This window comes from Piliocolobus tephrosceles, chromosome 1 (genome assembly GCF_002776525.5).
Source record: "Piliocolobus tephrosceles isolate RC106 chromosome 1, ASM277652v3, whole genome shotgun sequence".
NCBI lineage: Eukaryota > Metazoa > Chordata > Mammalia > Primates > Cercopithecidae > Piliocolobus > Piliocolobus tephrosceles.
The window spans coordinates 52,496,741-52,568,829 of record NC_045434.1 but is presented as its reverse complement, the minus strand read 5'-3'; positions in this window follow the sequence as shown (position 1 = coordinate 52,568,829).

The following is a 72,089-nucleotide window of genomic DNA, read 5'->3' as shown; positions in this document are numbered from 1 at the left end:
CTTGTCCATTTATACAGCCAACAGACACATGAAAAAATGCTCATCATCACTTGCCATCAGAGAAATGCAAATCAAAACCACAATGAGATAACTTCTTACACCAGTTAGAATGGCAATCATTTAAAAGTCAGAAAACAATAGGTGCTGGAGAGGATGTGGAGAAACAGGAACACTTTTACACTGTTGGTGGGACTGTAAACTAGTTCAACCCTTGTGGAAAACAGTGTGGCGATTCCTCAAGGATCTAGAACTAGAAATATCATATGACCTAGCCATCCCATTGCTGGGTACATACCCAAAGGATATAAATCATGCTGCTATAAAGACACATGCACACGTATGTTTATTGTGGCACTATTCACAATAGCAAAGACTTGGAATCAACCCAATTGCCCATCAGTGACAGAGTGGATTAAGAACATGTGGCACATATACACCATAGAATACTATGCAGCCATAAAAAAGGATGAGTTTGTGTCCTTTGTAGGGGCATGGATGCAGCTGGAAACTATCATTCTCAGCAAACTATCACAAGAACAGAAAACCAAACACTGCATGTTTTCACTCATAGGTGGGAATCGAACAATGAGATCACTTGGACACATGAAGGGGAACCTCACACATCAGGGCCTATTGTGGGGAAGGGGGAGGGGGAGGGATAGCATTAGGAGTTATACCTAATGTAAATGACGAGTTAATGGGTGCAGCACATGTATACATATGTAACAAATCTGCCTGTTGTGCACATGTAACCTAGAACTTAAAGTATAATTAAAATAATAATAATAATAATAAAGTTAAAAGAAAAAATGTCTTATCTAGTGGAAGAAAAGGTAGTAAATTTTTTTAACGCACAATTGTAGATGCAATGTTACAAGTAATACTGTAGTTCACAAGATGAGTAGTGGTTCATAGTTGTTCATTGTACTATTTTTCTGAATAATTTATATATATAGTATTTAATCTATATACATTAACTTTTGAGAAGGCTATTTTATGGCAACTATGAGGTGTTTTGTCTGGTTAGAATCCTTAGGTTTTACAATAATCTAGCATATAACTAGGAAAATATAAATGTTTGGAAAAACTTTTTTGTTCTCCCAGATCTTTTGGACCTAGGTCTTATTTTACCCTGGAAACTAATGATTTTAACAGGGACCAAAAATAATAGAATGACTGAGATTACTCCCAGCATAACCAATTTAATAACATGAGACTGCATTCAAATATGATTCCAATTATTGCATTAAAATCTGTACTAGGAGTGTAAATAAGTAATAGTTATACTTTATCAAGAAAATAAAAATAAATATTTCTGTACCTGTGCAAATGATGTCTTGGGGACAGTATAGATGTATAGAACTCGATGCATAGTCTGGGGGAATTGTGCTGGGCCAGCATCATACATGCAAATAGGAAAATTTTAAAAATCTATATCATCAGTCTTTGCTGCTTCAGAAACACTAATTATTAAATTTATTAAACTTGGAAAGCTATTGATCATTACTTAATCAACCTGATATTGGTAGTGAAATAATTGCACAGTAAAATCTCTGAGTGTTGCATCTGAGGTAGGAGGTGAAACTCGACTCCAAAGGTGGATCTTGGACAGCAGACCAGACTGAGGACTAGCAGAAGCTAGGGACAGGCAGAAGCAGCTTTCCAGAAGACGTGCCATGTCAGTTTACTATTGCCATGGCAACAATTGGGAGTTACCGCCCCATCCTTTACAATAGAAAGTCACCACGGACAATTTACCATCCTTTTCCTATACATTTCTGCATAAACCACCCCTTAATCTGCATGACACTAAAGGTTAGTATAACTATGACTGCAAACTTGCCCCTGAGTTTCTGCTCCTAGAATACAGCCTATGAGGCACCCCTGATCTATAGGAGCAGTCACAGAGCTGTAACCCTGCCTAAGCTGTAGCACCACTGGAGCTGTAACATTGCCATTTCAGTAAAATCTTCCTTGGCTAAGCCCACTTTGGTTCTTGCCAGCCCTTTTTCACATCCAATGTTAATAACACTCTAATCCGGGAAGAAACATGGTAAGAGAGAATCTTTTTACTTCAAGCCTAGGCTGGTTGGTGCTTCCCATAACAACAACAAAGAAAATGGCTTATATAATCATGTCCATCATCACCAGATCATCACACAAAAGGCAAACAGAGTATACCAAAAGAAACAGATTTAACAGAACTTATAACTTAGTGTACAGTATAATATTAAATGTATATTTTCCTCTCTTCCTCCCAACTTTTGTATCTAAATATGTTATGCTTATAGTGGACATTCAATACATCTTTGGAAATAAAATAAAATTGTTTCTGCATCCCATCTTATATAAAAATGCCAGAATTAAATTAGAATAATTCTCAGTTCTTCATGACACAGCTTAATTTGATGGAAAAAATATAATGTAATCACACACCTAGATTTAAATCCCCATTCCGAAGTATAGTAGTCCTGTTATCTATTTTCTCCGGATGGCTTTAACTTTATTTGTAAACTAAATTCATTTATAGTGAAGGGTTGGCAAGAGGGAAAATGCCTGGCAAACAATAACTCAACAAATAGTGGCTAGTACAAACATTTGTAAAAATCAGGAAATAAAGACTCTATCACATAATAGATACTGTGTTTTGCTTTTTTTTCTTCATTTAACCTGTATTATATACAGGCCATCCAGACTCAAAAAAACTTTAATATGATCCACTGTGTTAATGCATTATATTTGGGTCATCATGTGTAATTTTGTTTCTGTGTTTTAGTTTCCCACCATTATGCTGTCTATGATGTTAGAATATTTTTGGTTTGCTTCAGTGTTTATGTTATAATAAAATAAAAAGCAAATGCATTAATGACTGCTACATTGGAAGTTAATGTTAGCTAATATTATTATTATATTTATGTATATGTGATTCATTTCTAAGACTTGCTATTAAGATAGACAATTATTGAAGTTGAAATTACATAATATGAAAAATATATTAACTGAGATATTCAACAGTCTCTGTTAACTAATATAATCAAAGGACTGTTAAAACATTTTTCCAAGGTTACATTTCAACAAGTTATTGATGTATTTTAAGATGAAACTTACCAGATAAATGAGACTTTGAAACATGAAACAGCAATGTCGTTAGAAAAATAGTTAATGGCTTACCATCGGAAGTTTTGCATCATAATTTATTCTAATAACTAAATAACAAGTTCTGTTTTGAGTTTATCTAATATATTTAAAAGAATATTTTTAAAACAATATATTTAAATATTTAAAATATTGAAATATTTAAAAATATTTAAATATTTAAAGCAATATATTTAAAAGAAAATTATACTTTAATGTCTCAAAATAAATATAAACCTATGGGATAGTGTAATAAGTTATATTACACGTATATTTTATACCATACGGAGTATTAATGGCATTGTTATAAAATATAAAAAGAAAAAATCACATGAGGCTATACTTTAAATGGTGTGCAGGTAGAACTTAGAAATATAATGGAGTAGTTTAAAATGCATGCAGCTATTGGAGCTGCATAACTACTCTTTGAATCTTGATTCTACTCCTTAAAGCCCTGTGTATTTGTGCAAATTCTTCCCATTTGGATATGGTGAAATAATAGCTCTGGAGAAAATGTTTTAACATAATGCTTATATATAAATTCATATATATATATATATATCACCATTTATCTGTGGCTAATATAACTGACTTGATCGTTTGACAAAACAATTATCTCTCTTTCTCTGTCTCTCTAAATATATATGTATGTATATATTTATATTTATATATGTAATACTTATATAAATTTATATATATCATGAATCAAATTATATATTTTTTATAATAACTGATATTTCTAGTTTTTTGACAATATCTTGACACATTACACATTAAAATACAGTTCTCTGTGGATATAATGAATAATAGCTCAGGGAAACATATCATGTTATGCACATGAGATATATATATTTTTTTCATGCTCTTATACTTAAAATTAATTAGAAAATAAGCATACACATTCATTTCTTTCTTTTGGGTACTCCCGTAAAATTGTTGTCAGTATTTCAGAAAAAAATCAGCTCCTTCCTCTTATTTATGAAAGAGTTTATCAGAGCATAAAAATATGTGTTGTTTATATTGCTGTAGAATATATGATGATAGCTTTCATACACCATTGAGAAATGGTTTCAACCACTTGCATTGAGTTTATTCATGAAACACATAAAGTTCCTGCACTATATTTTATTCTTCTTTCTTCTCCATAGGGGCAAAAGGACTATAAATTTACCATCTGCTCTAAGACTTTCATGCCGTAAAGACTGCAGTTAAAACTATGTTAATAGCTCAGTTCAGACAAGAATGATTCCTTAATTTTCATTTCTTATAGGGTAAGTTAATTAAATCCATTAAAACCATTTTATCCCTCCATAAGGCTACTCAGGTTCTTGCTTGCTTCCATTTTAAAATTCCAGTCTAAAATCTGCGTATTTGTTATCTTCGTAATTTCATTCTTACACAAAGTCTATTTTTATGGTGTCTTGGCTCACATATTTAGCAGTTAAAATAAGTTTTAAATAGTATATTTTATACAGATTGTTACTAAGGTTAAAATTTTATTGAATACAAATACATCTATTGAATAAAATAAATCACCTAGGCGTTCATTTCTGTCCAGTATCATGCTGAAAGCATGCACACAAAGGAGTATAATACACAGGACCCCAAAGATGAAAACTCAATTACGAAGCTGTTCATTCTATGTCAAGCTAAAATAAATAAAATTCATAAAATATAATGCAATAAGTATATTATGGGGCACAGTTTTAAATACCTACAATTTACAAATTATCAGGACTTTTTGCCTTCTGTTTCTAGCCTAGTGTTGGGTACCACGTACGATGTTCATGGATTTGGGTTTATCTGTTTTCAAAAAAGCATTTTGAGAAAATAGAAGAGAGACAAAATACATTTGGTAGCATTTGTGAAGACTTGTTGGAGGATTCTCTAGTGATTAAAAAACCTGTCAAAGTGAGACATAGAGGAATGAAAATATATCAAAAGAAACAGCTCGCTATTCATCTAGTGATTTCCTACATTCATGAGTGACTCAAAATTTGGTAAGCAATTCTGTAGAATTCTCTAACATTTTAAACTAAAAGTTCATTCATTTATTCAGCTGACAAGTATTTATTGATTGCCAATTATATGCCTGGGGAAGCAATGGTATTCAAGACATGCTGAGCTTATATTCTACTGAGAAAGAATAAATTCAGGTATAGTGTGTTATGTAGGCTAGAATAAGGGAAGGAGAAGGTGGTCTGGGATCATATAAAAGGTTAAAGCATTTAACTCCTAACGTTTAGAAAACATCTCAGTAAAACAGATATTTAAATTAAAGCATATTACAATTGTTACAGAAGTATGTTGCTTAATAATAACTTAGTTTTATAGGCAAAGAAGCTGCAGGTAACTTCTTCTCTAAAAACATTATATTAATTTCCTTTGGAAATTTTGCTAATGCTAACTAAAAGATGTGATTTAATTAAAATATGCATTAACTATTACTTGGTTTTAACTTTAATTTTGTGACAATCTCACTCCAGAGTATTTCGAAAACTTTAACTGTGCTTGACACATTTCTTTCAAGAATGGAAAATTATAATTCTTAGATACATGTTTCTTGGAGTCTATGATTGACTACTAATTAAATAACTCTTTTTGAAATGGATTTGATATATTTTCTGCCAATTGTCTATCTAAAATATTCTATTAAAAACGCTAAAACTCTCAAGTTTTTAAAACCACTGAACTCTTTTTTTCTGCTTAGATATAGAAGCATTCAATGTTTTTTTTTTTTTTTTTGAGAGGGAGTCTCGCTCTGTCGCCCAGGCTGGAGTGCAGTGGCCGGATCTCAGCTCACTGCAAGCTCCGCCTCCCGGGTTTACGCCATTCTCCTGCCTCAGCCTCCCTGGTAGCTGGGACTACAGGCGCCCGCCACCTCGCCCGGCTAGTTTTTTGTATTTTTTAGTAGAGACCGGGTTTCACCGTGTTAGCCAGGATGGTCTCGATCTCCTGACCTCGTGATCCGCCCGTCTTGGCCTCCCAAATTGCTGGGATTACAGGCTTGAGCCACCGCACCCGGCCTGACATTTTCTTTACTCATGTAACTGTGGGACACTTAGGCTGATTCTGCATCTTTGCTATTGTGAATAATTCTGTAATGCACATGAGAGTGCAGATATCTCTTCAACGTACTGATTTCATTTCCTTTGGATATATATACAAGAGTGACATTGTTGGATCATATAGCAGTTCTTTTTTTTTTTTTTTTTTTTTTTTTTTTTTGAGACGAAGTCTCGCTCTGTCGCCCAGGCTGGAGTGCAGTGGCGGGATCTCAGCTCACTGCAAGCTCCGCCTCCTGGGTTCACGCCATTCTCCTGCCTCAGTCTCCCGAGTAACTGGGACAACAGGCACCCGCCAACACTCCCGGCTAAGTTTTTTGTCTTTTTTGGTAGAGACGGGGTTTCACTGTGTTAGCCAGGATGGTCTCGATCTCCTGACCTCGTGATCTGCCCGCCTCGGCCTCCCAAAGTGCTGGGATTACAGGCGTGAGCCACTGCGCCCGGCCATGCAGTTCTATTTTTACTTTTTTGAGAAATCTCTATACTGTTTTTGATAATGGCCGAACACATTTAAATTCCCACTAACAGTGTCCAAAAGTCTCAATTTTTCCAAATCCTCACCAGCACTTGTTATTTTTATGTTTTTGATACTAGCCATTTTAAGAGGTTCCTGAGCTGGTAACTCACATCTTCATAAATTCATATCTTCCAAATTGTATGTTTTTTTTCTGTTCCAATTTTAGTAAATTTTGTAAAGTAATTTTTACAAACTTGTATTAACAAATTTTTACTTATGAATATGTTAATTAATTTTTTGCCTCATAACCCTTTAAATACTGTGATTTACAATATTACCAAAAATCCTTTTAATTTTCTAATTAAGTTCAAGCCAGAAAACATAGTTCATGGTTTAGAGTTTTTAAATTTTTTACTATCTTAGTCTTTTGAATTGAAACCTTGTCTTTGGAATATTTTCACATACTTTTAAAAGTAAACAAATTTTGATTTGATTTGTTAATTACAATGCAGCAGTCATTGTAAATATATATATATAAGTAAAGATATATATCTTTATTTTTCTTATATAACTTATAATTTTTATCTTAATATAAAATATTAAGATATATACATATATCTTTATTTTTCTCTGGAAGATGTTACTGACTGATCTTTTATAATTTGCTTTTGATAAGATGAAAATGCAGATAAAGCTGAAGATTTTTATTTATTATTTCATTTCTCTGTAAGAAAGTCATTTCATGGGTTAGGTGGTATTTTGTTGTTGTTGTTAATATCTCACAATCATGGACAATGCAGACTTCTATGCTGCTGTGAGTTATTCTAAAACAAAATTGTTACTTAAACACCATCAATTTGCATCTGAAATAGTAGTGAAGTATTAATAAGCAATTTGTCTCTAGATCTCTCTGCTAAAATTATAAGAGGCCAACAAATGTACCATGCACTCTATCGATTAATTCAACAATTTAAAAAGTTTAAAAATACAAATTTTTTGAATAAGTTGAACAAAATTAAGACAATCACCAATAGGAAAATTTAAAATGCTTTTCCAATAGAAAAATATATGAGCTCAACCTAAAAATTTGATATTGAAATGAAAATTTTAAATGTTTTTAGTTTTAGTAGTTTCACTTTTCAATAGCAATAACAATTTCTTTACTATTAAGCGCTTGGAGTGTTTTTTGTAGTCATCAGCGTGCTTTGTGTCTGCTTCACAGTGTTTTGTGAATATAACTGTACCTTCTCTTGCAGATCATAAAAACTGTGGGCAAGGGACTTATCTATTTCTTTTACTTTTTTCAAATCAATAGCACATAGCACATAGAGTTTATTTGAAGAGCTTTGCATTTAGGTAGGTTAACTTATTTTAGGGACCAACTTGGAATCTATCACTCTGAATAATTAATCTACCTATTTGTTATTTCAATTATGTACATTCATTAAAATTTAGACATAAAATAAAAATGTAAGCTAATAAATATCTATTTCTCATGTGTTCATATGTTGTTAAAACATTGCATGCTTTGTTACATATTCTTTGTGTCAGAATCATAAAATATGACAAGAAAATTATAAGAAATATTTATGCTTTCAATATTAAATTAAAATAATAGATGTTTTAGAATTTTCTTTTTTAAAATGTTTTAGTTTTTTGTAAGTGACATTTTGCCAAACAGAGCAGTTATCACTGTATTACAATCTATTGCTTTGGTAGAGGGAGAAGAACGTTTAACATTAAACAACTATCAAGTAACTGCATCAGATGCTATACTATACTAGCTGATAATTGAGAATATAGTATGTGAAATGAAGCGGCATCTAAAAACCTGGAAAAGTGAACAAAACTTGCCTCAGATAGTTGGTAATTTTATCAATGTTTACTAAAATAAACATCCCTTTGCATTTTATGTTTTTTTCCCCAAAAGTAAGCATTTTATTTGTTTTCTAATTGCAAATTAAAGTATAAAAAATAGAACAGTGCTACATATATACATACAACTTTGTGTACACTGTGCATGTTGTACTACAATTTTAACTTTTTTTTCCCTCGAATTATGTTAGCCAAGAATGTTTCTATTTTACTGAAGATGAATTGGCTTTACCTCGTTTTTTCTTGAACTTTTTATAGAATTGGAAGGATTTAAAACTCTGAATTTATCTAGTCACCAAAGTTAAATTTGGTCATTAAAAAAAAAATCAATCCTATGGTAATAAAGAGCTGAATAAATTACCCCAAAGTTTGAACAAATGAACTGAATTATTGATCAATATTAGGAAAGTGAGAAAAACATCAGTGTCTTAGGATATTTACTTTATTTATAAATAACTTAAATTGGTTTTAAAAAACGTGACCCCTTATAGGTCTTATTTATAGCAAATGAAAGCAAATCAGTCTCCCCAACTACTAAGGCCAGAGACTTGTTTGCCGATTTAATGTCAAAATGGAGCTAATATTTGTTACTAGCAAAAGTATTGGTATCCTTATAAGTGTCCTATTTGTAAGAGTTGCTATGTGCTCAACAATTTTGTAAAACAAGCATGTTTATTCCTAAGTCGGGGTGAGAAAAGTGTACCTTAGAGTATTTATAACTTTAAAAATGTGCAGTCTTACAAGGTAACAGATCTTGGATCCATTCCAATGCTTCTTGACTCCCAAGCTGGCCTTATTATCCTCAACATGTGTACAATCTCCCTGATGGATGCCAACCACTCTCATCACTAGTCTGCTGCAACTGTTCCCAGTAGATTAATAGAGTACATTTTGTAAACCTGTAAATCTACAAACTCTTGCAGTCTCCTTGCCTGTCAGGTTTTTAAAAACTTTCTCAGCTCTAAGCTATCTGGATATGCCTTTGGGAAAATAAGAATGATTCAGTGGGGAAATACTGAAAACTAAAGGCTATTTAATGCTCTACCTTTCTATACCTCTCTTGGCATGCACATACACACATACACAGAAAAACACAGACACATACACATGTGTGTATATGTGATTTTGTACGGTACTAATTTTCACAGCTAACATTGTGAAAATCAATATGCTACAATTTAACTCTGAAATACATATAATGTTAACCATATACAAACTGTAGCATGAGTCCTACTGACCACTATTATTTTAGTACATATATTGTGCTAAGCACTGTGCTAAATATTACCCATACCTTATTCTCACTCAATTCTCATACAAATACTTCGAGAGACAAATTATTCATTATAAAGGTAATACCACAGTGATAATTTCCTAGGGCTTCCATAACAGAATACCACAGTTTGGGTGACTCAAATAACAGAAATGTACTTTCTCACATTTCTTGAGGCTATCAGTGAGAAATCAGGATATTGACAGCTTTGGTTTCTTCTGAGACCTCTCTCCTTCCTTTGCAGATCGCCACCTTTTTGCTGTGTATTCACATGGTACTCTCTCTCTCTCTGTGCATGAATCTGGTGTCTCTTTGTTTGTGTCTCAACCTTTACTTATACCAGACACTGGTTATATAGATTAGCTCCCACCCTAACAGCCCTGTGTTAACTTGATTATCCCTTTAATGGGCCTGTCTCCAAATACAATCTTTCTGAGGTACTGAGGTTTACAGCTTCAATGTATGAGTTTTGAGAAGACACATTTATTCCACAATAAGCAATAATAGAAAAACATGAGGTAACTTGGTTGGAGTTTCACAATTCTGAAGTGTGAGAGCCAGGATTTGGGTTTAGGTGTGTCTTAATTCCAAAGTTCATGATCTTAATCACTTTAACCCTGTTTTATAGAAAGGAGAAACAAAGCATAAAATTTACATTATGTGCCTAAAATTTTAAACAGTCAGTAAGTAATCGTTAACCAAATTTCTATTGCCAATTTATATTCAACTTCATGTTCTTAAATTGTGTTATACTCCCTTTATAGATTAAAGGCAGGGTAACTTCATCTGTGGTATATTCCATAAATACGAATGACTGGCAAACATAACTTACAGTTTGGTCTATTAGGAGATTACAGAAAATAACACTAATTATTAACGTTTAAAACACATTTTAAAATAATGCCAACTAAGGTGACTGCAAAGGAGAGCAAGATATCCAGCCCCTCATCCCTCTCCAGAAAGCAAATGAAATAACTAGTGCTTAAAAGGGTCTGATGCTTAGGAAGCAATGACTAGATGTTTGTTGAGTGATAAAGGATGCATAGTATGAAAAAGAATGCAAGACAGAGAAACTGAATTAATATTGGAATTTAGAGGAGGGAAGAACGTCTTTTAAATAGAGTGCACATTATTCTAGAATGCAAAAGTACTTGGGGGATTCAAATAACACCCTTTCTGAGAAAGTAGTGGGCATATTGAGGTAAAAAGAAGTGGTCATACTCATAGAAAACTATCAGGACTCTCAATAAATTAAGAGTGCAAAAAATAGAACTAAGGGTGGAGTTAGGGGCCGATGGGTTGCATCTTGCTAGTGCAGACCCAGAGCTCACATAACTAGTAATGCAAAAAAGGTACAAGAGCAACTGCCATTGCAAAATTCAGGCAGCCCCTAGGAACCTGGGTCACCCCTAACACTGAGTATCTCAATGCTAATGAGGCATTCAGCAATTAACAAATGTCATGGTATATACTTTGAGTACTGATAAGAAGAAAAAATGTAGAGATATATGAAGATAATTCTTGAGATGTCAGTTTAACCACACTGACTACATTGTTTAGGTATTAATATCCCACAACACACATTTTCTCCTGAGATTCCACAATCTGATAAATTCCTGAATGAATAATTTGCATCAGCTAATTTAGAAATTACTATAGTTTTGAGATAAACATTACAACAGTGGTCCAAAAAGCAGGACTTTCCCCCGCAATAAGATGTTTTGCTTTTATATATACAAGTGATTGAAAGCATTCTGAGAAGTGTCCGTCAAAAGATAATAACTTTAAACAAGATTCTAAACAACTCAAAAAAGAAGAAAACACTTTGAATAGAGCTATCATTGGAAACATGATTTTGTATGGTATCTACATTATGACATCAAGAAAAGATAAATTCTGTAAAATATAAGATTAAATGAGGTTATGAAGTAAAAATGTGAGATGAAATACCTACCATAGAGGATATAATCACAAAAATGGAAAATAACAGATGTTATCAAGGACTTGGAGAAATAGGAAAACTTAGACACGCTAGTGGAAATATAAAACAGTTCTGCTGATGTGAAAAACAGTTCAGCAGCTCCTGGGAAAGTTAACATCAAACAACTACATGACTCAGCAATTCACTCCTATACAACTCAAATAATTGAGAACAGGTACCAAAACAAACAATAGTATAGGATCATTTGAGCAGCATTATTCAAAAGTTGAAGCAACCAAGTATCCTTCCATAGTTCAATGGATGAATGGCTAACCAATACATGAAATATACGTACAATGGAATATTATACAATCACAAAAAGAGTGAAATACTGATACATGCTGCAGCATGGATAAATCTGAGACACATTATTTTAACTAAAAAAATCAAGACAAGAAAGATCACATATTGTACGATTCCATTTAAACAAAACACCCAGAAAAGGTAAATCCAGAGAGACAGAAAATAAATTGGTGGCTGCCCAGGACCCAGGAAAGAAGTAAATTGGGGAGAAACTGCTTAATGGATGTATTAGTACATTTGCGCACTGTTATAAAAATTACTACCTCAGACCGGGTAATTTATAAGAAAAAAAGTTTAATTGATTCACAGTTCCACATGGCTGGAGAGGCCTCAAGAAACTTATAATCATGGTGGAAGGTGAAGGGGAAGCAAGCACCGTCTTCGCAAGGCAATAGGAGAGAGAAAAAGGATGCAGGAGGAATTTCCAAACATTTATACAACCATTAGATCTTGTGAGAACTCATTCACTATCATGAGAACAGCATGGGGGAAAGTGCCTCCATGATTCAATCACTTCCTTCCCTCAACACGTGGGGTCCACAGTATCCCCCCTTAACACTTTGGACATGTGGGTATTACAATTCAAGATGAGATGTGGGTAAGTACACAGAGCAAAATTGTACCAAGGAATATAGGGTTTTATTTTTGGGTGATGAAAAATTTTTGGACATAGACATGGTAGTTGTACAGCATCGTGAATGAACCAAAGTTACTAATTGCTCACTTTAGAATGGTTAATTGGATGTTATATAAATTTCAGCTCTATAAAAACAAAAAACGCTGGGGTGAATATGAATTAAGAGGAGTCAAGGCAAGAATAATTAACGGTTTGGAAAATAAGAAAGGAAAGCAGGTAGATTGCCAAGGAAAATGAGTAACTGAGAATATTGCAGAGAAAAAAAAAAAAAAAAAAAGAGCAAAGCCATGCATGTTAATCATGTCCAAAGAAACCAGAAAAATTAAGACAGAAAAATATATTCAGTGCTATGATAGAAGTCTACTTTCCTGATCTTATGAAAAATCTAAATGTGCATATAAAAATACTTCACCAAGTATCAATCAAACAATAAGGTGAAAGTCCTTCAAAAAATTTAAACATAAAAATAAATCCTGCTCACATTGATATATAGATGTCTTGCAAATATGTATTTGTAGAAAAAACATCTACATAACAATTTTCCTTCATACATTGCATCAAACACAATGTAAAATCATCAGATACGATGTTGAGAGCATTAAAATGTTTTTGTTACCAAGACAAACAAATGGTATACAATGCACAATTCAATTTATATATGATTGTCATAGACATTGTCTCAGCATTCTAAAAGTGAAACAAAACTCTACAAAACTGAACAAAGGGATTGAACACTTTATTTCCACCAAATGAAATATTTAAAAGTTCATAAACATATAAAAATGCAAATACAGCATAATTAGGGAAAACAAATTAAACATTTACAGTATAGATTATCTAATAGGTTTGTTCTAAATTTTTAAGTGTCCTCAACCTATGACTCAGCACTGAACATTGAGTTGTGATTGCTGTGAATCCAATTCACCACAAGCTTTCTGGTTGCCAATTAAGCAGTAGCTATATAAAATTAATATGTACATACATTAAGGCAAACTTTTAATATTTAAGGTTTTATTTTGTAGAATCCTTCCTAAAAATGCATAGAACTATGTGCACAGGACCAGGCACGGTGGCTCACGCCTGTAATCCCAGCACTTTGGGAGGCTGAAGTGGGAGGATCACGAGGTCAGGAGATTGAGACCATCCTGGTCAACACGGTGAAACCCTGTCTCTACTGAAAATACAAAAATTAGCTGGGCATGGTGGCACACGCCTATAATCTCAGCTACTTGGGAGGCTGAGGCAGGAGAATCGCTTGAACCCAGCAGTCGGAAGTTGCAGTGAGCCAAGATTGCGCCACTGCACTCAGGCCTGGCAACAGAACAAGACTCCATCTCAAAAAAAAAAAAAAAAAAAAAAAGAAATAAAAAGAAATACATGCGCAGATATGTTTATTAAAACATTATTTATAATGGATAAATGATAACCCTGACAAAAGGAGAGTAAGTTTCAATATCTAAGGTATCTGAATACTATTCAACAATTAAAAATTTGTAAACAATGTATATGTAGTGAATACATAAATTTCAATATAATATACGTGTAACAAATCAAATTTTATAGCAAATTGTTCATTATGACTTATTTTGTAATAATATGCATTAGGCATATATTACCCATATTATTTTCAAAAAATGGTACAATACAATGTATATTATTCTGCAATTTACACTTTGCTAGGTAAACATAGCAAAGCATCTGAAACACTATTCTCATATTTTATCAGAGGTCAATTTTAGAAAGAAGTACTGAGGATAGAAATATTTATGTTTTATTATTATGTTATATATACCTGTAGCTTCATTTTGAAAGCATTAATATTTTAATTAAAAGTATGTAATAAGTAACGTGTTTAAATATAAATTATTAGTACATAATTTCATAAGGTAGTTTTAGTGTCCAACAGAGTTATTGAGAAAGAATACACAAGTTGTAAAGCCATTTAATAATGGAAAATGCGCGGAAATACTACATTATATTTTATGAACACAATATTATTGAGTTCAAAAGAGAAAATACGAAGATGCAAGAATGGTGATTTCCAAACTTTCCTAGGTGTAATCAACTTTTTCGTGTTGATAATTAAATGTTTTGAATGAAAACAGTACAAACATATCAAAATATAATTATTATCTAAAGTTACTGTATCTAGAAAACTTTAGGGATCATTTTTCATTATTATTCTGGAAAAAAAATTTCCAATTTAGATTAAGCTTTCCAAAGTTTTGTTTCTATTTAAAAATATTCAATTTTATTTATCACAACCTGATCATCACCTCAAAAAAGACCTGAGAGAGACAGAGAGCGAGAGAGAGAGAGAGAGAGAGATAAAGTGAGCATTTATAGACCTACAAAAGTGTTATAAAAATTCTAAATAATATTCTAGATCATTGTATCATACTATTTATTAAAATAGTAAGATGATATTGCCAACTATGGTTTATTATGGAAAATAAACATAATTCAATATGAGGTTACACTATGCATGTATTACATTTCAAAGATTCTCAAGTAAACATTTTTTCTTAATATATTAATATCATTAAATTCAACATGCAAGCAATAACATCACAAACTTACTGCTGGCTTAAGAGTAATAGTGATGTTAATCTTGATGTTGATGGGAGATCAGAAATCTTTTTTCCACCTAAGGAACGTCTGAAGAAGAAATATATTTTCTCATTGTTCAAAACCCATCTGTAACATTTTCTGTTAAAGTTCTGTATTTATTGATTTGGAAGAAAACACTAGAAACAGGAGTGAAGTGGTCTTTTAAGAAAGCCTGCAATATCATCTCTCTTGATGCCATAGAAAATATAATTATTTGGAAAAAGATGACAATGACAGATGATTTTAAAGTGTTTTAGAAAGGTAAGTCAACTGTGAAGACATTTTAGAAACATTTAACCAATTAATTAACCTGTATTGTCTTCCTAACATACGCATAAGGGTAACGTAAATTAAAATAATCTATGATTATATGTCTAAAAGTGTCTTTTCAAATTTTCAAGTAAATTTTCTAAGTGTTAAGAAAGAATTATTACATACCCAAAGAAGTATATGCATGATCTTCCAGTAAATATAAACTGAAAATTCTAAGCATAACCGTTTAATAGTACTGGTACATAAGAGAGGTTATTACAAATATAATGTTTTTAATACAAAGACACATGTTGATTAATTGTATCAAAATTCAGAGAAAAAAATAGTGATTCTATGGATAGATGCCCCAAATCTAATGCAATCAATTTATATACCATCCATGAACATATATTTATAGATAACTAATTAATGTTATTTTCATGGTGAACTTACCATAAATACAGAAAAAATATACTGAAATTGAGAAGTTATACAGAGGGAAGGAGCTCAGAAATCAGTGCAGTAAGACAAAGAAATGAGAGCACATTTTAAAGTTTGGAAATGGGTTCCTTCAACAGGGGAAAGAAAACGCTCAACTGTTAACATCCCTCTTGATTCTAAGAATAGACAGAAACAATACTCCTCTGAATTATACTCCAGATGACTAAGCCAAGTGCTGATTCTACCCAGAAATACTATTTCTGTGCTTTGAAACAACACCCTCAACATTGTATACAAAGAAGAGATAGGAGGTATGACAACCACAAAAGACAGAAAATGTGATAGGAAAGACTGGAGATCCTAGTGCTGACATCCTAACGGGCTGTCAGGGGCTGAAGCTGGTCTAGGGGACTTCAGGCAACACCAAGGTGTGGCCTCAGCCAGATGCCATCAGTTGCTCCAGGACCTTATTCCACTTTGAGACAATGGCTAGACCTCTGGCAAGGGAAACTGGATGGGAACAGAGCCAACATTTCCCAACACCTGTGAGTGACAGGGGGATTGACAGTGTCCTTGCCTGCAAACCTGTCCTCTGTGTCTTCAGTGTGACAGCCATGCTACTTGCTCTTAACTGGCTGACAGAGGCCCGGTGTTTTTCTTTCATTTTAGCTATTGTGGAGTTTAGGGACAAAAAAAGAAAAGAAAAGAAAAGCAGCAAGTCTGCTTTTACTCATACTTCTACAGATCCCGGATGAGCCACTTAAAATGATGCAGGATTTGAGGGGTGTTGCTTCCCGAGCCCCAGTAGCCGGTGGTACCTCTGCTTGTGTTTTGCTCATGCCTGCTGGGCTGGTTCCACTCACTCGACCTGGCAGGCTGCACTCGGCTCACGCTACCGTCCTGGATCCCACAGCTACCAAAGGCAAGGCAGGCACAGAGCCAGGTACAGAGTGGCAAGGGGTGTGTGAGCAAGTGACCGTGGGGTCTGGCCACTGCACACAGCCAGGCACGTCAGCTGCTTCAGCAGGGCATGCAGCTCCAGGAGCCGGCACGGGCAGGCAGCTCCAGGAGGCGGCACAGGCACCAGCTCCTTGCGAGGTTGCAGCTGGACCAGATGTACCACAGGCGGCTTCCGCTGCAAGTACCAGGGTCTGAATGAGGGGAACACAGTGGAACCCAGAAACTTGAGACGCCAGCAACCACAGAGGCCCAAGAGGTAGGGCGCGTGCTTCAGCTCTCTCGTTCCTACTTTCCATGGCCACCAAAAGCTCATTGCTCACACTGCTAGGAGGAGCTCTGCAAACCTGATTCTGAGAGCTGTTCAATTCATGAATCATGTTTTCCTCAAATAAACTGTTAAATTTATTGTGTCTAAACTTGTTCTTTAAACAAAGTTAAAATATGTTAAGAGGATAGACCCCATGATAAGTGTTCTTTTAACACATACACACAAAAAGAATACAAGAAATCAAGAAAATTTCAGATACATAGATAGAAATGTCTAGCACCTTTATTGTGGTGATAGTACTATAAGTGTATACAAAGATTAAAATACATCAAAATATGTACACTAAATATGTACAGTTTTCATATCACAATTATACCTTCATAATGATTTTAACATGTAAAAAATAATTAAAAATATATTTTACCTCAATTAGCATAGTCACAAAACTCTATGAAGTTAGTATGTCCTCATATGTATTTATCTCTATTTTAACTGTTACAAACTGAGAACCCAACAGGTTAAGTGAAGTGTTAATTATCACACTGATAGCTAGTGACAGAGCTAATATTTTTTGTTAGGTATAGCTCTCTCTTTTTTCTATGCAAACCTTACCTTTGAGTCTGAAAGTTTCTTACATAGATTATTTTAGCATTTTATGTTATTTGTTGTTTTTAGGTATAGAATTTTTGGGGTGGATTTATCTTTAATCATTAATCTTACCTTCTTCTACACTAACACATAGTGTGCATTGTTGCCTGCTGTTAAATGTTTTCATGAAAGTTCAAGGAAATCCAAAGAAATTATGTATGATCATAGCAGTGCTTAATTTCCTAAGATCCAAGATTTGGATATTTGTGTTATTTCCTTTTTTCTTCCTCTGTTAGCAGCAATGTGATTATACATCCATGAGGAAAATTCATTGCACATACACATAATTAATTGTGGAGTATGCACAGAGATGAAATTATTGGTTAAATGCATGTACATTTTAAAGAGATAGCTTATGTAGTGGCCTCAAAATAAAATGCAATGATTTACATATCCAGCAAGTATGCATGAAGGAATTGCTTTGTTGCATGTGTGTAAAAAATAAAATAAGGAAATAAAAAGCTAATATTTAATGATGAAAAAAGTAGAGAAAACACTGAACATAAATGATCTAAGTACTCAACTTCATAAGTTAGAAGAAATCAAAATTTAAAAATTGGTATACACTGAAAAGAAATAAAATTTTAAAAGATAGGACCTGAAATCAAAATATTAAAAATGTGTTTCCGTTTCTTATTTAATTTCTACATTTATTTTTCAGCAATTCTGTGCTCCAAAGTTTAAGTTTGTAGTATGACACAAAGGTGTCATAAATGGCAACATAAACAAATCTCTCCATTCTTAATTATAATGTTATATAAAAGAGCAAACCAAAGACAACGTAGATAGTAATCTTTTGAGATTCTATTACTTTTATTTTGAGTATCATGAATCTGAGATCAATTTTAGCAAAATATTATCTTACAACATAAAATTTGTGATGTTAATATATACTCCTAAACAAAATAAATGCCTAATAAATAATTTAGTTTACTTATTATGTATACCATTTCAAACACAAACAAAACAACAAAATGTTACATTAGCACATATATTGCACTAGAAAATGTCAAAATTCTGGCATTAATATTTGTCTTAAAAATAACAATACTTGTTAAGTTTTGATTTAGTCTTTCTATTAAACTAATCCATATTTTTGTGTGTGTGTGTGCACAGGTGTGTGATAATTTAATGAAGACATTTTCTAATGTTACAGCTAAAACAGTGTCTCTAAATTTAGACTTCTTAAAGCTAATTTCCAACTCTTCCTGCCTGCAATGAAGAGCAAGAAGTGATTAAACTGTTCAATTGCACAATTAACTGACAAACAACAATCTACATGACACCTTCAAGAAAGAGATTAATCTCCACATGGCACAAAGGTACTAAAATTAGCCTACTTGTGAATAACTGTTTAACATCTTGTAAATACAAATGCGGTACTAATTTTGCTTGACCTTTCTGAGTGTGAGCTATGAATAAGGACATTCCAACCTTTTGGAATTTTGATGGTATGAAAACAATACCCATAAATACCTATAATACTTACAAATACCCACATTCTGTGAGGGCAAAATAAAATACCACATTCTGTGAGGGCAAAATAAAATAGAAGTTACTTTTGTTATCTCAAATTTTAACTGGTTGAAAAAAACAAAGAAAACACAAATGAGACTGTATCAGATTAATCAAAATTGGTGCAGATATAATGAAGCAATTAGGGTACCATAAAAAAAGTGAGATATTAAAAAAATTCCTCATTCACTAAACTTCATTTAAAAAGGTGTTCAGTAATGTACATAGAAGTAATGAAGTAATCTGGCAGCCATCAGTGTAGAGAAATCATAGTTCCAACCCTGCAATTTGTAACTTTAAAGTTAGTTGCAATTTTTTATAATAAAATTACAATTTTAGATAAAATTTTAGATATTTATTTGTACTCCAATAATTTTCTTACATGATGATGATATTCACCTGAACCTCAGAAGTGGTAAAATCTTAATTTTAAGATGAATATCATTTAAACAAAATAGTATTTTGTCTGACTTCTAACCCATGTGTGTATATATAGATATATATATATATCTATATATATGACAGATAAAGATATAAAAGAAATAGAGATAGAAGGTTAATAGAAGGATGTGTGTTATAAGAATCCTACTGTATATACCATTTTAAATAAAAATTTTAAAAAAATTTACATTGTTAGAAAAGTTGAGCATAACATACCCAAAAGACAGTTTTTCCTATTAACATCCTACATTTGTATCTATATTTATTATAATTAATAAAGTGATATTGATATGCTATATTCTGAATGTCCTTTATCTATTCCAGATACCATCAAGGATACAACATACATGAAGTTGTCACGTCTCTTTAAGCTCATCTTAGCAGTGACTGTTCCTCAGAACTTTCTTTGGCTTTGATGACCTTTTCAGTTTTTGAGAAGTATTGGTCAGGTATATTTTAGGCAACTATTCTATCAGAATTTGTCTTGTTTTCCTCATGACTAGACTAAGGTGATGGATTTGGCAGGGGGGGATCAAATTGCTGAAATTGTTCCAGTTTTGGTCTTTGGGAGCTCGTTCAGATGGTTCCTATGCCACTTTGACATAGTTCAATCAATGTATTTTTTTCTTTCCTTTAGCACTTCTTTACTTTTGGGTACTGTAAGATACCCTAAGCTCATCTTGTATATTTTCTATCTCAGTCCTAGAATCTGCCATTTTGCCAAGGAACTCTTGTTAATCTTATTGGATAATAATGTTAGAAATCAAAATTTGGGTACTAAATGTGCTTTTGCTACTGGGATGTTGCTTCTTTTAGTTTCTCTCAGCCAGTGAAGCAAACGAATATACAATATAAGTGTATGCTAACCTAAGTATATATACAGACCTACAAACACTTCTGTATTTAACCATCTGCCTCTATTTTAGTTAAACATGAGTTCTTAATAATATCTCCAACTCTAACCCATTATAGCATGGATCAATATAGCCTCCTCCTGTTGCTGACCTGTAAATTTCCACTCCAGCAGTCAGAAATCAGGTTCCCATTTGCCATTCATTTCTTAATTGTTCAATTCCAGTACACACGTACAGTATCATCAAAATTGTTAAACTGTCCTCATAAAAGAAACTTTATTTGAGTGCTTATGTGCAGTTTTTTCCTTTAGTTATGTAGACTCTATTTTCAGTTATTTCCCTCAGCCCCTTTCCCTCGCCACCTTTGTGAGAATATTTCATTTGTAATACGGTTAAATCCTCATGTTTGTCATAATCTGCATTCTTTCCTAGGATACCCTGACCTCCTGCATAACTTTTTAAAATTTGCATATATTATGGTTTATTCTTTTTGTTGTAAAGTTCTATAGGATTTGATAAATGCATAGCGTCATGCATCCACCATTAAAGTATTGTAAATAATAGTTTCACTATCCTAAAATTCCCTTGTATTTAACTTATTTGTTCTTCTCTTCTTCAACCATCGAACTTTTTACTATCTCTGTATAGTTTTGCCTTTTTCAGAATTTCATATAATTGTAATTATACAATATGCAGCCATTTGACTGGCTTTTTTCACTTAGTAATATGCATTTAAAGTTCCTCCACTGCTTTGTATGACTGAATAGCTAATTTATTTTTTACATATCAGCAGATATAGCAAATATGCAAATATGTTAAAGGTGACTAATAATAATATAGCCCATGATACTCTATTAAACAATTTATTTCTCTTCTTGTTACACTCAGAGTTTGGGGATTATTTCTCTATTATTTCTCCTCAAGTCAGAATTAGGTTTTTAGAGCTCTATATTGTCCTGGAATTAAGGGAAGGTCACCTGCTTTTATTTCTGTCTTAGTCAAGATTACCCAGGATGCTTGGAGTAACAACCTCAAAATCTCAATGGTTTCATTTCTTGCTTCTGCTACTTGTCCTTCAAGGGCCAATGAGTAATTCTGCCTTTTATTGTTGTTATCTTTTCTGTGCTGTTCATGGTAACAGAAAAGTATCTGAAAAAGAAAAGACACGTGATAAGTTACTGGTAGCTGTAAACGAAGGGAAAAAGTGCTTTGGAGAGCCTATTATTGAAAATCAAATGCTCATTCTAGACATGGAATATCCCATTTCCCATTTCTGCTCACAACTCATCAACCAGAAGTAGCCCCAAAGTCCCATCTGGGCACAAGTAGTAAGACATTTTAATCTTACTCTAGGCCTACAGGGAGAACCGAAACACTTGGAGCAATATTGATCTTAACAGGTACCTCTCTCTTTCTCCCTGACCTCAGCTACATTGTAACTCATCTGGTTTGGTTTCTTGACACCCACTGTTTTTATTGACCATCTGAGAATTCCTACAGAGATTCTTATCTAGACATAGCTGTCATACATCATGACTCTACTTGTCCTAGAGAAAAGCTGCTTGAGCCTTTGGCAAAGGTACCATGTTTAACACACTTTTTGAAGATTTAGTTGTTACTGGGTATAATATAACCATAATATAGGAATATAACCATAATATAGGAAAGGACAGAAATGCCATTTATGCCCCCAAGACACTTCAAATCTATTTATGAATTTTTTAGCCTCCTTGACTTTTTTTTAGTTCAATCCAAAGTGTAGGGAAGAGATGGTCACTTCTTAGAGATCTTAGAGTCTATGAGATCTAGTCATAGACTCTCTGATTCTCGATCAACCATATAGTCTTTACTGTTAATCCATTTGGGAAGGGACATTTTTCTCTTTTGGCCACCACACACCAATATCTATTCTCAAATTCATCTTAAAATCCTTCAAGACAAGGTAGAAATCCAAAAGATTTTGTTTTTGAGACATACACTCAACATTTTAGAATTCTTAATGAACAAAAAAACCTTCTCTCAAGAGTCAAAATTTAAAAGGTAAAATAAGTTTGCTTTAAAATGATGCGCCTATGATAATGAGCATATGAAACACTCAGATGTTGGCACTTAAATGTCATTCGCAGCTGGGAGAAGTAGCTCATACCTGCAATTCCAACACTTTGGGAGGCTGAGGCAAGAGGATCCCATGAAATCAGGGGTTCGAGACCTGTCTGTGCAACGTAGAAAGACCCTATCTCTACCAAAAGTAAAAATAAATAATTAGCTGTGCATGGTGGTGTGCATCTGTACTCTCAGCTATTCAGGAGTCTGAGGCAGGTGGATCGCTTGGACCCAGGAGTTTGAGGTTGCAGTGAGCTATGCTTGTGCAACTGCACTCCAGAGCCTGAGCAAAAAAGCTCAATCCTTTTTTTTTTTTTGTTATTATCCAACAAATAAAAACAAACTCTCTAAGAATGAATATCTCATTTTAAGGCTAAGGCAGGGAAAATGCCAAGTGAGTTGTGAGCTCAAATAGTACCACAAGGTAACAAAGTACCCAAAAATTAAAGTAGAAGGGGCATGCCAAATGGACACTGGATTCAATCTGAGAGAGCTCCAAAAGGTCAAGCTGGAGAAAACTGAACAATGAGATAGATAATGTAGTATTGCACAATAACTCAATCTATAATATATATATGTGAGCTCAAACCTAAATAAATTATTGCACAAACAAATAAATAAGCAAAAAAGAAAAATAACCTTCCTTGCAGAATGCCAAATAATATACGTAGATACTGCCCCCTCCAGAAGTGCTTAATTACTAGCCAGTCACTATCCTTTGAGGATGGCTTAGACTTAGTGACCTGTTTCCAAAGAAGTGAGCATGCAAAGAGAAAAACAGTAACTTTAGCTTTCAGAGACCTGGCAAACACTACCTTAATCAGGTGGTAAATTATCAATGGTCTCATATGGGAAGAGCACATCACTTCTGTTGTATTCGTTTCAAAAACCCATAACCCTAATCTAATCATGAGAAAAATGTCAGAAAAACCCATTTTGAAGAACATTTTACAGGTGACCTGTAAAATGGGTTATTATGTTATTAATCCTCAAGATTATTAAGGTAAGGTATGAAAAAAATAAAAAAAGAAAATATTGAGAAACTGTTACACATCAGAGGAGACTAAGTACATGTAACAAATTTCTGAACCCGAGAGAGAACTCTAACCAGAAAAAAAAAGAAATTTAAATAATGTTTAGAGTTTAGTTAATAATAAAGAGTCAATGGCAGTTTCCTCATTTTGATAAATCCACCATGTTAATGTAAGATATTAACAATAGAGAACTAATAATTATATGGGAATGTTTTCTACTATCTTTATGATTTTCTGAAATTTTAGATTATTAAACTTAAAATTATTTAATGTTATTCAAAATAACTTTACATTCATTAAAATTTGTTTGATCATATACTATTGCATTTGCCATGACTTAAAATTCACCAATTGATTAAATTATTTGTTTTATGCTAAATCCACATTTCTCTTGAGACAACGAGTACAACTTACTTGATAGAAAAATAGCAGTGGAGAAATAAGAGTAAGAAGTGGGGTAACATAGCTTTAAACTTCATTATTAAAGTATGACATTTATTTTAAGCATGACTACATGATTAATATTAAACTTTCTTATTACTGGCTAACAACCTAAGAGATTTGGTATCAGAAAGGAGACATTCTGTATGGCTTACTTGACTATTGAAAAATATATGAAAATTATCATTCCTCTTGGAAAGAATTGCATTCTAATCCACACTAGCCACAAGGTTGGTGAGAATGAATCATTCCTTAAGTGTCTATTCATTTGTGAATGCTGTGGTGAAATTGAGTCTAAAGGCAAAGATGAAAATTACATGCTGAAATTGTGTGATTCCACATAGAAGCTACAAGTAGGTGCCGATTATTATCTGTCACTTTTGTGTCGGTAAGTGCATTTTCTAACATTTATGATTCATAGATTTATTTAAAAATGATTGTTCCATTGAAACAGTATAAAATTCAGGTTGCTGTTTTTAGATAATACATGTTAACCACGTATTCTCTCTCTCTATGTATTTTTTTTTTTTTTGGATTGAAATAGGCAATCATATCTGATTATAAAATGATTGATATGGAAAATGAGATATCTTAAATGATTTGACTTAATACATATTGTATCACATAATAGTGATGATTTAACTTTAATATTTATGTCATAGCACAAGAAATGATTTCATAAGAGAGCACATACCTTCTCTGTCTTATTTTTGTTTGTTTCTCTCTGGGTTTTTTTTTTTTTTTTTTTTTTTTTGATCTGTTTATGGAGATTCACTCCATGCTGACATGTATTTTTCTGTTTTCAGTGAAATTTTGAGATACTGGGGCATGATATTCATCTTGTTAAGTGTTTGTCTAGAAATTATTCATAGGCTAACCCTAATTTAGACATTTTGAAAATTTAGATCCTGACCTTAATGGCTTAAAGGCATAATTCTGCTTTTATATCTGTTTGAAAAAGCACCACAGGCCAAAGTGAATGTAAAAATATTCAGAGACTTATTTTTTCAAGCCATAAAGCATTCACTGATCTCAAAGAGTAGTAGAATTTGGAAATATCATACCAAATAAGTTTTTATTCATATAGTCTTTCTAAACTGCACGCTCCTTCAGAGTTTGCCATTATTGTCCAAAATATTTAATTTGTAAAGACAAATAAAATACATTGTAAGTAATATGATTATATAATGTCAGCATTGAGTTGATATCAACATTTCTTTTTTCTGTAATTTAATTATAAGCATCATTAATTTAAATGCACACACAAATGTAGTGTACTATAGGCCAATCACTGTACTAAGTGATGTAAGCATAAACAGAAATTAGAGCTGTGCTTTACCCTCAAGAAATTCAGAAGTAGGACATGTGGAAATGTTAATAAATAAATACAAGATTTTACAATATATGTGAATGATAATATGAAAGATAAATTTTTTTTGCTAGAAAGATATAATCTCTGCTACGTATTTTGTCATATAACAAGAATTTCTGTCATCCAGAAGTTATCGTTATGTGTCAAAATTTTAAAATGGGCAAAAATGTGGGTAATTTTTTCAACTACCGATGGGTTCATTAAGAATAACCCTGGGACCACTGGTACCCATCACCTGCATAATAATGTCTCCAACAGTCAAGCAACTTGCTAATATCTGTTGAAAAATGTTTTTAACATAAGTGGACTTTTTTATTCTTTCATCAAATAGGGCAATCTATGCCTTTTGAACCACTCTTTACAAAATCTTCATCCTGCCTTTGCTACTAACAACTTCATCAAACCACTGGAAGAGGAACTATCTGAGTGAAAATGATCACATCATTCTTCTTCAGCATTTGTATTAGTCTGTTCTTAAGCTGCAAATAAAGACATACCCAAGACTGGTAGTTTATAAAGAAAAAGAGGTTTAATGGACTCACAGTTCCACATGACTGGGGAGACCTCATAATCATGGGGGAAGGCAAAGGAGGAGCAAAGGCACGTCTTACATGGCAGCAGGTAAAAGAGCGTGTGCAAGGGAACTCCCATTTCTAAAACCATCAGATCTCATGAGATTTATTCACTAACATGAGAACAGGGTGGGGGAACCACCCCAATGATTCAATTAACTCCACTATATCAGCATTCAACTGGACATGAGAATATTGTTGAAGGGTAATAGATTTGTAAAATAGTTTAAAATACCTTAAGCAATAAATATTCACCATAAAAAAACTTGTTTATGTGTTTTTTATCCCAATTTGATTTTTCTAACACCCATTCTTATTTTTAAAAATGACTCTCTTATGAAGTCCCTGTTTTTCTATTAAAACGCATGTAGAAGGATTAGCGGATTTTATAACTACTTACAAGAAAAATGTCAGGTAATGCAAAATAATAGCATGTGATTAAATAAATAGAAAATAGATCTGAGGACCATTACTTGAAACTAGAATCACATTTTAAAGATAAAGCTACATGCAAAATTGTTTCTTTTATAAAAATAAATACTATTGTACCTTTCTTGTTTATCTAATCTCAGTTGAATCTTTCCCCCAGTACTCTATCTTTTAACAATTAGGGGTCCTTACATGGGATGAAAAGTCCCAGAAATTTGTTTTACCTTTCTCCCTACTTATAAGGAATAATATTAATATGATATGAACATATTATGCTTGGCTGATTACCTTCAAACGAAGACATTTGGTTAAATGTGCAGAAGTAGAAATTGCTATGGATCAATATCAAAATTCTCACGTTATATTTGGCCTGTTTTTCCCATGTTTATAAAAGATGTTTGTAAAATAAATGTTTATTAGTTCATAGAGGGGCATATTCCGCATTTAAAAAACCTCTTATTTTCTGTGCTAAATACATCCAATTGATTACCACTGTACTAATGGGATTTATTTTTCAACCTTGACATGAAAATTCACATGTTCCTTATGCCCAGGGCCTGAAGTCATATAGGGAGAAAACACTCATGAATTTTAATAAATTCTCTTTCTAGTTTTTAAAATAGTTATGCACATTTATATTAATATAATTTCATATGGGATAACAGCAATATAAGAGGAGGGTAATTTTTACATGGTGATGCCTTTGATCAACTTAGTAACATAAACTGAGTAAAAGCTGTAGGATAAAACTTCATTTCAATGTATTTTATATACTGTGTTATATATTTTATGTATGTATATTCTGTAGTAACATTCATATATTTTTCTTATTTTTTCATATTTTCATTTTTTACCTTTAGAAATACTGAAATTGTTTGCAAAATCTGTTGGAACATATTTCTTGGCAAAAGAGAAAGTATGAACATAAGATGAAGTGAATGTGATCTTGGGGACAAAAAAAGCAAGTTCAAACTCCAACTCTAAGAATTTATTGAGTTAGCAGCAGCTATTTATTGCATTTTCTGTTTACTACTTTGCTTCTAAATTTTACATACATATTTACGTCTGTATTGAAACCAACTTATAGGAATAATATACATTTTACAACTGGATTATTCATCAGATTTAAGGATTATTTTTTGTCTACTGGAACTAATTATTATTTATATTTACAGGCAGTTGCATTCTATTTTTTTAATCTATTTTCCTTTACATTGTCAAAATCATGTATTTTTCTCATGTGTTTCACATATAACTCATAAACAAAAAAAAGAGAGGAGTATTCAACTTATTTTATAATTAACTTTTCTTTCCTTTTCTTCTTACGCCAGATAGTCATCTGCTATGATAGTGGACTGCAGAAATTGAAGAACAGATTTTGTAAAACATTGTCAAACTTAGGTGCTAAGCCAAATGTTATAATAAACCACATCAAGAGTGAAAAATGTCTACAACTAACTGGCAAAGGTGTTAATATCTTCAGTTTTAATATCTATCTGCAATATTGTTCATATCTTCATTTTCTACTCGGGATGTGTTGTAGTTCAATTTGAAATTGTGAGAATGTTAACTAGGCAGAGCACTTTAATAGAAGTTTAGCTAGTTCTACTTTGGGAGGCTGAGGCAGGCAGATCACGAAGTCAGGAGATTGAGACTATCTTGGCTAACATGGTGAAACCCGGTCTCTACTAAAAATACAAAAAAAAAAATTAGCCAGGCGTGGTGGCAGGCACCTGTAGTCCCAGCTACTCAGGAGGCTGAGGCAGGAGAATGGCATGAACCCGGGAGGCGGAACTTGCAGTGAGCCGAGATCGTGCCACTTTGCTCCAGCCTGGGCGAGGGGGAGAGACTCTATATGTGGCTCTGTAGTATTTTTCCCACAACAATAAGTGTCAATTTACGGTCACTATATTGGTCAAACTAAGTCCTATAATAAATACTGACAAATCATTATCTATAGAATAGTTCAACACTTTCTCACTCCATGAATATTTCCTTTTATTGAGACATACTAAAATTATTTCCTTCATTAGTATTTTCTTTGTTGAACTTAAAAGAAGAATATTTTGAACTTTATCTTCATTTCCTATCAGTTCACTTGAATGTTGGCTTTGTTCTCAAATATGTAGGAACAAGCTTAAATCCTCAAAAGCTTGGCTAATAAGAATTATTTTTACCATTTATTCAATTTTATTCAGTTAACATTATGATATAAACAGTGAAAACAACCAACTTAATTTTTTATAATACAGGTCTCAAAGATACCACAAATGATTCATTCAGTTTAAGTCTTCCCATTTGAAACTGCTGTAGAACTCATATTTTCTGTTTCTTAAAGTTGACATGGATATAAATTATACAAAATTTAAAAATGTGTCTCTTAATGTTAACATTTAACTAGTGTAGTGACCATAGCTAATCATATTCATCTTTGGTGAATCACATTGAAATTTAATGAGAAAATAACTTTAGGAACCAAAATTAGTGACTGAGAGGCACTTTATGAGCCAGTTGTTTGAAGGCATGTAGAGATAATAAAGAAAATCTGAGAAGATGAAGATTGCAACATAGTTTTCTAAATCCTAGCATTAAAAGTACAGGAGAGCAATTATATATGTAAAACTCAAAACCCATGAACACTGTTTACAATAAAGTTTAAAGACAAGGTATCCCTAAGAACCTCAAAAAGTGCAAAAGGCCAACAGCCACAAAACGTTCATGTAAATATTATAGGTGCAAAGAAAAGTAGTGAAACTCAATATAGTATTTGACAATCATGATAATAGGAGAACCCTTAAATAGCCAACAGCTATTTATTGGAAAACATGGCGTCCAGTTTGAAAATAACAGTTGAAAATTGGAAGTAGTTTTGCCAAATCCAATAGCAGATGAATGCAAGGAGTTCACAGTGGTTACCCATGACTGGAGCAGTAACGTCACAGTAAACACTGAAAACTGATTAGCTAAACCTGTTTTCTAGGACAGAACAGCACACCGAAGAGAAACTGTTTGAAATGGAAGCAAAGTAAGCCAATTAGAGGCAACAGCAAAACAGAACAAAAGAAAGAAAAGCTAAAGATAAAAGTGGAAAACAAAGATAGATTACAGATGCAAGTGGAGAAAGGGAACTGTATCAGAAAATTTCAGGGAGCAAAACCACCATATTTTCTAGCAGTATAACAAAAGTGACCAAACACAGAGCTCTGTGTCATTAGAAAAGTTATCCTGAAGCATACCTACTTTAGAAAATTTAGAAAAATTAAATGTACATAACAAATTGAGTTTTAATTTCACAAAAAAAATATTGTAAGGAATAAACAAGAATAACAAGAAAAACATACTTTTATAAAATAAAAGCATGCTAAAATGTCAGGCTTTCAGGATATCCTAAAACCATAGTTTTTTTTTTCTATTTGAAAATGGTCTATTAATAAATAACATTAAGAAATAATAATGAGACTAGTATTTTCCTGATATTAAAAGAAGACAGAAGACATCAGGCAAAAAAAAAAAAAAAGCTACAGACAGATGTCCTTTATGAATGAATATATGCACAAAAATACCCTTGCCAAATACTAGCATTAAATCAAGCAACATACACAGATGTGTGGACACCATATACAAATGGATCTATTTCAGAAATGTAATATTGGTTTAATATGTAAAAAATTAACATAGTATAGCATATCAGTAGAACAAAGGTCAAAAACCACTTGATCATCTCAGTAGATGCAAAAAGTAACAGTACTTGACAAATTCTGATTCATTTTCATGATTAGAAACACACACACCACACATACACATAAATACTAGGAGGGAACTTCCTCAATCTGAAAAAGTGGATTTACAAAAAAATCAACAGCTCACATCGTACTTAGTGATTAATGAATGACTCAATGATTTTCCAAAAAGAAGAAGGCATGAATATTTATTCGTGTAGACTTCTATTCAACATTGTACTGGAAGTGCCAGCCAGGACGTTTATGTAAAAATATGAGGAAAAAAAGTAATCCGGATTGACAAGGAATAAAGAAAATTATCTCAATTCATAAATGTCATGACGTTGCATAGGGAATAACTTAAGAAATCAACTAAAAATCAAAGATAACTTAATAAATTCAGTTCAGCAGAAATTCAGGATGCAGGATAAAATAATCAACTATATTTTTACACACCAAGAATGAACAATTCAAAATGATATTAAGAAAATAATTCCCATTCAGGCAGAGTGGCATGCGACTGTAATCCCCACACTTTAGGAGGCCAAGGCAGGAAGATGGTATGAAGCCAGGAATTTGGGACCAGCCTGGGCAGCAGCAGAAGTGTCTCAACAACAAATGAAGAAACAAACAGACAAACAAATTAAAAACTTAGCTGGTCACGTTAGTCCTAGCTACTCAGGAGGCTAAAGTGGAGAACCACTTGAGCCCAGGAGTTCAAGGTTACAGTGACTTATGATCATGCCACTGTACTTCAGTCTGGGCCACAGAGCACGACTGCAGGACAAAAATTCCATTTAATAGCATCTGAAAGAATAAAATACTTAGCAATACATTTAACCAAAGTGCAAAAGTGAAATCTTATACACTTACAACTGCCAAACATTGTAAAATAAGTTAAAGAAAATTTAAATAAATGGAAAAACACTCTATGTACATGGCAAAGAGACTAAATATTGTTAAAATGACAATACTTCTTATTATTGTAATTTTAACAATCCATTAATGCAGTCTCCAGCAAAATCCCAGCTGGCTTCTGGAAATTAGCAGGCTGTTACTAAAATTTATATGGAAGTTCTGGGGAACCAGAACAGTCAAAACAATCTTGGGAATGAAAAGGAACAAAACTGGATAACTTCTACTTATTGATGTCAAAATGTACTACAAAACTTAACACAATGTGGTACAGGCATAAGGAGACACATACAACTCAGTGGAATAGAACTGAGCATGAAAATAAAAGTACAAAACAGAGAAAGAAAGATTATCTTTGCAAATCATATCGTTCATGAGGGATGGATTTGTATCTAGAATATATAAAGAGCTTTTACAACTCATTATTAAAAACAACTCAATTTTTAAAAAATTAACAAAGAATATGAATAGATTTTTTTTTTCCATAGAAGATATAGAAATGATTAACAAGCACAGGATAAGATCTTCAACATCATTAGAGATTATAACATTGCAAATCAAAACCACAATGATATGCTACATTACATCTACTAGAATGACTATGATGAAAAAGACATATAATAGTATATTTTGCCAAAGATGTGGCAAAATTAGAACTCACATATTGCTAGTGAGAATGTAAAATGTTACACCCAATTTGGGAAACAGCCTGGCAGTTCCTCAAAATGTTAAACATAAATTTAACATGTGATCCACCAAACATATGTCCACACAAAAACTTGTACATGAATGTGTTTAGAAACTTTTAATAACCCAAAACTGTAAACCATCTTATTGCTCATCAACTGATGAATAAATAATATGTGGTATAAACAGAAAGTGAAATATTATTCAGCAGAAAAAGAAGGAATTACTGACTAGTACATTCCACAAAATTTGAATGGTTCTTGAAAATATTAAGCTAATGAAAAAAGCCAGGAACAAAAGATCACATATTATATAATTCCATTTTCAGAAAATGTATGGAATAGATAAATTTATAGAGATAGAAAGTGGATTAGTAGGTATATATTTTTTAATGTAACTTGGTGTGGAATGTGGGAAATTGAAGACCCAATGCTAGAAGACATAAGGTTTCTTTTGGGGTGATAAAAATGTTCTCCAAAAGATTGTGGTGACGGTTGCACTACTCTGAGACTATACTAAAAACCATTGAATTGTACAATTCAAATGGGTGAATTGTGACATGTGAATTCAATCTTAAAAAATCTATTACCAAATAAAGTATGCAATGTTTCAGACTAAATGTATTTAATCATGTGCACAAGTTTTCTTTATGTTGCAAAATACAAAATCCTGCTAAAAGAAACAAAACATAAACTAAATAAATGGGGAAATACATTTTGAGAACTGTAAAATTCAATATTGACTAGGCAGAGTGGTTCATGCCCATAATCCCAGCACTTTGGGAGGCCAAAGCAAGATTGCTTGAGCCCGGAAGGTTGAAGTGGTTGGACCTGTAACCCCAGCCACTTGAGAGGCTGAGGCAGGAGGATTGCTTGAGCCCAGGAGTTTGATGATGCAGTGAGATTTGATTGTACCACTGCATTGTAGCCTGGGTGACAGAGAGAGACCCTGTCTCTAAAATTTTATTAATTTAAAAATGTATTATGTCAAGTTTACTGAAATTAAAGAATAGGTTCAACAACATTTCATGCAAAATATCAGTAAGAATTGTATATATTATGCAAAGCTAATATTAAACTTTATATGGCAATACAAATGGTGAGTAATAGTCAAAAGGATTTTGTAAAACAGAAACAAAGTTGGATGATTTTTAATGACCTGACATTAAGACAATATAAGTCTACAACAATTGAGACAGTGTGTTATTGGCATAATGATAGAATGTGAAAATAGTGGATCAATAGAATAGAAATAGATCTACATATCTGTGATTAATTGATATTTCACCACATTGTTAAGATAAATCACTCAAGTAAATATGCTCTTTTCATACAAATAGTAATACAACAGCTGAATATCCATTTGGGAATAAATAAACTGATCTTTACTTCACACTACATATAAAAATTCACTTAGATCTACATTTAAAAGTTAAAATTATAGAAATTCTAAAAGGAATGTTAGGAGAAAATCATTGTGACTTTGGTGTAGAATAAGGTATTCCACTAGTGACACAGACTCATAAAACAAAAAAAAATTGATAATTTTTTCTTTAAAAATTAACATCTGTTTTTCAAGAATACCAATAAGAAAATAAAAATATAAGCCTCAGCTTTCAAAAATACATTTACAATATTATCTATCTTTCTATCTCATCTATCTAAATTGGAGCGATATTATAAAACTCAGCAATAAGAGTATTAATAAAACTTATTATTGAGCAAAAATTCAATTAAAAATGCTCAAAAGTTTTAATAGACCTTTCACAAAAGAGAGTATATGGATTGCTAAGAAGCACATAAAAATATGTTCCACATTTAGTGTGTGAAAAACTACAGGTACTATGTGGCCAGCTGTCTACTTTTGTAAATAAACTATTATTGGATTACAGCTACATCCACTCTCTTATATATTGCCTCTGGCTGTAATCACTCTCTTATATATGAGGCCTCTGGCCTCAATGGCAGGGTAGGTTGGAGATACAACACTTGGACAGCAAGCCTATTTTTTTTTTCCTATTTAACCCTTTAATAAAAAAGTTCTCCAACTTCACTATTCAATAATATACATCATGAAAGTGCAATTTAAAGCAAAACCAAAATGAAATACCACCATGTAGCCACTAGAATGACTAAAAAAAGCAAATATAAATATCCATATCTAATACTGATGAGCATAACAATTTGAACTCTCATTCATTGCTTACAGGAATGAAAAATGGCACAGCTACTTTGGAAAATAATTTGGCAGTTTCTTGTAAAGTTGAATAGGTACATACCAAATGGGATGGTAATTGCACTCCTAAGTATCTAACCAAGAGAGATTTTGTTAAAAAAAAGTATTTCCATACAAGACTTGAACATGAATCATCATAGCAGCTTTATGTAAGACATACTAAAATGTCTATTGACTCATGAATGGATAAATGAGTCTTGGTATAGCCAAAAATGAAATAATACTCAGCAATAGAAAAGAAAAAATTAGTAACAGCATGGGGGAAATTCAAAAGCATTATGCGAAGTGCAAGAAGTCAAGCCTGTAAGGTTATTTTCCTTATAATTTCATTTATGTGAAATTCTGTGTGAAATTATATGTGAAAAGTCAATGTCAGTGCCAGAAAAAAAATCACTGGTTGACAATGGTTATTGTGTGAGAAGGGCATTGACTGCAAAACGGCACAGGGGAACACTTGGGTGATGTAAATATTTGATAGCTTAATTATAGTGGTGGTTACACAGGTATATATACTTGTCAAAACTTACAGAACTGAACATTAAAATGGGTACATTTCACTATATGTATCATAATTAAAAAGCTTAATATAAAAATAGATAGATGTAATAAATTATTTGGCATCTTGAAGTCAAGTATTAGGGTATTTTAATTTACTGTTCTATTGGTGGTAAAAGTTTAGATTAGGTTCCAGATTTTTCTCCAATATTTATATATTTTAAAATGAAAGATAACCATGAATACTGCTAAATGTTTTCTGCATATTCTGCAAATTGTAAACTTTTGCAGTTACTTCCCATTGAATGTACTATTAGCTACAGGTCTAAATAATAAAAGGAAAAGACTAGAGGATGAGCTATAAAATACGTTAGCTGAGTTTAAATCAAAACGATGCAGGATTTTTCTCAGCTTCTTTGTTGAACTTGCAGCAGAAGGCCCCCAACTACTCAGCCAGCTGGGCCTGGTCTGGCTTGTGCTCTGGCCTGCTTCTCCTGTGGTCATCGTGACTGCACACTCAGTTCCTGGCAGGAGGAAGCACGCGAGCAGGCAAGAGTGGCATCCGGCCGGCCACTCTGAGTGCCAACCCAGAAGCAGGCTCCATGCGGTGCCTGTGGCCAGACCAGGAGCCTCGCCCCGAGGGGAATGTGGCTGCACCCAGAGGGATGCTCACGACCCCGAAGCCCCAGAGGGTGTGTTACAGAGTGTTAATTAGCTCTTTCAGTACCATAGTCCACAGCCTGAGAGATGGCAGTGGCTTAGCAGCTCAGTCAGTCCCTGCCCTATTCTGGTCCACAGCTCTGGGACCAGCTCAGCTCTACCACTGCTTCCATCACATGGGGCATCTGCTGTCTACCAATGAGGGTTGAGGGCAAAGGGCCAATATGATAGCCTTTCTGAGTACCTGTGTTCAGTGGGTCCCTAGCTCTTGTCCTGCCTCCAAGATGAAAGAGGTCATGTTGATAACTGAAGAGTGATGAGGGCAGATAATTTTATTGAGCAACAAAACAGCTCTCAGTGGAGAGGGGTTGGGAAGGTTGGATCGTCTCTCCTGAAGTCAGGTCATCTCCCCAGTGTGGCTGAGTCTGGGGCTTTTATAGGCACAGGATGATGGAGTGTGTGCTGATTCGTTCGTGAGTATGCAAGAAAGGTTAAAACAAAGAGCACCAGTCAAAGGTAGGCAGTGTAAAAACAATTAGTGAATGGTAGGTATATGTAAAATAGGTGAAGGTTCCCCATGATCAGTCAGAGGAAAGTGCACCTAACAGGAAGACAGTTTCTTAATCTGTTCCATGGATTTGACTTGTAGCTTGGCCTTCAGGCTACAAACTGTGGCTTGAAGGTGGGGCTTCACTGGGTACCTGACCCTATTTGCCCAGGCATTTGTCTGCTCTTGCTGCTATCAAAAACATTCTTTTTTGATACCTAAACCTACAGTCTGTGATGAAATGAATTTTAGTGTGAAAATTATTTAAAAGAGCCAATATAATCATTGAACTTATGATATGTGTGTGTGTGTGTGTGTGTGTGTGTGGTTCATATGTAATGTGTGTGTGAGAGAGAGAGTGAGAGAGAGAGATGGAGTCTCCTTGTGTTGCTCAGGCTGGAGTGCAGTGTCACAAACATGGCTCACTGAAGCCTCAACCTCCTGTGCTCAATAAATCTTCCAGCCTCAGCTTCCTGAGTAGGTGAGACTACAGGTGCACACCACCAAACCCAGCTGATTTTTGTATTTTATGCATAGATGGGGTTTTGTCATGTTGCCCAGGCTGGTCTTGAACACTGGCTCAAGTGATCCTCTCACCTTGGCCTCTTGAAGTCTTGGGATTGCAGGAGTGAGCTACCATACCCAGTCTGAGCTACATTTGTAATAAAAAAAGCACAGTTTTATAAATTGGAACTATAAATGTCAGGTGCATAGTTATCATAAATGTTTATTGAAATACATGGTATTTTCTTGTTGTGTAAAATTTTAAATAACAATGAACTTTAATTGAAAAGTTTATCCTCATGTAGTGATATGGTACATAGTTGTTTTAAAGACAGTATAGAGTCCACTGGATTATTCAACAACTAGATTGTAAGTATTCTGGTTATGGTCAACACAATCAGTGTACTATATTTTACTTTTCTTCCCATGGCCTTTCTTAAAGGGACCATTGTTCATTTAACTTAATGGTATTTATCTAAAAACTTAATGTTCAGGTGTTTAGGACTTTTATTTTTTTCTCTGATATTCAATTTGATTGTTCTGTTTTAGAGGTATTACGTGGCGGTTTTAGCTTTAATGGAAATGACAGCTATTTTGGTGGAGGAAGTTTATTCAAATTTTTATGTAGAACTAGTCACTAAAAACAAGATTTTTTGGTGATCCTTAGTGTCTAAAATCAGTTTATTATCATTTGTTTTATCAGAGATATAAGCATCCATTTTTCAACACTATAAATTGACTGTGTTAATTAGCACTCAACTTCCAGCATTTTTTTCTTATTCAAAAGGAAGCACCTGTATTGGACAAATTCTAGTGCTACTGACCAAGGAGACAATTAATCTTCCTTAATATCAGCATACTAAACATAGTTACCATTGGGTGAAGTATCATATTTGTGATGAGATTAGCATCATAAAAGAAACAGGAACTTTACACAAAGAAAACTAAGTCTGATTCCTTCTCAATGCACACCCATCTGTTTTTTTAACCATTATTCTACCAAAACACTATTTCTATGGCCTCGATGAACATGTTACTAAACCCAGCAGACATTTTTTCTGTTCTTTTTTAATATGACTTGTAGCAGCATCTATTCAGGCTTTTCTTGCTGAAATACTCCTTTCCCTTGTCTACAAAAATGACGTATTTCCAGTTTCTCTCATATATCTCTGGCTGGCTGCTTGGTTTCAGTATGTTTGTAGATTTTTTTTTTTTTTCCCCAAATGCCTCCATTATCACTAGTCTTTTTAACTCATTCCTGTCATGGTCTATCCTGCTCTGTAGGCTGGCAATCTCACCCATTCATCAAATTCTATTTTCAGTCCACCTACAATCTCTACATTTTTAAATGCAGTAGTCATGACTCATGCTTCATAAGCCTTGATTTATTAGCAGCACTGGGCACAAATGATGATTCTTTCTTTCTTAAAACAGTTTCCGTACTTACCTGCAAGGGCAACACATGCTCTTGTTGGTTTCTCCTTCTTAGTTAGTTGTTCCATCTCTGCCACTTCCTGTTTCAATGCATTCTCCAAAGTCTAACAGCAGAATGTTAAGGGCTGGTGCCTTGTCCCTTGATTCTAATGATGTTTTACTTTAATTTACCCTTCATTCTTTTGGTAATTTCATACAGTCTCACTTTATTTCATCATGTACCATCAAACCCTAGTTGAATAACAGATTTCTATGTATCTCTATCTCCTTCTCTCTATCTCATCCTAGACCTCCTTCCAAAGATTCAGATTCATATATACAACTATACTACTATTGAATCAAATTTGCAGTAAAATTGTTGACAGATACATGAAAGCTAAGTTCATTTACTTTTATCATGTTTTCCTTAGGGTATATATTCTTCAAGGATACAATTTGTTTCCACATTTTGCATTATTCTATGTTTTACTCTTAAATCTTACATTTTTTCATAAACCTTAGTATTACTTATGTAGGTTCTTACAGGGTTCTGTCATTTGATTGTATTTGTAGGTTTTATGTTTCAAATTTTATAGGACAGAGTTATTTTAAAGATGGATAGATAGAGTTCTATGCTTATCTCCAGTAATGGTGGAAAGTCTAGTACTGACTCCTTGCCCAAATAGGGTGAGTGGGCTGACTAATAACTGAAAATATGTTGTTTAACATCTGAAATTCCCCTGGAGGCATGCAGATCTTGCTTGCTTATTCATAAATTTTATCTGATGTCACTGGTAAACATTTGGCTATATGACCAATAAGACATAAAAAGCCCCATTAGAATCTGCTTGAGCTACCTGAAACTGAAATTTCTTGCACACATCTAGGTGGTTTATAAACTAAAGAGAAAACGTGTCCTGTGTGATTATGACCCTAGGAAGAAGTACCTCAAAGTCAATAGGGCTCCAATTGTTCCATGTTCTTTATTTTTCCAATTATACCATAATGTTGCTTATGTAAAACACCTTCAAGGAGTATGCTCTTTGGAATCTTGTAAGTTCTTCCCAATCTTCTGATTCCATGATTTTATTGTACACCCTATCTAAAATTACCGTGTTGTCTATTCTCCACAATTTCTTTTTTTTTTCCATAAAATCTCCTGTTTAAATTAATAAAGTCAACATTCTTTGATTTCCTTCAGGGCTTGCTATCTGTCATGTGATGCTATATCAGAGTCAGGTTAGTGTTGGTACCTTACTGCTACCAAAAGCCTATTTAGCCAGTCTTGTGATCTTTATTTCAGTGTTAATGCTAGCCAGTTGTGTCTAAACTCCAAAGGGTAGAGAGTATAAGGAGGCATATCCAACACCTCCCTTTCTGTCATTACCTGAACTAGTTTTTCAGGTTTCTTTGAAATCTTCGCGACCAAGAGGGGTTCTGTTCTGTAATTGGGGGGCTTAGAATTTTAGTTCTGGTTCACCCCTAGATCTCTGCTTTATCTATTTCTATGTGTATATGTACATTTTAAGTTTCATGTTATTTGAAGTTTACTTACATTAATGCGTCTTTGTGTTTTCCCCTTGGCCTGGAATGTGTTCATTATCCACCCTCCCGCCCCAACCTTTTTTTCTTTAGATGGAGTTTCACTCTTGATGCCCAGTCTGGAGTGCAATGGTGCAATCTAGCCTCACTGCAACCTCTGCCTCCCAGGTTCAAGTGATTCTCCTGTGTCAGCCTCCCGAGTAGCTGGGATTACAGGCGTGTGCCACCACAACTGGTTAATTTTGTATTTTTAGTACAGATAGGATTTAACCATTTTGGTCAGGCTTGTCTCGAACTCCTGATCTCAAGTGATCCACCTGCCTTGGCCTCCCAAAGTGCCAGGATTACAGGGTTGAGCCATGGTGCCCGGCCTCTCACTACCCCTCTTGCTACTCACTTTTTATTCTGTGAAGGATAGTAGCAAATAATACTTAGTACTGAATGAACTTGGCCAAGGGGTGTAACTGCACAGAAATTGTTTTCTTTCTATTAAGAGTTAATATTTTAAGACTCAGCATCAATTCTTTGGACAACCGTCTCTAATCCATCAAAGTTGGTTGTACCTCCCCTTAATGTGACTCCATAACACTTTGAATGCACCTATAGGATTATAGAGAAAATATTTCAATATTTCTGCACCATTAAAATTTTGTGAGCAAATTTTAGTGGAATTGGGGGCTTGGATTTAAAATATAATACTTAGGAAATTAATTTATAACTGGAGAAAAAGTGAGAAATATAGAGAGATTTGCCTGCCCTGAGCTATGTGTTTACATATCCTGGGGCCATGGAGGCCTCCCTAGGGTGTTTTAGCTGGAAACAATGATCTTATCTTTTCCGTAGCAGGATTTATTTTCATTCCAGACGGTTGGAGGAAGTAACTAGAATTATTTCCAATACTTTCCAAGAAGATGCTCTAAGAAGTAGAAAGGAGATAGTTGCCTCTTTTTCTTAAATCAATAAAGAAATAAGTATTTTTGAAATTTCTTACCTACCATAGGCCTCCTTAAGCATAGAATGATATCTAGTTTTCATTGTCTTGTCCGGGAGTAGAAATTGGAATGACTTACTGTTGAGGAAAGAGAGACCCTCTCATATTGTTTTTATATTGCTTTATACTCAGTACCTATTTTAAGAGAAAAACAATGAACTAAAACCAAACACAGGCAGCCCAGCGCCAGGCCCGGAACCAGGCCCAGGTCTGCCTGGCCTAAACCCAGTAGTTAAAAATCAGCCCTTGGCCGGCCCGGTGGCTCAAGCCTGTAATCCCAGCACTTTGGGAGGCCAAGACGGGTGGATCACGAGGTCAGGAGATGGAGACCATCCTGGCTAACACTGTGAAACCCCGTCTCTACTAAAAAAGTACAAAAAACTAGCCGGGCGAGGTGGCGGGCGCCTGTAGTCCCAGCTACTTGGGAGGCTGAGGCAGGAGAATGGCGTAAACCTGGGAGGCGGAGCTTGCAGTTAGCTGAGATCCGGCCACTGCACTCCAGCCTGGGCAATAAAGCGAGACTCCGTCTCAAAAAAAAAAAAAAAAAAAAAAAAATCAGCCCATGACTTAGAAACCTATGTTCCTGACATTGTATAGAAGAACACTGTGAAACTCCCGGCCCTGTTCCCTTTCTCTCTGACCACTGGTGCATGCAGCCCCTGTCACGTACCCCCTGCATGCTCAAATCAATCACAACCCTTTCATGTGAAATCTTTAGTGTTGTGAGCCCTTAAAAGGGACAGAAATTGTGCACTCAGGGAGCTCAGATTTTAAGGCAGTAGCTTCTTGATGCTCCCAGCTGAATAAAGCCCTTCCTTCTACAACTTGGTGTCTGAGAGGTTTTGTCTGCAGCCTGTCCTGCTGCATTTCTTGGTTCCCTGACTGGGAAGCAAGGTAACTGACAGACTGCGGAGGCAGCCCCTTAAGCAGCTTAGGCCTGCCCTGTGGAGCATCCCTGCGGGGGACTCCGGCGAGCCTGAATGACGCAATCCAAAGAGCGCTCCCGGGTAGGCAACTGTCCTCCTGGAATGCCTCACCAGAGCAGCGTGTAGCAGGCCCCCCGTGGAGGATTAACACAGTGGCCGAACACAGGCAAGGAACTGGCACTTGGCCTCCGGGCATCTGAAACTTGGTAAGACTCGTCTTTGGAACTTGCCCCACTCCATTTGAGTGGAAGCGTGGCCTGATCACCCACGGTGTGCCTGTATCGGCACTTTTGTTCTGGTTTTGTCTTGATTTAAATTGTCAGATACTTTGGTTTTGGTTTTGACTTGGCTTAAATCTCTTGGTACTCGGATTTTGAAATTCGTGGTATTCTGATTTTGGTTTGGTATAAACGATAAAAGTGTGTGTGTACCCTCTTTACCAATTCTTTGTTTTGTGGTGAGTGTGTGTGGTGTGAGCGTAATATTTTGTCCTGGGAAAACATGGGCCAGGTGCAAAAGTAAGCCCACTCCATTGGGAACTATGTTAAAAAATTTCAAGAAAGGAAAAAAGGGGGGAGGCAGAATTTACATAAGCATAATATTATATGGTAAATTATTGTCCTGAAATAAATTAGCTGGTTGTTTTTTTAAAAAAAATAAATAAAAGTTTGCAATAAGTCAAAAAGTTGAGATATGTCGAAAAAAATTGTGAAAGTTGTAAAAGAAAAAAGTTATAAAAAGATTTTATGCAAAAAATGTTGTATAATTTAAAAATAATAAGGCCTCCTGAGTACTATTGAAGAAACAGTTTATGTGCAAGGTATATAAAAAAAGTAAAATATACCTTTGGTAAAAAGATTATAAGGAGACATAAGAATGTGGATTTTTACCTACATTAAAAGGTTAAAAAATTATTGTTTTGAAAGTTTAAGAAAGTTTTAAAATGTTAATTGTAAAGAAAATTCTGTGTGTAAACATATTAGCTAAAGTTAAAAAGGTATCATCCAGTTTTTCTGTGAACTGGACATTAAAGTAAAAATGCAACAGGTTTTTCTTAAAGCATCAACCTACTCTTTGACAAAAATTATAAAAGGTTAAAAAGAGTCTACACAATCTTACCTCATGGTCAAACATAAAAAATTAAATAAATATGTCTACAAGATTTTGTTAAAATTAAGATTAACATCAATAACACATTAATATAAAGGTAAAATTTAACTTATCTGGTATAAAAATCGTACAAAAAGCATTATTAAATATAAAATGGTGTTTAGTCTTTTTTTGATCTAAAAACTAATAAAAATAGGTGCTAAATGAAACATTCATTTTGTTAGAAGATCATAGAAGTTAAAGACTTAAAACAAACTTTCGCAATTAAGACAGCATACCAAGATGCAAATGCCTGCTTGAAATCAATCAAATAGTCCATCTGCAAGTTAAACAAAAGCAATTGTTATGCTTTTGCATATGGCAGGCCAGAGGCCCTGATTGTCCGCCTTCCACAAAAGTGGTCCTCCAGTCGACCAGGCGTGGGTTGCATGATAGCTCTTTTCCAGGATTCTACAGCCTGGAGTAATAAGTCATGCCAAGCTCTCTCTGCTATATCCCACAGTCCCTGCGGGTCAGCCCCAGAGGGCCATCCAGCTTCTGTCTCCCAACACTAAGATCACTTTGTGTCTCTCATGGCAGGGAGGAAACTTAGCATTCCTTGGAGACCTGAAGAAGGGAGCAGTGAGCTTAAGAATTTTCAAGAGCTTATCAATCAGTCAGCCCTTGTTCATCCCCAAGCGGATATGTGGTGGTATTGTGGTGCATCTTTACTGGGCACTCTGCCAAATAACTAGACTGGCACTTGTGCTTTAGTCCATTTGGCTATCCCTTTCACCCTGGCATTTTCAGCAATCAGAAAAAGTAATAATAATAATAATCATAAGACATCATAAAGCAAGAGAAGCCTTTTATAGGTCTTTCAACTCTCACATCTATTTAGATGCAATTGGAGCCCCACAAGGAATACCAGATCAATTTAAAGCTTGAAATCAAATAGTTACAGGTTTTAAGTTAATATTTTGGTAGATGACAGTCAATAAAAATGCAGATTAAATAAGCTACATCTATTATAACCAACAGCAATGAACTTCTCAGGAGTTAAAAAGAAAAACTCACGTCGGCCCCAGCCCTGAGGCTACCTGACCTGACAAAACTCGGCACTCTATGTGTCAAAAATAAATAAATAAATAAATAAATAAATAAATAAATAAATAAATAAATAAATAAAAAATAAATAAATAAATAAAATGGCAGTTGGATTTTTAACCCAGATTGTAGGGCCCTGGCCAAGGCCTGTGGCCTATGTCTCAAAACAACTAGACGAGGTTTCCACAGGCTGGCCCCCATGTCCAAGGGCCCTGGCAGCAACAGCCCTGTTAGCACAAGAAGCAGATAAGCTAACTCTTAGGCAAAACCTAAACATAAAGTCCATGCTGTGGTGATTTTAATAAATACCAAAGGACACCATTAGCTAATAAATGCTATACTAGCTAGATACCAAAGCTTGCTCTGTGAAAATCCCTGCATAACCATTGAAGGTTGCAACACCCTAAACCCCGCCACCTTTCTCCTGGTATCAGAGAGCCCAGTTAAACATAACTCTGTAAAAGTACTGGACTCAGTTTATTCTAGTAGGCACAACCTCCAAGACCATCCTTAAACATCAGTAGACTGGGAGCTGTACATGGATGGGAGCAGCTTCGCCAACCCCTGCAAAGTGACTCTGAAAAAGATGACAAGCCCTGCTCCAGTCACACCCGGAAGCTGACTGGTCCACGACAGCCGAAGCATGAGGAAACTCATCGCGGGACTCATTTTCCTTAAAATTTGGCCTTGTACAGTAAGGACTTCAACTGACCTTCCTCAGACTGAGGGCTGTTCCCAGTATATACATCAAGTCACTGAGGAAAGACGAAAGATTGCTACAGTTCTATTATTTTATGGTTATTACAAGTGTACCAGGACTCTAAAAGAAACTTGTTTGTATAATGACACCCAGTACAAAGTATGTAATCCAGGAAGTGACCAGACTAATGTGTGCTATGATGCCTCTGAACCTCCCATGATCACAGTTTTCAGAATAAAATTAAATACTGGTCCTTTTCTAAGTGACACAAGTAAAGTAATAGCTAGAAAAGAAAAAAAAGAGAGGTCCCCAAAAATGTCCTTAAAATTTGAAATCTGTGCTGCTATGAATAATAAGCAACATGGGATGGGATGCAGTTCTCTAGATTAGGGAAAAAGGTTACACAGCAAAATAAGTATATCTGCCATAAATTAAGCTCATGTGCAAATGTGTGTAATTACTGGTCTTGTGTCATCTAGACTACTTTAAAAAAGGGTGAAAAAGATCCTGTTTAGCTCCAAAAAAGAAAAAATCAGCCCCTCCTGCATGAGTGGGAGCTACAACCCTTTAGAATTGGTAATTACAAATCTCTTAAACCCAAGGTTAAAAAAAATAAAAAGAAAACAGAAAACACATATCTCTGGGCATCAATAGAAAAAAGACCAGATCCTAGCGTAAGCATCCTAATAAAAGGCGAGGTTCAAAGACACTCTCCAGAACCAGTATTTCGGACTTTCTATGATGAACTAAATGTAGCAGTACCTGAGATTCCAAGGAAAAACTAAAAATTTGTTTTTGCAATTAGCCAAGCATGTAGCTCGGTCTCTAAATGTCACTTCATGTTACGTTTGTAAAAAAAAAACTGTAATAAGAGATCAATGGCCATAAGAATCCCAAGAGTTAGTGCCTGCAGGCCCAGTTCCTGATGAATTCCTGGCCCAAAAGAGTCATCCTGATCATCTCTAGATTCTAAAAGTCTCAATTATTGGACAATATTGCATAGCTAAAAAAAAAAAAAATCACTCATTCTGTAAGATGACTTAGTTGTCTGGGGCAAAAACTGTATAATGGTACTGAAAAAAAAAACCAAAAAAACAATTACATGGTGGAGTTCTGATTACACAGAAAGATATCCATTTAGTAAATTTCCAAGGTTGCAGACTGTCTGGTCCCACCCAGAATTCCACCAGGACTAAACTGCCCACACTGGGTTATACTGGATATGTAGACATAGAGCCTCTGCTAAGCTGCCTGACCAGTAGACAGATGGTTGTGTTATTGGCACTATTAAACCATTTTTCTTCTTATTGCCCATAAAAACAGGTAAACTTCTGGGCTTCCCTGTCTATGCTTCCCACAGAAAACAAAGCATAGCCATAGGTAATTTAAAAAATGATAAATGACCTCCTAAAAAATTATATGATACTGTAGGCCTGCCACTTAGACACAAGACAGCTCATGGGAATACTGGACCCCCATTTACATGCTCAACTGAATCAACGGTTGCAAACTGTTTTAAAAAATCATCACTAATAAAACCGGTCAAATCTTGACTATTCTGTCCCAGCAAGAAACTCAGATAAGAAATGCTATCTATCAAAATAGATTTGCTCTCAACTACTTACTAGCAGCTGAAAAAGAGGTCTATAAAAATTTAACCTTACTAATTACTGTCTACACATAGATAATCAAAGGTAAGTAGTTAAAGACATAGTCACATGTGCCCATACAAGTGTAGCACAAATTCGACCCTGAAGCTATGTTTAAAAATTAGTTCCAAGCACTAGGAGGTTTTAAAACTCTTATAATAAAATTTATAATTGTAATAAGAACCTGCTTACTGCTCCCTTGTTTGCTACCTGTACTTCTTCAAATGATAAAAAAGCTTCATTGCTATCTGGTTCACCAAAATGCTTCAGCACAAGTGTACTCTATGAATCACTATCAATCTATTGCACAAAAATACATAAGTAGCAAAAATAAGAATGAGAACTCCCACATAAAAAGTGAGAGTCTCAAAAGGGGGGAATGAGGAAAGAGAGAGACCCTCTCATATTGTTTTATACTCAGTACCTGTTTTAAGAAAAAAACAATGAAATGAAACCAAAGACAAGCAGCCCAGGTCTGCCTGGCCTAAACCCAGTAGTCAAAAATCAACTCATGACTTAGAAACCAATGTTCCTGATATTATATAGAAGAACATTGTGAAACTCCTGGCCCTGTTCTGTTTCTCTCTGACCACCGGTACATGCAGCCCCTGTCATGTACCCCCTGCTTGCTCAAATAAATCACGACCCTTTCATGTGAAATCTTTAGTATTGTTAACCCTTAAAAGGGACAGAAATTGTGCACTCAAGGAACTCGGATTTTAAGGCAGTAGCTTGTCGATGCTCCCAGCTGAATAAAGCCCTTCTTTCTACAACTTGGTGTCTGAGAGGTTTTGTCTGCGGCCTCGTCCTGCTACACTATAAATGTTAGTAGTGGAATTTATCTGAATCACACAGCACCAAAGTATATTGCTGGCGGCAAATTTGTAGGCATTGGCAGCAACCTCAATTCTTGCCTCCTTAGAAAAAAGGACTCTTTAGAAGAAAGAACTGAGGGGCATAAGACAGAAGCAGAGATCAAGGTATGTTTTAGAGCGCGAGAGAAATTTATTAAAGAGTTTTAGGGCAGGATTGAAAGGAAGTAAAGTACATTCAAGCAGGTGACTTGAAAGATCAAGTGTGTCATGTGCCTCTGTGTGAAGAGACCACCAAACAAGTTTTTAATCACCTGGGTGCAGGTGGGCTGAGTCCATAAAGAGTGTCAGCAAAGGGAGATAAGAGTGGGGCCGTTTTATAGAATTTGGTTAGGTAAAGGAAAATTACAGTCAAATGGGGGTTGTTCTCTGGCAGGCAGGAGTGGGAGTCACAAGATGCTCTTTGGGGGGAGCTTAATCTGTTCTGCTCCAGAAACATAGAGTCTGCATTTGAAATAATATTGATAGATCAATAGATAGATATTAAAAACTTAACTATACTTCACATAATTATTATTGTTATTATTATTTGAGACAAGGTCTCACTCTGCTGCCCAGGCTGGAGTGCAGTGGTGCGATCTTAGCCCACTGCAACCTCCAACTCCTTGGCTCAAGCCTTCTTCCCACCTCAGCCTTCTGACTAGCTAGGTATACACACACGCACCACCACACCAAGCTAATTTTGTATGTATTTGTAGAGACAGTGTTCCACCATGTTTCCCAGGCTGGTCTCAAACTCCTGAGCTGAAGCAATTCAGCCACCTCAGCCTTCCAAAATGCTGAGATTACAGGTGTGTAATGCCCAGCTGCTTCACACAATTATATCACACAGAATATATGAAACATTCTTCATATATGCCTTTCTTCTAATCTTGATTACGAGTTTCTAAAAGTAATGTACTCTGTAACATTCACCTTGTCCTTGCTTAATGTCTAGCATTTGGTAAAGCTAAACAGAATAAATACTGAAAGACTGATATTTAAACAAAAATAAGATGACATGGCAAAATTTACAACATAAATGAAATCGAGGCAAGAATTTAAGACAAATGAAGAATAAAAGAAAACATAAAATGTAGTCTAACATCTTTGTTGTATCAGAAGAGCTTTGAATTTTCAAAACAGTGCTTTTGACGGTAAAATAGTAATTGTTCTTGTGTGTCTATACATATGTAACATATGTTATTAAGAGTTTGGAAAAAGTATGTGAAACATGTTGAAACATGTTTTTTAAATAAAGTTAGTTCCTACTCCTATAATAGTTAACTATCAAAAGCTCTACAACAGGTTTCAAAGTTGAAGGAGAGGAGACAACCTGTGGAACAAAATCTGTGCTTGTAGTTATAAAGAAATGCTAGAGGAAAAAAAATCTGTCTTTTATCATTCATAGTCAGGGAACAGAGGTTGTAAACTATGTCTAGGTAGGGACCAAGTCTGTTGTTTTCATTGTTGTTGCCTAGGCACCAAGTATAATATCTCAGTAATTATTTTTCGATTAATAATAAAAAATTCTACTTTTTATGTCTAGAAAATATTTCTTTTTATATAATGTCCTTTCATATAATGGGAAGTGTGATATAAAATAAAAATCACAGAAGAAATAACAACCTGTCATTTAATGTGCCACTTTGGTTCTGATATACATATATTGCATGTTTTATAGTAATACCAAGAAAACAATAATCAAAGACAATATTTTATTTAAATTAGGTATTTTAGAACTAGAAATACAATTCACTACTATTACAGGTGTATATAAGGCAGCATCAGCTATGTTTAAGCAATATTCTGAATTGTAAAATGTCACATAAACTTGAATTTGTAAACTAATTTTTGCTCCTGCAGAAACTGATGAAACATATTTTGAGACCTAGTATGAGAAACGAATGCTTTCTGTTTCCAATTAATTGATTCTATTATAAAATATTCCCCATTTCTAGAACTTTCAAAAGCAGCAAGCTCAAAGAACTTACAGTATGCATTTTATAATAAAATATATAAGTATCTTTATAGTCTTAAACAGAGATCTTTTATAGATCTTAACCAAACTTTGATGAAATTCCTCAAATACCATTGTACTTAAGTAATTGGTTAGAATACTATAGAAAGTAGTATTAGTAAAGCTAACACAAAGAAAATATAAGAACATACTCAGCATCAGGACAGAAACCATAGTATACAAATACCAACACCTTTTATTTAATTAGAACAAATTTTTTGAGACAGGGTACTTGATCTGTCACCCAGGCTGGAGTACAATAGTGCGATCTTGGCTGTCTTTTACTTCCATCTCGTAGGCCCAAATGATCCTCCTGTCTCAGCCTCCCAAGTAGCTGGGACTACAGGCATGTGCCACCACACCTGGCTAATTTTTGTATTTGTTGCAGAGACAGGATTTTGTCATGCTGCCTAGGCTGGGTCTTGAACTCCTGGACTCAAGTGGTCCACCTGCCTCTGCCTCCCAAAATACTGGGATTACAGGTGTTAGCCACCAGGCCCAGTCCATATTTCTTTTAAAAAGATACCACATTTCAACTACCTCTCTTTAAAAGCTATAAATGGTCTTAAAGAGTTTTTGTAGACATTTCTGAGTTTTTTATTCTGTCATCATTAGGTGCATAAAATAACTTCTAAAACTTCCGAAAATGACTTTGAAAAACTTCCAAAAATGACTTCCAAAAACTTCCATCATCTTTTATGGCTCATTTTACTTTTGTTTGTAAACTACCCTCATTCATCAATTTCCAGTGGAGGGTAGCATCACATATACATCATAAACACAAAAAAATTATTTTACACTCAGGTACTTTTCTCATGCAAATTGTAAGAGAAGGTAATTAAACATTAGATAAATTTTGTTGTTTTGGATTTACCAATGGTTTGAGCAAATTAAGTAAAGTAATTGAGGACTGGTGAAATCCAGACTGATGAATGCAGGCATAAAACCATACAAAAATTCACTCTCCCGAATGCTTACGTGATATTCCCTGTGTCAAAATACTATTCTTCCCTATACATATACACAACTGTTATTTTTCAGTTAAAAATACATTTCTTAATGTTATAAAAATACTATTTTATAGTTCTTTTTAGATATCCTGGTATCCTCTTAAGAGGGCAGTAGTGAGTAACATAAAAAAAAAAAAAAAAACTGGACTTGCAGTTAGGATAATTATGTTGTATTGCTAACTAGATAGTAACATGCTGTGGGCAAAGGCAACTGTCTTAAATTCTTCACTCCTTCTTTAATAATCTATAATATTATGGTATTGAACTAAATGTTAATAAGTGATTTTCAGACATGATTCTCTCTTCTTTCTCTTGTTTCCTTAATTAAACAATCTGACTATGCTTTTAGAATTTTGGGCAACCAGTGTGTGATAAAATGACATTAATAGAAGAGGCTGTTATCAAATTTTAGTAATTTACCAGAATGGAAACAAACTGGGAGAAATTTGAGAGGAGATAATTATATGATGAAAACTTCAGATTTCACATTTAATAAAAATAAAAGAAAAAGAAAATGAATATATACAACTTTACAATAAAATTATGTTAAGTAATATAAAAATTCAAATTTCCTTTACTTACTTCTTTACTAATTTCAGCTTATTGGATTTGGGGGGTTTGACTTGAGATTCACATATGAATAATTTTTGTTGACATTTTGTTTCTTGGGCCTCTAAGTTATGGATACCTAATGAGCTATCCTAGTAGGTGTGTTTTCACCTGAACCCATACTTTTGTCCTAGTAGAATTTAGTGAGAAAAAACTACCTCTTGCGTAACATTTATGATTTCCAAATTTATTATAAACTTATACTTAATCTTATTTTTGTAAGAACAGTTTTATGCAAATTGAGAAATAATTAGGAAAGGTTATTGATCAGCTATCTTAAAATTAAAGATGTTATGGACATTAAAAAGTATAATTTAATCTGCATCTCTCTGATTAAGAATTTTTTAAAAATGAAATTGTGGCCGGGCGGGGTGGCTCAAGCCTGTAATCCCAGCACTTTGGGAAGCCGAGGCGGGTGGATCACGAGGTCAGGAGATCGAGACCATCCTGGCTAACACGGTGAAACTCCGTCTCTACTAAAAAATACAGAAAACTAGCCGGGCGTGGTGGTGGCGCCTGTAGTCCCAGCTACTCAGGAGGCTGAGGCAGGAGAATGGCGTAAACCCGGGAAGTGGAGCTTGCAGTGAGCTGAGATCGCGCCACTGCACTCCAGCCTGGGCAACAGAGCGAGATTCTGTCTCAAAAAAAAAAAAAAAAAAAAAAGAAATTGTGCCTTTTTATTCTTTCCACATAAGATAAGGATTTATTTCATTTTGGTTTTGCACACAGACCAATGCAAGCAAAAACAATGTATTATTTCTATCAAATGATCCCCCTCAAGTCTACTACAATGAGATTTCTAGGAAAGAGGCATAAGCATAGATAATTTTAGGAATAATGGCTATTTTGGTTGAGGAACAAAACAAGTAAAACCACTTTATGATTAAGTAATTTGAGCTCTATGCCCTACTTAGGAAAGGAGAGGTTGGAGCAAAGAAGAATTAAACAATTCAAAAAATAATATTGTATGAGTTGTCACTGGATTAAAAAGGTAGAATTGGAGGTGGATTTGGTAATTGAGAGGAAGGTGAACCTTGGAGAAAGGTTTGAGGTTAAATAAGGGTTCATATGAGAAGAAATTCTACATGAAAAACATGCTGGATGGGATGAATGACAGATGAGACTTTACGGAAGAAAAGTTTAGGAAACTTGAAACAACAGCAATAGAAACTACTTGAAAATAAATAAAGATTAAAAACAAAAAATAGCAACATGAAGATCTGTAGGCTACCCACCAACATCTTTTTATATAGTATCTGGAATTGCCAAATGAGAGAAAAGTGCAGAGAAAAATAGTTTGGAGACGTAATCTTCAAAGATTTTCCAAAATGATAACCATAAACCCATAGGGCCTTAAACCTCAATGAACCCAAATAATAAGAAAAATGAAGTCAACCATAAAAGGCATATCATAAGCAAATTACATGAAACCCATAGAAGGGAAAAAATACTTAAAGAAATCAGAGAAAAATACAGCTATGGACAGAGGATCAAATATAAAGAAAATAGATCTCATGTCAAAACAGTACGAGCTACAGGACAGTAAAGCAATGTCTTCAAAGTACTGAAATGAAAATAACTGCCAAATGAGAATTATTTAACTAGTGAAAGTATCTTCAAAATACAAAGACAAAATAAAACATTTAGAATACATAAAAAAGTATTAGAAAAAATCATCAGAAAATTAAAGAAATGCTTCAGGTAGCAGTAAAATGAAACCATATAGTAACTTAGACCTTCACAGAAAAAGAGCAATAAAAATTATAAATATATGTGTAAATATAAATAATATTTTTGTTGTTATTTAAATTTGTGTTAAAGATTGTGACTGTAAAGATAATAAGTAAAGATAATAACAATGGACTGTGAGGCTTATAACATGTCTAATATAAAAGTCAAACATATAAAAACAGTATCATATAAGCCAGGAAAGGAGAAATGAAATTATATTGTTGCAAGGAATACATACTATCTATGAAGTGGTATAGCACATTAACAAAGACTGTGATAATTGAATAAATTAAAAATGTACACTACACACTATAACACAGCCACTAATATAATAAAAGAAAGATTTACAGCTAATAAATCAAACAACAGCATAAAGTAGGATCATTAAAACATTTAGTCCATAAGAAGGAAGAAAATTGGAGAAAGAAAAGCAAATGACAGATGGAACAAGTACAAAACAACAAGATAATTGTCACATTAATGATTACATTAATTGTAAGTAGTCTAAACACCCCAATAAAAAGTCAGACTGTGTCCAGGCATGGTGGCTCACGCCTGTAATCCCAGCACTGTAGGAGGCTAAGGCAGGAGGATCACCTGAGTTCAGGAGTTGGAGACCGGTCTGGCCAACACGGTGAAACCCTGTCTCTACTAAAGATACAAAAGTTAGCTGGTCATGAGGGTAGGCACCTGAAATTCCAGCTACTCCAGAGGCTGAGGCAGAAAAATCACTTGAACCCAGGAGGCAGAGGTTGCATTGAGCCAAGATTGCACCACTGCACCAGTGGATGACAAAGTAAGACTCTGTTTCAAGAAAAAAAGTCAGACTGTCAGACTGTATAAAAAACACGACCTATTTGTGGGCTGCTTATGAGAAGCCTATTTAAAGATAAAGATAAAATAGGTTAAAAATAAAAAGACAGAAAAAGATATATCAGGCTAAATCTAAAGATCAGAGAATTCTGCCAATCGTGAAAGGCAAAAACGATAGCATTTCTCCTGTCTTTCCAGAAAAATTGCTGAAAGCCATAAGCAAAAAATAAGTAAATGAAAAATAACAAATCACATGCTTGGTAAAGAACATGTCTATAAAATATGTTTAAAAATGTAATAGCTTAATAATAATGCAGACTAATTCATTAATCTATGTACAAATTTTTTCAGCTTGGGTAAAGGACTTTCCTTCTAGTCCTAGTTTAGTAATCATTTTTATCATGAATGAATGTTGAATTTTGACAAATGTATTTTCTCTATCTAGCAAGAGAATTATATCATTTTTCTACCTTAATCTGTCAATACAGTGATTATACTAATTTTCAAGGGTTAAACCAGTCTTACGTATGCCAGATAAAACTTACTTGGTCATGATATGGTTTTATTTTAGTATATTGCTGGATTTCATTTGCTAATATATTGTTGGAGATTTTCTTTATTTGTATGTTTATTGGTAATAACAGCCTCGAGTTTTCTTATTTTTGTCTTGTTTTTGTGTCAGAGTACTGTAGACTTCATAAAATGAATGAAAAGTTTTCCTTGGTCTTTTATTTCGTGAAAAATTTGCATACAATTGGTATTACGTCTTCCATACATGATAAGAAGAAATGTCTATTGAAGATACCTTGATTTCAAATTTTTGTAGTTGTTGGAATTTTTAAAATTATGAATTCAACTTATTAACAGATATAGGATTACATAAACCTAATACAGTGTTATCATTTTAATGTTTGTAGCATGCATTATAATATCCCCTTTTTCACTTATTGATAATTTGTGTTTTTCATCTTTGTTTCGCTCTAAGTGGCTTGATTTAGCAATTATAGTATATCGTTCTTTCCAACCAACCTCTGTTGGTGTTATTGATTTCCATTATTTTTAAAAAAGTAACTATGTTCATTTCTACATGCACTTTTATTACTTCTTTATTTTTGTGTTAGGTTTAATTTTCTCCTGTTTCTTAATCTCTATCCTTTAAATGGAAGCTTTTTCATTGTTATGCAATATTTTTATTTAATAAATTTTTCTTTACTGGTCAGTTTGCATCACACAGCCTTTATATGTTGTTCTTTCATTTACAATTTGTTTAAAATATTTTCTAATATCCACTGTGTTTTTTTTTTTTTTTAACTTGTAGGTTAATTAGAATGGTGATTTTTCCTTTACAAGTACTTGGGTATTTTATAATATAACTACCTTTCTGTTCTCTCATTGATTTACAGTTTAACTATGCTGTGACCAGAAAACATATGTTATATTATTTCTATTATTTCATTTTTCTTTCCTTTCTTTTTCTTTTCTTTTTTTTTTTTTGAGACAGAGTCTTGCTCTGTTGCCCAGGCTGGAGTGTAGTGGTGCAATCTCGGCTCACTGCAGCATCTGCCTTCTGGGTTCACACCATTCTCTTGCCTCAGCCTCCCGAGTAGCTGGGATTACAGGCATGTGCCACTATGCTTGTCTATTTTTTGTATTTTTAGTAGAGACTGGGTTTCGCCACATTGGTCTGGCTGGTCTCGAACTCCTGACCTCAGGTGATCCACCCTCCTCGGCCTCCCAAAGTGCTGGTATTAACAGGCGTGAGCGACCGCATCCAGCCAGCCACGGTGTGCAGCCTGTATTATTTGAATTACTTAACCATGATCCAGGATTTGACTTACCTTAATTAATGTTCCATGCCCACTTGAAAATAGTACATATTCTTTCATTGTTGGGTATAGTGTTGCATAAATATAAATTATATCAAATTGGTTGATAGTTTTGGTTGAATATTTTAAATTCCTGCTGATTTTATTGATTCTCCTGGTTACTGAGAAAGGAATGTTAAAGTCTACAACTACAATTTTCTAAGTTGCTACATTTAAAGTGAATGTCTTACAGACAATGTACAGTTGGTTGTGCTTTTCAACGTTTTAATGTCAATCTCTGTATTTAACTGTAATATTTAGATTATACATTCTTCTTGTAATTATCCATATACTTGGATTAATATATACCAACTTTTTAGTTCTATGGGCTTTTCTTCATTTTATTGGCTCAGTCTCATTCTTAGGCATACCTTTTGTCTAGAGTTGGTTTTCTCAGTGATCTTTGTCTTTCTGCCCAAGATAGACAATTCTCTAGAATCTATAACAAGCCTTGTGTCACAAGAATTTTCCAGCTCCTTTACAAGATCCTTTCTCAGTGGCCAAGGATCTTTGTTACTCTGGGTTTAAGATGGTTTCTTGTGGTTACTATTCCCCCTTGAAGTATATTTATTTTGCTGCTCTTTCTGCTATAACAAAGGCTTCCATTCCACTGGGGAAAAGACTGAGTAGAGTTGTATGTTCCTATTCTGTAGCAGCAGCTACTTCCTTCCAACAAGGCCGCAACACTCCAGGAAGCTTCTTCTTTGGTGTCCTGCCCTGCTCTCAATATCTCTCATGAACCCCTGTTGAGGCCAATGAAGAAGAAATTCTTAGTGAGGTCATATTCCCCTCACAACTTTCAGGGTTTCTAATTTATCACTCTAGTAATTTGTCACTTGACCTTTAGAAAGTTCTTAAAAGTGTGACTAAAATCACCAGATCTTCTTTCAAGTGGGACTTCTTTTCATCTTACAGTCTGCTCCAGGGAATTTCTTGTCTGTCTCTCCTTTAAGTCTTTGTCTTTCCTTAGATTTCAAACTAATTGGTTGCCCTGTGACCTTAGGTCTCTAATAAGCTCAAGTAAATACATGATCTTTGTAGTGTAATAAGAAAGCCTTTAGACAAATTTGACAATTTGCTGGAACCAAGAATGATTCATGAATTGAAAAGCATTCAGAGCCAGAGGAGTTTAGGAGAGCTCCACCCAGCAGCATGAGCAGCAAACTGTTTTAGGCCAAGAAAAGAAACATGTGGGAAAGAGAGTTTCTGGGATGCCAGATGAGTTGGTCTCCCCTGTGTGAGACATCCATGGGAAGCCATGGGTGGCCTCCGAGGAGAAAAGTCTCCTTATTGCCTTCATGTATTTATGCCCCCAGAGCAAAACTGCTCAGCGGCATGCCACAGGTTCCTCAGGAGTGTTATACTCCCTTGAAGCAGTGGAGTATAATCAAACATCTTGGCTTTTCCTGAAACCCACTCCTCCCACCCATTTCAGTCCCGATTAAAGATCTTAAGTAGTTTAAACACATGCCTTTGCTCGAGGAAATTCACAGAAACCGCCACTGCTATACATCTTATTGAATGACTCACGAGTTCTCCTTCACTGATTAACCCTTTTCCTCATCCCTTCCTCCCCCTCCCATCTGCCCCAAGAATAAAGAGCTTGTAAACCAATAAATTGGGTGGAGGCCCAGAGCTCGGGGCCCTGAGCAAGCCTCCGACTCTGTGGTCCCCTGGACTCACCTTTTAAACTCTTACTCTGTCTCTTTCTAATTCCTTCGTCTCCGCTGGGCACGGGGTACCTGCCGGGTGGTGTAGTGCTGGTTTCCCCAACATCTGGCGCCCAACGCGGATCTCCTCCTAATGTCTACAAATAATCCAGTGAAGGAACACCAGAGCATGGAAAGTGGAGGACAACTGACAAAGGACGCCCCAGTATGTTTTCACTTCAAGCTCTCCCGGTAAGTAGGGCGCTCAGAGAATTCCAGAGTAAGCTCGCGAAAATACGGGTCAGGCCGAGAGGAAGTTTGCTAATTACTTAAGCCTGGTTCGGCAGTTATTGTGCCACGGAGGGGTAATTGAGTACCCCAAATCTCACATCTTTGTTCCATCTCCTAGAAAAGCATTCTCCTTGGTTCCCGGAATATGGAACCATGAATGTAAAAGATTGGGACAAAGTCGGATCAGACTTAAAACGAGCACAACAAGAGGGCCATGATATTCCCTTCTCTGCTTGGTCTGTGTGGTGGGCAATTAAAACAGCACTGGAGCCCTTCCACACTGAGGAGGAGAAGGAGGAGTTTCAGGATGACATAGACAAGTTTAATAATCAGGAGTCTAATTATCAGCAAAGATGAACCATCACAATCTAGTTTTAAAAAGGGGGAGAAATGGGAATGTATATATGCTAACCTCCAAAAACTTATAAAAGAAACAGTGCCACCTACTGCGCCTTTAGGGGAAGGTCCGGAATGGCCACCTCGCCTCAGCCTTATGAATGTTTGGAACCGGAGCCTCAGAAGGGTTAGCTGCTCCCATTATTGCATGCCCCTCCATTAACTGTGGTGAAGGGAGGTTTCAGGCTTGCCCAACAGCCAGTTATGGTGAGGGAATGATCCAGGCTTGTCCGCCTGTTAATTATGGTAGAAGAATGCTGCCAGCCGGCCCAAATACAAATTATGGCACAGGGAGAATCCAGGCATCCATTCGCCAGACACTAGAAATGGGGGATTTGGATGCTTGGCAGTTTCCGGTAATTACTTCTCCAGCTGAGGAGCCCGGAGAACATGCTCAAGCACGCTGAGAGCCATTTCCTTTTAAAATATTAAAAGACTTAAAGCAAGCAATTGGACAATATGGGCCAAATTCTCTTTATGTTCATTCCTTGTTACAAGCTGAGGCTTATAACCAGCGTTTAATACAGTCATTAGCCCTATCCACCCTGTCCCCCTCTGAATTTCTCCAATTTAAAACCTGGTGGATGGATAAAGCAACAAATCAGGCATGCAGAAATGCTCAAGCCCAACCTCCCATTAATATCACATCTGATCAATTGCTTGGAATTGGGCAGGCATGGGGTACTCTAAATCAACAGATGGTAATGGGTGATGTGGCTGTTGATCAGCTCACAACTATATGCCTAAGAGCCTGGGAAAAAATTCACGACCCTGGTACTACTTATCCTTCTTTTAACTCAGTTTGACAGGGTCCAAGGGAGACTTATCTAGATTTTATTGCCCGTTTGCAAGATGTGGCTCAAAAGGCTATTTCGGATTCTCATGCCAGAAAAGTGATGGTTCAGCTGCTTGCTTATGAAAATGCTAATACAGAATGTCAGGCAGCAATTAGACCTATTAAGGGAAAGGCAGATCTAAATGAGGAAAAAACTTTAAGTGAATACATTAAAGCCTGTGATGGCATTGGGGGACACTTATATAAGTCCAGCCTCCTTTCTCAGGCAATGGCTGAACTAAGGGTAACAGAAAACACAGTAGTGTTCCCTGGATCTTGCTATAATTGTGGACAGATAGGACATACAAAAAGAGAGTGTACAAACAGCCAAAAAAGGTAAAACTAAGGAGGAAAAAGCAGGGAAGCAAGTACCTGTCCCAGATGTAAAAAAGGAAAACACTGGGCTAATCAATGTCATTCAAAGTTTGGTAACAGCGGACAGCCCTTGTCGGGAATTGGACAGAGGGGCAGGGGGGCCAGTCTGGATTCAAAATGGGGCATTTTCATTTCAGGATGGGTCGTCCTCAACTCCAGATGAAGTGTTCTTGGCCCAGTCTATCCCTGTACAAATGTACAGCAGCTAAAAGTGGGGCAGTAGATTTATTCTGAACCTAAGCGGTATCCCTCCTTCCTGGGGAGCCTCCTAGGAAGGTCGCAAAGGGGATTTTATTGCCAATTGCCAAACGGCACGGTGGGACTTATACTGGGAAGGTCCAACTTAAACTTAAAGGGAATTCAACTACATACTGGAGTAGTGGACTCTGATTGCCAGAGAGAAATTCAAATTCTTATCTCCTCCACTGTTCCCTGGAGTGATAATCCAGGTGACAGAATAGCTCAACTGTTGCTTTTGCCATATGTTAAGTTAGGAGAAAGCTCAGAAAAAAGAACAGGAGGATTTGGAAGCACAAATTCAGCAGGCAAGGCTGCCTATTGGGTAAAACAAGTCTCTGACAATAGACCTATTTGTATGGTCACTATTCAAGGACAACAATTTGAGGGTCTGTTCAACACAGGAGCAGATGTGTCGATCGTAGTTCTTTATCAATGGCCAAAAAACAGGCCCAAACAAAAGGCCCCAGTGGGTCTTGTTGGGGTTGAAGGTTTGCTTGTATCTTACCAGGAGAGAATCAACTTCCTGTCTGGGTACCCACAAGACATCTTAAGCTGTACCATGAGCTAGAATCCAAGAAAGAGGGAAAGAACTTGGAACATCCCTGCACCCCCAGTTCATCAGATGGCTCAAATGAACATCTCTGTTGAGCAGATGGAAACCAGTAAAACTTGCCAAGCAACTCCACTGACTTGGGGGCAGATGAAGAGACTAACTCACATTGCAGAAGAGAACCTGAGGTCTCAGAACAAGCTGCTGACCACCAGTAATTTAATGGTAGCTATGATGGCGGTAATATCCCTGGTGGTGTGTCTCCCTGTAGCAGGGACAGATCAAAATTACACTTACTGGGCCTACATTCCATTCCCAGCACTGATTAGGCCTGTTACATGGTTAGACACCCCAGTGGAGGTTTATGTTAATGATAGTGTCTGGATGCCTGGACCAACAGATAACCGAGGTCCTACTCATCCAGAGGAGGAAGGAATGTTAATGAATGTTTCCAAAATATCCAGAATTGTGGAAATTAATGATGACTCAAACCCCAATTCACATTTGGAAAGGAGGATATAAAGCAGAGACCCACAGTAAAAAACTTTGATTTGTTGTAGCCATGACCTCTAATCGGCCGGTCCCATTTCAGAGTTGTGTTAAACCTCCTTTTATGTTGGCAGTGGGAAAAATTAATATCCTACCTGACTCTCAAACCATATCATGCCTCAACTGTTGTGCTTTTTACCTGCATTAATTCTACCTTTAATAAAGATAATAGCATTTTACTGGTTAAGGCCCAAGAAGGAGTTTGGATACCTGTTTCCCACAATAGACCTTGGGAGGCGTCTCCCTCCATACATATTATCACTGAAGTACTAAAAGGAATACTTAATAGATAAAAAAGATTCATATTTACTTTAATAGCTGTGATCATGGGCCTTATAGTTGTCACATCTACTGCTGATGCCGCTGGTGTTGCTTTGCACTCGTCTATTCAAACTGCGAGCTTTGTGGATAGTTGGCAGAAAAATTCTTCCAAGCTTTGGACTTCCCAAAGCCAAAGAGATCAAAAATTGGCAAATCAAATTAATGATCTCTGTCAAACAGTAATTTGGATGGGAGATAGGATTATGAGCTTGGAGCATAGAATTCAAATGCAATGTGATTGGAATACTTCTGCATTTTGTATTACTTCTAGCTCTTATAATGCCACTGAACACCAATGGGAGATGATTAGATGTCACCTACAAGGAAAAGAAGATGATTTAACACTAGATATTGCTAAACTGAAAAAACAACTTTTTGAGGTATCTCAGGCTCATCTCAGCCTGTTGCCTGGAGCTGATATTCTTACTGGAGTCGCTGACGGCCTTTCTAACACTAATCCTTTAAAGTGGATTAAAACCATAGGTGGATCAACAATTGCAAATTTTATTTTGATTTGTGTCTGTTTATGCTGCTTGTTTTTAGTCTACAGATGCGGACGGTGCCTTGGGAGAGAAACCAGACACCATGAACGAACTGTGATAGCAATGGCGGTTATCAATAAAAAAAAAAAAAAAAATAGAGACAAAAAAAGGGGGACATGTGGGAACGAGAGTTTCTGGGTTGCCAGATGAGTTGGTCTCCCCTGTGTGAGACATCCATGGGGATCCATGGGCAGCCTCTGAGTAGAAAAGTCTCCTTATTGCCTTCATGTCTTTATTCCCCCAGAACATAACTGCCCAGCAGTGAGCCACAGGTTGCTGGGGGAGATAACACTCCCTTGAAGCAGTGGAGTATAATCAAACATCTTGGCTCCTCCTGAAACCCGCTTCCACCTTTTTCAGTCCCCATAAGTTAAAGATCTTAAGTAATTTAGACACACAGCTTTGCTCAAGGAAATTCACAGAAACCGCCACTGCTATACATGTTATTGAATGACTCACGAGTTCTCCTTCACTGATCCTTTTCCTCATCCCTTCCTACCCCTCCCATCTGCCCTAAGAACAAAGAGCTTGTAAACCAATAAATTGGGTGGAGGCCGAGAGCTCAGGGTCCTGAGCAAGCCTCCGAAGCTCCGGTTCCCTGGACCCTCATTTTAAGCTCTTATTCTGTTTCTTTCTAATTCCTTTGTCTTCGCTGGACTCGGGGTACCCGCCGGGTGGTGTGGGGCTGGTTTCCCCAACAAAACAAAAAAGAGAAATTGTCTGATTGGCTACAATTAGGTATCTGTCTTATCTGGGTATGGCGTGATGTGGCATTTGCTTTATTGGGGCATAGTCTGATACTTGACTACCTATGATTGCCTGAAGTTCAGCTGTTTGGCTGAAAACCAGCTGTTTGTTACAAAACTATACTAATGAGCTTGGTTTTTCCTTCCTTCCTTCCTTCCTTCCTTCCTTCCTTCCTTCCTTCCTTCCTTCCTTCCTCCTCCTCCTCCTCTCTTTTTTCCTGTACTTTTTCCCTTCCTTTTTTTTTTTTTTTTGGACTAGATCTCAATCTGTTGCCCAGGTTGCAGTGCCTTGGTGCAATTACAGCTCCCTGCACCCTGAACTCCCAGGCTCCCACCTCAGCCTCCCCAGTGGCTGAGACTACAGGCATGCACCACTATACCAGGCTAATTTTTGTATATTTGTAGAGATTTGGTTTCATTGTTTTGCCCAGGCTGATGTCAAACTCCTAGACTCACGGGATCCACCTGACTCCACCTCCAAAAATGTTGGGATTATACACAGGAGCCACTGCTCCAGGCCTTGGTTTGTTTTCTTAATAAATTGTGTTGCGGTTTGTTACATAGGAACTAAAAGTATGGAGATAGTCTCATGTCAATGACTCTCTGCTTTTTTTTGTTGTTGTTGTTGAGACCCAGTCTCATGTCTGTCAGATATATTGAATCTTTACAGACTGTACTGCAGTTGATTTTGAACACATCTTTTATAAGTTTTTTAAACTGAAAGGGAGACAGAAGTTTCTATTAAATACTTCTCTTCTTGAGGCTTTGAAATAGAAGTTATCTTGAATTTAAAGGTAAAAACAAATTTCAGAGGCTCTGTTCTCTGAAGGAATAGGAATAATTGCAAACTTTTTTTTTAATAATAAGAAATGTAAGTTGGTCATATAAAACTAATTAAAAAAACTTTATTAAGTTAATTACCACAAAGGTTTTGATAGCGTAAAACAAATATACATGAAAAATATGAAAACATCCTAAACAACAAAACTTTTGGAGTTCTGAATCAGGAAAAGTTGATACATTGATTGACCTCTTAAAACTGTTTCTATATTCTTTTTACGTGAAAATTACCTGTACTTGGTAATGTAAATTAGTAATCTATGCTAACCTGTTAATTGTTAAAGATTGAGACCTTATCTTAACTTGGGAATTCATTTTGTTTTCAAACTTTTCCCCAAATTATTAATTAATATTTTAACAAACAACATTTTTGCTATGTTCTTAATTTTTGGAATATAAACTTTAAAACAAGCTTTGTTTACCTTTTCTTTAAATAAATCATGGCTAATTGTAAGATCAATAATCAGAAAAACACTTCTATCAAGCCGGTTTGTATAGCATTCTAGCTATAGAACATTATCTAAAGCATTCTAGTTTCAGAACAGTCTTAATCACTATGCTGTAGTGCCTCTTTGAAAGTTCTTTACATCATATAGATCAGTGGCACTCAATTTTTTAAAAATTTGTTTTTGTTTTGATTTGCTGTTGTTTTTAGCCATGATGCCTTTCCTTAAATCAAAACCTAAGCAATCTAAATAAAATTATACAGATAAAAACTAGTGTACTTCCTTTGTTGAAAGCAGAGGAAAGGCCCTGGCACTTGGGAATACATTTCTCACCTCTTCTCTGAGGTTGCATAGCTCATAAAGGGGCGTGCCACTCTGGGTCACATTTTTAAAATGCCAATCCAAGTAAAAACTATTTTTTGAAAAAATATTGAAGATATCTGGATAGATAAGCAAGTATTTCTTTATTTAGATATATACATTTAAAAACCATTGCAGTATATAGCAAAGTATGTACTTCAGTATCTGTTTCCAAACTCTGAGAAGTTCATGAGGCGTTATCTATTTCCAGTAGTTAGTTCTCATTACTAGTGATTGACAGTGATGATGGAAAAACCAAATATGCCGTTTTAATGACAGACATCCAAACGCCGTGCTTGCCAGCCTGCCCAGGAGAGTGAGGCTTTCAATCACATCTAAGATGCTCCTCTAGTTAAATTGTGCAGTTTATATTCCAGGACCAGTAAGAAAATAAACATATCTGATATTTAAGGGAAACAGGAACACAAAATAAAACTCAGTAAAACAATGAAATATACAGGAAGTGCTACCATGTCTTCTAACACTGCTGGAACTGTGCCCATTCTATTCCCACCTTGAGGAATCAACACTGAAAGATAAACAAAATTCTGCTGCTCAGAAATGTTCCAAAATGAACACAAACCACATCCCCCCCACCCCACCAGTGCCAACTCCACCTTTACCATAGATTTAGGAATAAACAGAATATATGCCACCATAATATTCCTGAGCTACATTGAAAAATGATAGCAATATAGCTTCCTTAAGCACTTCTCAGGTTTGTAGGAAATGTATTTAGTTGTGTGTTGGATCACATTATTATCATTTTCCAGATCAGTATTACATGAGCCTACATCATGAGGTCAGCCTCGGCCTTATGACTTTGGTCAGGAAGATGTGAGCAGAATTAAGTTGTGTCACTTCTGGGTAGAAGTGTCTAGAGTCTGTCTATATATGTTCTTTTCTTTTCTCTTCACAGTTTCCAGCAATGTCCAAAGATATTGATTGAGTCCTGAGTATGGAAAAAAAAATGCAGGATAATTGTGAAAAACATGAAAAAGAGTGGGAAGTAAGCACCTTATATTTTATGTCAATAAGATTTGAGAATTGTTTTTACTAAAGCATAAGCTAGCTCATTCACACTGGTATAGGAATAAGTTATTATGCTGTTTTATGAACAAAGAAATTTCAGTTTTAAACAGTGGGCAAATAAGATTCTGTCATTGACCACTAGAGGATACTGCTTCTCTTTAATCCAGAAGTTTTCAGTCTTTGTTGGCAAAGGTCCAGAGTTCTGTAGGGATGAAATGGAATGGAGGTGGAATGAGGAAGCTTCTGAAGTGGAAAAGTGTACCTCCAATCCATTTTGACCATTTCAGTTCTGCTTTAATCAGTCACTCTCTCCCCCGATCCACTAATATTTTATGTAAGATGTTAATCAACTTAATTTGACTTCTCTCAATTTCTTATGATGTGTCCTGTTTGTAAAAAGACTGTGTGATCAGAAAAGGAATAGTAAGGGGAGTATCTTTAGAAAAGTCAAAGTTTGAGAGCAAGGATGTTGTATGGTGTCTTCAGCCCTAGTCCTTAGGGCAGCCCTGCCCAGCAGATGCAGACTCCTCTGGTCACAAGTGCTAATTATTATCATCACCCAACTGTAGCTTCTTTGTGCTTTTCAAGAGAATTTTTCTCCAGAGAATATTTCTCTCAAATAAGAAAAATGAGTGTTACACTTTCCTTTAGAGTTACATTTTTATTTATACATCAATGATTTGTCATTTGGTCTTGTCAGTCTCCTATGAATTTGGCTAATGTGAGCCATTTCTACTGAGGACACATTCCCCTAGGCACATGCAAATATTACAAAAGGGATTCTGGAATTGTATAACCTTATCTCAACCTGTGACCCTGTGAAGCCCTGTCTGGACTGGGAGCTAGATTCCTTACATAGCAGGCATCATTTCTATTTGCTCATCTGTACCTTTAACATAAGGCAGTGCTGTTTATTCTTTAGTTGTTTGTTACCATTTTTTCTACTTTTAGCACAGCAGAAAGCATTGAGAAATGCTGAGCTGAGAAACCAGCTCAGCTCCCACCAGAATATAAATTTCATTTGTAGTTTATCAGACTTTTAAGAGTATATATATAATACTCTTAAATCTTTCCTAGGAGTCATATATTGAAAAATTAATGTTTACACACACACACACACACACACACACACACACACACACACACACACACATATATATGTATATGTCTGAGAAAGATTTATGGTATCTTTGTGCCCTGAACAACTACTGGCACCTGTGACTGTTTCTAACCTTTCAAGAAGCATATTAGCATCAGGAACTTCAGAAATTTCAACCTTCATAAGATTTTTTATTTAAAAGTATTACTTGAAATACTAAAAGTGTTGTTATTATTTCCTGAAGCACTATACTAAAACAAATCATAATTTTAACAATGATTCAGAACTAGCAAAAAAACTCATAATATCTCTGGGCTGAAAATCACAGCTAAGTCTCATATTGTCCTTCTCAAAAATTAAAATAACACATTTGAAAAACTTCGTATACAGCAACCTGCACAAATGACAATTGAAGTTCATAAAATAGAATAAAAAAAAAAGTCCCGATGTTTTCAGTGATACTTTATTTTCATTCATTTAAGTTTATTTTGAGACTAAGACATTTTTTATTACAGTGTCTAGGAAGAATGGAAAATTTGATAAATTTATATTGAAACTGATTTGGGGTTTTGGAGTCTTCATTCTCAAATTAGATGTTCTCTTTTTTCAATAGCTCTAAAATTGTAGAGACCTTTGAGACGGTACTGTTTTAAATTTTCCTCTAGCTGGGCATATTTTGTTAAAGATATTAATGTTCTTAACTGATCGATGAGTAGCGTTGGATTTTATCTAAAAATTCAAAAATATATACAATAGTAATATCACTTTTCCAAGCATTTCTTGGACATCTGACTTTTTATCCTCTTCTTTTTTATTTTTTTCTAATTTTCTGTTACCTGATGAAAAGATTTTTTATTGGTTCATATAGTCAATTAGGATACTTTGGTCCAATTCTCCAAATTTTTTTATAATTTCAGTTGTTATTAACAATTTGATTGTAATCTTTTATCATTAGATTCATTTCATTTTTATAATGTGTTATGATTGTAATAGTGGAAGGAATCTTAGCATGACTGACTCCATTTTTCCTCTGACTCCCCGCCTCCTGTGGTCATATCCTTTACATTAAAAGGGTCTGCTTAGCTTTGCTTGTAGACCAGCTAGTGATAGGAGGAATTTAGGTTGTAGTTCAACTTTAAGAAAAAAAATGATAACGGTTCCTTTATCAAAACTAACTCACAAGGAGTTAAGGAAGTACACATACAAGTAATGGTATTTTCATAAAGATTTACGGGAACATTGTGACCTGAGCTACTTCATCTGAACAGAGGTCAGCTGACCAAGCACAAAGAGGTTTCACAACCTACTGGGACCCTTGCTGATGCCCAGATGTCTGAGGTTGTCAGTCACCTCTTGACCTCAATCCGCTTTCTTCCCCCTTCCATTAAAATAAAAAATGAGCCTAAAGTTCATGCTAACTGAAGATGGTTCTTTGGAACAGAAGTTCATCTTCTTGGTTTGCTGGACGTCTGAATAAAGTCACTTTCCTTGCCTCATTGCCTTGTTTCTATATTTATTGACAGTCATGCAGCAAGTGGTACAAGCTTTAACTTATTTACATGATCAAACAAGATGAAATATATGCCCCCAAATTAGAATACACACACACACACACACACACACACACTCCACCTTTGACATTTCCTGTCTAAGAGGCAGTCCTCTAAGGAAAATAAAAGTCATTAGCTAATACGCCTAAATCTTTCTTTACAACCAGGATATATTCTATTTCTCCATTGTCTTGAATTCATACATATATCTGTCTTAAGTCATTTGGCTATTCATACTTTGATTTGTGGATTCAGATATTCTCCTTTTTCTGCTATTGAGTCTTCAGTTGACTTTAATTCTATTACTTACACCTCAGCAAGAAAAATAGATTCTTCTTTTCTGGTTGAAGGATAGGATTAACCTTTCATACAAGATATGATACTTTTCAGTGGGATTCTCCAAGAAATGAATTAGAAACAGAACTAACTCTTCACACAACTGCCTGATGAGAATTGCAGTCTGTAATGTGATATACTGTATTCCTTTACCTTCAAAAGAGAACATGATTGATTGCATTTGCAAGTCAATGAAGAGAATGACATGTGAAATTCTTTGTCATTAATGTTCTGCTAGTCATTTACCTTAAAGGAGCAAATTTTAGGAAAATTGAAACAGTAAAAATGCAACTCAGAAGAATGGTGATTTCATCCAGAAATTGCTCTGGAATATATTAGAAGACTACGGGGATATGTTAAAACTGGTCTGCTTCACCTGATACAGAGAAAATCCAAATAGTCCAAGCCATGTATAACAAAGTATTTCTCCTTGGACATAAAATAACCTTTTGGTTTTACCACACTGTCTTTTGTAGCTTTAATGTTTAGTCGTAGTTATCCACATCTAACAAGCATAAATAAGCATGAACTTGTCATAGAACTTCCTCTAGTTCTTTCATAACCAGGGGTGCAGTAGTGAATTCCAAATTATCTTATTCAAAAGATTATAGAGGTGGGTAACGTCCTGTATTTGGGTGGCAGACAGAGAAAGAAGATATATGTTTCCATCTCAAACATTTCAAAAGCATTATATAAGATGTCTGCAAAAAAAATAATTTGTATCCCTAGACATTGGTTCTTAATATACATTTTAGCAGATTAAAATTCTGTATGATTTTATAATCTTGCAAGCCTATGGATCTTTTTATAGCTTCTCAGTGGAACTTGGAATCTGGCAAAAAGATTTATGTTGAATAAAAATATTGTCTATATTTTAATAATAATATAAACTATCCTTTTTAAAGATTTTTTCCTGTTCATATACAGTTATCACTCCTAAAATTCTTATTATTTCAAACATGAAATGGATTAAAAAGTGGCATTAGCAACTGTCATTTCCACAATGGTGAAATGTATAAGTCATTTCTGCTGGCAAGGCTGTTTACTTGGACTGATATTTGGCATAGGGCAATCTGGGCATGTGTACAATGTAGAATATCTTGATGAATTAGGATTGAGGAAGGACTTTTTTTTAAGAGATGTGGTCTTGCTCTGTTGCCCAGGCTGGAGTGTGGTGATTATAGCTCACTGTAACCTTGAACACCTCTTTTCAAACAATCCTCCTGTCTTGGCCACCTGAGTAACTAGGATTACAAGCATGAGCCAAAGCACCCTGTAGTAAGGATTTCTTAAAGTTCCAAAAGCAAAACATAATGTGCAAAATATTAGTGAAATATATTATTATAAAATCAAGGAAATTTTATTTAATGAAGCAAATCACAAAGTAAATAGGAAGAGAACACATGTAAAAGAATATTCACAATGTCTAAAAATGGAACAGTATCTAGAATATATAAAGACTTCTGCAAATCAATAAAAAGAGGAGAGAGTTAAGAGTGAAGCAAGTAAATGGTATAAATGGGTAATTTATAAAAGGAAACACTTAAATAATAAAAAGAATATGTTTGTTTGAAATAATTAATGTTTAGACATGGGAATTTTAAAAAGAATGATATAGCCATATCTACTACACTGGCAAAAGTTCATCAAAAAATTTGCTGGTAGATGTTGGTGATATGGCACTCTCATGCATTGCTGGCTGGAGGAAGCCCAGAAAACAGTCATTCGATAAATCAATCTAGAAATATTCAAGCAAATTAAATATAGACATAATGTATAATATAGAGGTAGTGATATATTTCAAATAAATCCCAACAGTATTCCAAGTAGGTTATTTGTAAGCATGTTTACCGAACATGATTTACGGTGCCCGGATTTGTAGGTAATACAGCTTTCTGTCATTAGAGAGTGGTTTAAAAAATATGATGGGTGCATACCATGAACTATCATGAAATAATTAAAAGTGATAGATTAGATGCATATATAGTAATAGGTTTCAAAATCAGATTCCTCCATGAAAAATAAAATGGGTGATATAGAAAAACTAACATGGGATTAAATACATACCAATAAAATAGAAAGACACATTTTGAAAAAACACAGGTATATAAAATATATACAAAATTAACATATAATAATGGTCTATTGGCATGCAAAGCACATTCAGTGTCATAGATGGGAATAAAAGAGAATAGATAAGACTGAATAGCAAAGGAGCCGTAAACATTCCAACAGTGATACATTAACATAAATTAAGTAAAGAAGCAACTGATAACAAAATAAATAACTGAATAAGTATCAAAATCTGTAAAATAAAAATTTAAGAATGTATGTCCATGCCCATACTTGCCACCTTTTTATGTATCTAACAATGTAATTTTATACATATAATCCTCCAATGTTGTTTTGTTCTAGGTATTTTATATTTTTATTGCCATTGTGAATAGGATGTATCTCCATTATGTGCTCTAACCTGTCAAACACACCATATAGAAAAATAATTTATTCTTTATTTTAGGATTTTTAAATCAAAACCAACATTTATTAATCCTAAAACAGTTGATGTAATTTTCCTGGGTTTTGTGGGCAAAAAAGTATTTCTTCTGTAGAAAATTATTCTCATTTTCAATATTTATAGACTTATTTTCTTTTCTAACTGAATTGTTTTGAAATAACGGAGCTATTATGCATGAGCCAACAGCATCTTGTTGGCTGTTTTGATTTTTAGTATTTATACGGTTTTGTTTTTCTTCGTAGCTGAATTGCTGGATTATAACAGCTATTTTTAACAAAAGTGGTGAATTCTTTCATCAGTGTCTTGTCATTTCATTGTCACTTTTATAAATGATTTTGACTTTAGATATGTGACTTATTCATTGTCACATTGGAAAGTTTCCTTTTAATCATAACTTACAATGACCTTTCTTTGCTATTTGCATGATTTTCATAATAATATTCTGATGTGATTAAAATAAAAACTTCTAACATACATATACATTACTCATTTTTAATAGAAAAAGTTCCAACAATCATTGTAAAAGTGAACTACTATATACTATGCTCCTAAACATGTGTAGGATTTGCAGGCTTCTATACATTGAGCAGAGGGGATAGGGTGTTTATTAGTTTTCTCGTGCTTTGTAACAAATTACATAAAACATATTAAAATAGCACACAGTTATTATCCCACACTTTCTGTAGGTCAGAAGTTCAAGTAGGGCATGGCTGGATTCTCTGCTCAGAGACTTACGATGGGACTGAAATCAAGGTGTGTTGGTGGGGAAAATGAAACTTGGAATCTTCTTCCAAGGTCCTGTTGAAAGAATTAATTTATATGCAGTTGGAGAATTGAGGTTTCCATTTTCTTTGAACTGTTGTTCAGGGACCATTTTCATCAACTAGAGGCCGCCACGGCTCTTGGCTATGTGGATTTATGGGCATGAGATCTCCGTAGTTAATCTGACTCCATACTCTGAAGGACTCTATGCTTGGTTTAATGCTCTGTTCTTATCATCTTGAAATTATTTGATCATTAAACTGGTGTTTTTTATTCAAAGCCTGATGGAATAATGGGGCATGTGCTGAGAGCTTAGAACATCAACTCATGTACATTTCCTCTCCCTGTCATCACTCTCTTCCCAGCAGGGCCTAGATGCTCATAAAATGGATAAAGTGGAGGTTGTACACACATGCACTGAAGTGTTTCAGTAGTGGATGGTAATAGCTATACTAATCTGAGCAGACAGCACTCAGCTTTGTCAGGTAGGCATCCAGCTCAAGACTGTGTCCTTGCAAAACAGAACCTCCAACTTCTGTCCCACCCTCAATCCAGTATCTACCCTGTCTTGCAGCAAAAGTTAAAAGACCCTTGAGGAGTGCCTCTACTATGGATTGGAACCGTTTGCCTGTAGCAAAAGAAGATGACAGGCTTTCCTAGACTCCATCTCCAGCTAGGTTGCATCAAATCCATCCAGAGGCTGGCAGGAGGCAGAATCTTTTAGCTGTCAGGCCTGGTGCTTGCCACTCATCAAGGGTGGCACTCTCAGGAGCCTTTGTGAGTTTGTGCTTGTCCCATGAGTATCCCTGCTGCCTTAGAGTGCATACCCTTGGGTTGACTCCTGGTCTGGAAGGGCCCTTGCTTTCTTGTTCAAACCTTCCTGAATCTAGCTTACATCTTTTTTTCTTCAGGCCTGCTAGAGGCACTGTCAGGGACAAGCTGAAAATATAAATTGTGCAATTTTTGTGATTCTGCAGATTTAGATGCTCTAATATTTGCATTTAAAACTAACATCACATGATCTAAACATAAATGGTAGCATGCATGCAAATAATTTACAATTTAAATTGTTTCTTTCTTAGAAAAATAAATAACACGCATCATGGCAATTTGAAAGGGAAACCAAAGGAAGAAAATAATATATATTTTAATACCTTTAACAGGACTCTTTTTCCTGTTTTTAAAATAAGCCCTCATTTTGAACATAGGCACCCATAATTCATAGAGATATACAAATTATGAAGTGGGCCCTGCATCCGCATTCTGATGATACCTACTTTGTAGACAATCTGCTTTTTGTTTTATGAGTTTTAGAGTTAAGTGCTGTGTAGGATTATGTTTTCAGTCTAAAATAGATAGGTATATGATCTGGTGTTCAATTGGCTGTACGTAGCAGGCCATTGATATAGTTTGGAAATTTTTTCCTCTCCAAATCTCATGTTGAAATGTGACCTCCAGTGTTGCAGGTGGGCCACGTGGGAGCTATTTGCCTTATGGGGGCAGATCCCTCATGAATAGCTTAGTGCTGTCATCACATTAATGAGTGAGTTCTCACTCTATGAGACAGCGTTTAAGATCTGGTTGTTTAAGGCCTGATACCTCCTTCCTCTTTCTCTTGCTGCCATATGCTGGCTGCCCTTTTGCCTTCTGTCATAATTGTAAGCTTCCTGAGTCTCTCACCCAAAGCAGATGCTGACACTATGTTTCTTGTACAGCCTGTAAAACCACTTTTCTCTATAAATTGCCCCGCTTTGAGTATTCCTTGGAAGCAATGCAAAATGGACTAACAGAAATAAATTTAGAAGTGCTTAAAAATGGAGGTTTCATTTTCTTATATTTTGCACAGTTTTTCAGACTGGCAGGTCTAGGAGGTATTCAAGAATTACATCATATTAAAACTCAGACTTTCTT